General features: G+C 54.2%; 3 protein-coding genes across 3 annotated transcripts; 2 read left to right on the top strand and 1 right to left on the bottom strand.

The window, feature by feature from the left end:
- Positions 1–36874: 36874 nt before the first annotated feature.
- On the top strand, positions 36875–37834 carry LOC128903587 (olfactory receptor 14J1-like). The gene has a single exon (XM_054187601.1). It carries the CDS (start codon positions 36875–36877, stop codon positions 37832–37834), a length of 960 nt encoding a protein of 319 aa, XP_054043576.1.
- Positions 37835–57772: 19938 nt separating this feature from the next.
- On the bottom strand, positions 57773–58732 carry LOC128903546 (olfactory receptor 14A16-like). Its single transcript, XM_054187562.1, has one exon. The coding sequence runs from the start codon at positions 58730–58732 to the stop codon at positions 57773–57775; it is 960 nt and encodes a 319-aa protein (XP_054043537.1).
- Positions 58733–67377: 8645 nt separating this feature from the next.
- LOC128903545 (olfactory receptor 49-like) lies at positions 67378–68295 on the top strand. Its single transcript, XM_054187560.1, has one exon. It carries the CDS (start codon positions 67435–67437, stop codon positions 68293–68295), a length of 861 nt encoding a protein of 286 aa, XP_054043535.1. The 5' UTR covers positions 67378–67434.
- The last annotated feature ends 1634 nt before the right edge of the window (positions 68296–69929 follow it).

Here is a 69929-nt window from a genome sequence, read left to right as displayed (position 1 = left end):
TGTATGAATACGTAAGTGACAGCAACAGTCCCGTAGTCAGGAGTGCATTTGAATAGCTGCGGTTTTAATCAACACACCCGATTCTCTGTCCTCCGTAATTCCGAGGAATACAGAATTAAAACCTGGAGCACAGATATCAGTTCAGGGGGAAAACAGACTTAGAAAGATAACTAGGAGCATTCGGTAATGTGCTAAACTGCCTCCTGAGTTTCAATTTTGGAAAGGAATAACTATTCCTTCACCGTACTCGCACAAAAGGCAATACGCTTCAGGATATTGTTCTCCTGTTCTCTGAAATGGACATGATGCTTAGGGAACTAATAGGAATCACTTCTGAATTAAGCTTCTTGTTTGCATCGTTTGCCAGCTGGCAACCCTTGGTCTTCCCTCTATAGCTAGTAAGCAACAAACTCCAGATTTGGGTTGCAAATACGTCTGCTATATCCCTGTTTTGTCAGCCTGTTTTGGGAGAGAGACATTAAAATCCAACCCATGACAACAAAAATTAACAGCAGCTTTAACAAGAGAGATACAATCTGAATGCCTCAGGAAACGAACATCCATACAAAATGTTCACACACTGAAACCCCTCACAAAGACTACAGTACTGTGTGGATGCTGACACCGCAGGTGTTCTGCTGGTAACGTTAACTCCTCCAGCAGGGATACTGCTGACAGTCACCCATGAGCTCTTAGGGATCAGGGCATTGTCACCTGGGTCATTCTTTCCTGATCCAGCTGAAGCTGCTTGTGCTTCTGTTCGGCTACAAACCCAAGAGATCTTTGGAGAAAAACAAACCACAGCAAAGTCTCCCCTGCATAAATCAGAGTCTGAAGTCAGACCAGCTCGCCCTGCAACCAAACAGGCACTTGGCTAAAGCATGAACACTCTGCACCGTTGCTTTCAGAGCTGTCACCTAAAAACAATTCACCCAATGCCGCCAGCGCTCGAGACTGGCAGAGCACAGCAGAGACCCCGCCAGCTCCGTTCTGTTTCTTGGAGCACCAACAGCCACGTTTCTCAGCTGCTCGGGGCTTTACATTGAAACGGAAACAGCATATCCCAGTGTCCGAGTTGGGCCAGAGTGGAAAAATACCTGACAAAAGTCAATTCTCTCAGACCCTGTAAGCAGCGATTCTACTGGGGCCAGGGAAATTTTTCCCTGTGGCCAGGGAAATTTTAACTACAGGCGAGCCTCTCGTGCATCCACCTCTGTATACACATCAGCTCTTACGAGCGTGGATGTTCTCACACTTTACTGGATCCAAATATTTGTGTGTGCGCACATAAAAGGGGCTCATTGGAGTCGCCCGTTGGGAAGGGACCGTTAGTCCCTTTAGTGCGGTGCGGCGTGGTGCGGTGCAGCAGTCACCTACCTGGAGCCTCCGTGTCCGCAGCATGAGCCCCGTCACGAGCATCAGGAGCGGAGCCAGGTGAGGCGGGGAGGGACGTTGGAGCGCCCCATGGCACCCGCTCCCAGTCACCGGCACAGTCCCGCGATGCGGATCCCCAGTGACCTCCTGCGTCGCCAGTGACGGGACCCCCAGCGCTGCTGGGGTGGCAGGGGCCGAGGCTGCAGTCTGCCCGGTCGACGCCAGACTGCGGTGCCCGGTGCCCAGCGCCCGCGGACGGCTCCCGCGGCACCCGCGCCCCCTTTTATAGTACAGCAGGGAGGAACACCCCCCTTTGTGACATCACGGGGCAGTCAGAGCCCCCCTTTGTGACATCACGGGGCAGGCACCGGGGCCTCTGAACATCGCCAGCCGTGCCCAGCACTGTCCTGGTGCGGGCGGACTCCATAACGAGCTGCAGCATTTCAGGTGGAGTGCCGAAGATTTTATTTGGGTAGTGGCGCATGAGGGGGGTCGCACGAGGGCTGGCGTGAGGGTTTGCACGAGGGTTTCTGGGGTGCAAGGGGCATGGGGGGGGTTGAGGGGGCATTTGGGAGGTGGGGGAGGGGGCGGGGGCACACGAGGCGGCTCGTATGAAGGTGTGCACGAGGATTCACACGAGGCCTCACACCAGGGTTTGTGCAAGGGCTCTTCAGGGGCTGGGGGGGAAATGAGGGGTGGGGGAGGGGGGTGGAGGGGGATCAGGGCCATGGGGGGTGGGTGTTGATGCACGGTGGGTATCGCACAAAGGTTTGCACAAGGGTTTGCACGAGGGTGCGTCGGGGGCTGAGGGTGTTACCAAAGACAGGCCTCCGCTTTGTTTCTAAAATGATTGTTTCTTACTAACCTTCTTGTTGTGTGAGAAACTAGCTAATTCCTGACCTCCTTACTGTGTAAAAAAATCGTCACTGAGCTGGTGTTACAGAGAGCGATAATGAGGAGACAGCCAGAAGTAGCTCATCACCAAGGATGGGATCACAAGGAGTAGTTAATCACCTCGAGGTTCTTCTATACGTCAAGTACGTACGCCTGTCCCAATTAGGATAGAGTTATGGCTACTTCACACAACACCCTTAGTATCTTCAAGAAGTTGGCAAACTTACAGCAAACTTTGACTGTCCTGAGATGACTCAGTGCCTTAAAAGGATAACGTGAGGAGGGGTCTCCTTACCCAAACGACCACCAAGACGCTCAGGCTTGCGCAGAAGTGTTTTGCCGACGCAGCAAAATTTGATACGCGTGTGCAAAAAGACTATTTGGTCATCCTAATGAATACGTAAGCCTGGGTGGAGTTATGGATTAGGTAGGCAGAATAATGAGAATATTTTGTGTATAAATAATGGGTAAATATCCCCGGTAAGGGGTGCTAGGTTTGTGGGTTCTTCCCCCTAGCCCCCGACACCGAATAAAGCAGTATCTCTCAACGACTTTTGGTTTCAAGGGCTTTTATTGATGGTGTGGGGGAGGGTTTGGGGGGTTGGAAGGGGGCGGGGGATGGGGATGGGCAGGGCGGGGCAGGGTGGGTGCGTGAGGGGGGCTCTCACAAGCCCTGCCCTGCAGCTGGGTCTCAGTCCTGCTCCCACCCCCTGAGACCTGCCACCCCGGGTGCCCCGGCAGGGAGGGTGGCTGCTGCTCTCAGCGGTGCCAATCGCTGCCCGTACCTGGACAGGATTCACACAAGGGTTGGTAGGGGCCAGGGGGGTGCCGAGGGCCTGCCAAGGAGGAGACGCTCGCGGCAAACCAGAGGGCAAACAGAGGTGCCGTTTCCCACAGCACCTCTGAAAAGGAGCCTGCAGCAGGACCTGGGCACCGGGAGGCTGCACCGCCGTTCACCCTGGAATCGCCCTTGGACCATAGCGAAGGTCCCGAGTCCTGGGAGCAGGACGCCCTGCCCGGGAGAAAGACCAAAGGCAGATGAGTGAGGACTTCAGAGAGGGGCAAAGGGAAAGCTTTGGAACAGGCCCGCGTTCTCCATTTGTTTTCTTCCCCTCCTCAAAACATTTGCCAGCGTTTCCCTCGGCTAGAGGCACTTCCAGCACAGGGAATGCCCCTGGGACTGATTCCTATGGGTTATCCTGGGCATTGGCCCCGCATGGGGGGTTTGTAGGGGCTGGGGAGGGGGTTGAGGGGGGACTTAGGGCGTGGGGGTGGGGGGAGTGGGATGGACGGTGGCCTGTGAGGGGGTTTTGCAGGAGGATTCGCACGAGGCCTTGCACCAGGGTTCACCGGGAGCTGGGGGTGTTGGGGGGCAGGGGAGGGGGCTCACACGAGTGCTGGCACAAGGGCTTATAGGGGTTGGGGGGGGTTGGGGGTGGGATCTGAGGGGGAATTTGGGGGGTGTGGGAGGGGGTGGGTGATGGTATGTGAGCGTTGGCACGAGGGCTTGTGGGGGGTGGAAGACTGGGGTGTGGGGAGGGGGCTGTGGGGGGGTTTAGGGGCTGGGGGAGTGGAGGTAGATGTCACGCAAGGGGACTTTGCACGGGGGTTTGCATGAGCGTTCGTGGGGGGCTGGGGGTGCTGTGGGTAGCGGCGGGGGCTGAAGGGGCATGGGGGAGCTGAGGAGACATTTTGGGGCCTTGCGGGGACTGAGGGGCCCCAGAGTGAGTTAAAGGGGACATGGGGGGCTAAGGGGACATTGGTGAGGGACTACGGGGGGCTGAGAGCACATTGGGGGGCGTTTAGGGGACATTCTGGGTGGCTGAGGTGACACTGGCGGGGGCGAGGGGGCCTGAGGGCACCCAGAGAGTGTTTAAGGGGACATGGGGGTGTTGAGGGGACGCTGGAGAGGCTGAGCAGACGTCGGGGGGGAGCGGCTGACGGGACCCGGGGGCGCTGAGGGGGACCGGGGGTGCTCGGGGCTCTGAGGGTACCCGGGGGGGTGTGAGCGGGACCTTGGGGGGGTCCGTGGGGGGGTGAGGGGACGCTGGGGGACCCGGGGACGCACCAGCCTGAGGACGCAGAGCCGCCGCTCCCGCCCAAACGCCGCCGCGCGCTGCCAGCCGTGGCCACGCCCCCAGCAGTTAAGCGCGGGCTGAGCCACGCCCCCACCGCGCGGCCCCACCCCCGCTTTGCGCTTTCCGGCCTCGTGGCGACAGCGCCCGCCGGGCCGGGGGGGGGCCGGTGGTGCGGGGAGGGGCTGCCCCGCGCGCACTGCGGGGAGACTGAGGCACGCACGAGCCTTGAGGGGGGTGGTGGGGGGTGTCCTGGAGGGCCCCAGGCGTCCGGGCGACCCCCGTCCCTCCTCACTTCCCCCCCGCTGCCGGGGCGGGGGCACCCGGACGCCTGGGTCCCCTGGAGAGGAGCAGAGCAGCAGAGCGAGCACAGCAGGGGCGGGGGGGGCGTCCCCAGAGTTGGAGGGGGGCCCAGATGGGGGGCGGGGGCCTATTTGGGGGAGGGTTCCCATAGATTTGGGGGTTGCTGTTGGGGGAGGTGAGGGACAAATGTGTGGGTGCCGAAATGTGGGGAGGATGGCAAATGTGGAGGGCCCCATAGAGTGGAGGGGGTGCCCTACAGATTGGGAGGGGGTCGCCAGCTGGGTACCAAAGAACACCCCCCGGCCCCCAAACTGGTCCCCACCCAGCCCTGGCAACAGGCTGGGTGCCAGCCCCCCCCCGGCCTTGTTGCCTCCCCCAGGCCTTGGATCCCATCTCTTGGAAGTGCCCGACCGCAGCCGAAGCCCAAAAGGCACCTGCCCGGGGGGGCTCCCAGTCGCAGAGACATGGTGGTGCAGGGGGCAGAGGGGCTTTTTGGAAAGGCCCTGGGGAGAATTCCCAGGACAAGAGGGGAACCCCGTCTCCTCTGTGCCCAGCTGTGCCGCCTCCCTGCTGGTGTCGGTGGCAACGAGTCCCCGCCCGGGGTGGCAGGCGTGCCTCCCAGGTAACCCCCACACCATCCCAGGTGCCCTTGCAGAACAGATACGATGTTCTGCAAAGGGAACTGGAGGATGACAAGGACAACAGCTTGCTGAACTTGGAGCTGTCACCGAGGCCAAGATGGATTACGCCTCGTATAACAACATCCTCAGCTAGGAAAGAAAGACGGGCCCTTGTAGTAGGGGACTCGATTCTGAAGGGAGCGGAAGGTCCCATATGTAGACCAGACCCAGTCTGTAGGGAAGTCAGCTGTCTCCCTGGGGCCAAAGCTAACGATGTCCAGAGGAAACTCCCTACCCTAGTTAGGCCTACTGACTACTACCCTTTATGGATTTTTCAGGTAGGCAATGATGAAATTTCAGGAAGAAGCCTGAGGGCAATGAAGAAAGACTTGAGGGCCCTGGGACGGCTGGTGAGGGGATCAGGAGCACAAGTAGTGTTTGCTTCTATGCCAGCAGGTGCGAGGATTGATGAGAAGATTAACAGGACATGCCAGCTGATCAATGCCTGGCTCAGAGACTGGTGTCATCGGCAGGACTTTGGGTTCTTTGGTCAGGGGCTGCTTTTCAGGACACCGGGCCTGCTGGCAAGAGACGGCAAAAGCCTGTCTCAGAGGGGGAAAAGGGTTTTAGGGCCGGAGTTGGCGGGGCTCATTGACAGAGCTTCAAACTAGATTCGAAGGGGGATGGGGATAGATCCAAGCTTGCTACAAAAAGCCTGAAAGCGGCATGCTGGCACTTGACTTGGAAAAGACAGGGGGCGTAACCGGGCTCCTTAGGAATAAGTCTGGGGGTGGCAGAATTTCACCTCCATCCAGTGGAAAGGAGAAAGGACCAATAGCCCAGCTGAAGTGCTTATACACTAATGCACGTAGCATGGGCAACAAACAGGAGGAGCTGGAAGCCATTGTACAGCAGGAGAATTATGGCGTAGTCGCCATCACAGGAACGTGGTGGGGTGACTCACGTAGCTGTAGTGCTGCCATGGATGCCTATAGGCTCTTCAGGAAGGATAGGCAAGCAAGGCGAGGCGGGGGTGTGCCCCTGTATGTCAGGGAGTGCTATGGATGCTTTGGACTAAATGATGGTGATAATGGGGTTGAGTGTTTATGGGTAAGAATCGGGGGCAGGGCTAACAAGGCAGATATCGTAGTAGGAGTCTGTTATAGACGGCCCAGCCAGGATGAGGAGGCAGACGAAATATTCTATAAACGGCTGGGAGAAGTCTCGAGATCGCGAGCTCTTGTCCTCGTGGGGGACTTCAATTTGCCAGACACCTGCTGGGAGTACAATAGAGCAGGGAGGGAAGAGTCTAGAAGGTTCCTGGAATGCACTGGGGATAACTTCCTGACACAGCTGGTGAGAGAGCCAACTAGGGAAGGTGCCCTGCTGGATCTGTGGTTTGTAAGCAGGGAAGGTCTTGTGGGGGATGTGAGGGTTGGAGGCTGTCTCGGGAGCAGTGACCATGAAATGATGAGAGTTTTCGATTCTGGGAGAAGCAAGGAGGGGGCTCAGCAGAACTGCTACCTTGGACTTCCGGAGGGCGGACTTTGGGCTTTTCAGGAGCCTGGTTGACAAAGTCCCCTGGGAGGCAGTCCTCCAGGGCAAAGGAGCCCAGGCAGCCTGGATGTTTTTCAAGAAGGAAGCCTTAAAGGCGCAGGAGCAGGCTGTCCCCATGTGCTGGAAGACAAGCCGTCGGGGCAAAAGAGCGTCCTGGCTAAACAGGGAGCTAGTGTTGCAACTTAGGGGAAAAAAAGAGGATTTATGGCCTTTGGGAGGGAGGGCAGGCCACTCAAGAGGACTACAATGTGGTAGCGAAGCTATGTAGGGAAAAAATCAGGAGGGCCAAAGCCCAGCTAGAAGTAAACTGGCTTCTGTTGTCAAGGACAACAAAAAAAGTTTCTATAAATACATTAGCAATAAAACGAGGACTAAGGATAATCTCTGTCCTCTAGTAGATGGGGCCGGTGACATAGCGACCAAGGATGAGGAAAAGGCTGAGGCACTTAATGCCGTCTTTGCCTCAGTCTTCAGCAGTAGGACCAGTTGTTCCCTGAGCACCCAGACCCCTGAGCTAGAAGACAGGGATGGGGAGCAGAATGAAGCCCCTGTAATCCAAAGGGAAATGGTGAGGGACCTGCTTCAGCACCTGGAAGTGCACAAACCTATGGGGCCGGATGGGATCCACCCAAGGGTACTGAAGGAGCTGGCAGAAGTGCTCACCAGGCCACTTTGCATCATTTATGAGCAGTCCTGGATAACCGGGGAGGTCCCAGCTGAGTGGAGGTTGGCAAATGTGACACCCATCCACAAGAAGGGCCGGAAGGAGGATCCGGGGAACTACAGGGCAGTCAGTCTGACCTCGGTGCCTGGGAAGGTCATGGAACAGATCCTCCTCAGTGCCATTACACGGCACGTGCAGGAGAACAGGGTGATCAGGCCCAGTCAGCATGGGTTTGTGAAAGGCAGGTCATGCCTGTCAAACCTGATCTCCTTCTATGATAAGGCGACCCACTTAGTGGATGAGGGAAAAGCTGTGGATGTTATCTACCTGGATTTTTGCAAAGCTTTTGACACCGTTTCCCACAGCATTCTCCTGGAGAAACTGGCTGCTCATGGCCTGGACAGGTGTACTCTTCGCTGGGTAAAAAACTGGCTGGATGGCCGTGCCCAGAGAGTGGTGGTAAATGGAGTGAAATCCAGTTGGTGTCCAGTCACAAGTGGTGTTCCCCAGGGCTCGGTGCTGGGGCCGGTTCTCTTTAATATCTTTATCAGTGATCTGGATGAGGGGATCGAATGCACCCTCAGTAAGTTCTCAGATGACACTAAACTAGGCGGGCATGTTGATCTGCTGGAGGGAAGGTTGGCTCCGCAGAGGGATCTGGACAGGCTGGACCGATGGGCTGAGGCCAGTGGTGTGAGGTTCAACAAGGCCAAGTGCCGGGTCCTGCACTTGGGTCACAACAACCCCATGCAGCGCTACAGGCTTGTGGCAGAGTGGCTGGAGAGCTGCCCGGCAGAAAAGGACCTGGGGGTGTTGGTGGACAGCCGGCTGACTACGAGCCAGCAGTGTGCCCAGGTGGCCAAGAAGGCCAACAGCATCCTGGCCTGTATCAGGAATAGTGTGGTGAGCCGGACTAGGGAAGTGATCATCCCCCTGTACTGGGCACTGGTGAGGCCCCATCTCGAGTACTGCCTTCAGTTTTGGGCCCCTCACTACAAGACGGACATTGAGGTCTTGAAGCATGTCCAGAGAAGGGCTACAAAGCTGGTGAGGGGTCTGGAGCACAAACCTTATGAGGAACGACTGAGGGAGCTGGGGTTGTTTAGCCTGGAGAAGAGGAGGCTGAGGAGAGACCTTATCACCCTCTACAACTACCTGAAAGGAGGTTGTAGAGAGATGGGGGCTGACCTCTTCTCCCTGGTGACAAGTGATAGGACAAGAGGAAACGGGTTCAAGTTATGTCAGGGGAGGTTTAGATTGGATATTAGGAAACACATTTTGACTGAAAGGGTTATTAAACATTGGAATAGGCTGCCCAGGGAGGTGGTGGACTCACCACCCCTGGAGGTGTTTAAAAAAAGGGTAGAGGTGTTACTTAGGGACATGGTTTAGAAGTGGTTTTTCTCAGGGTAGGTTAATGGTTGGACTTGATGATCTTAAAGGTCCCTTCCAACCTCAGCAATTCTATGATTCTGTGATGCTATTAAAGTCCCTTGCGGAGTTTAATTACACTGGAATTCAGTGGGAGGAGACCACAACAGCATTCAAGTAGTTCTGGGTGTTTCTGGAGGGTCTTGCTCAAGGCACAGCTTGAGATACAGGCCTTTCTAGCACGGCTGCCAGAGGGGTCTACAAAGGTGACACTCATCTGCAGCTGTTACTCTCAAAGAAGGAAGAGCTGGACATGGATGTGAAAACCAGTGTCAACCCTGGCTGTCGCGAGCATGACATAGTTGGGTCTCACCTCCCAAGAAGAAGGGGAATAGAAGAGTGCAGGTGACAGACCTCAGAGGAGCAGACTTTGGCCTAGTCTTGTGACTTTTCTGGGAGGAGCCCGTGTGAGCAGCACAGAAGGGCAGCAGAGGGTCTGCAGTACAGTGGTCTGCAAGGACAGTGTCTTTCACGTACCAGAGTGTGGTCATACCCATAGTCAGGACAGCAAGCAGAGCTATCAGAAGAAGAGCTGGGGGAAACAAGACACTCGTGGGGAAGCTCCATAGAAAAAAGGAAGCATGAAGAGGTGGCTGCAAGGATGAAAACAAAGGAGGAATTGAGGAATATGGTTGGTTTTAGAAAAGCCAAAGCTCCCGTAGAGTTGACACTTGCAAGGGACATGAAGGGCACAACAATGAGCAGCTACTCCTTTGGGAACAGCTAAAGAAGAAAGAAAGATAATGTGTGGTCACGGCTGAATTTGCAAAGAGTAGGTGTAGATGGGTACGAGGTACTCTTGGCCTGCATCTTCACCAGCAAGGACTCCCAGTTCCACGTGCCTAAGAGGCAGAACCCCACGCAAAATCCAGCAGTGGATGCAGATCAAGTCAGGGGCTACATGGGTAAGGTCAACCTTTGGTCGTCCATTGGACCAGATGGGATGAATCCAAGGCAGTTGAGAGACCAGGCTGATGTCAGAGCAGGGCTGCTCTGATCCATTTTGGAAGGCCATCATGACTGGAGAAAGCAACAAGCAGCTCTTGCATACATCTTCTCAAAAGAGCCGAGGCCTGAGCAGGGGAATGACAGGCTGCAGGGACAGAGGCCAGGGGCTGCGTGGCTGGGCAGCAGCTCTGTGGAAATGGCCCTGGGGCTCCTTCAGTTTCAAGGATCATAAAAATACGACAATTTCCTCAGAGATAGAGAAGAGTCCCTGCTATGGCCAGGAAATGCTCACCATGAGCTCTGGAGGCAGCGAGGAAGAGTACACAAAGCACCGGGAAGATCCAAAAGACTCCAGGCCTTTTCTGAAGAGGGATGGGCCGTGTGTAGGTGTGGTAGATCTTCCAAACACATCTCTGAAAAGCTGCAGTCTGCTGTCCTGAAAGCCAGGGCTGTGGTCCTGCTCTTTGCCCTTTCTCCCTCCCTTCCACATCCTCAACTCCACCGTCTCGGGGTCACTGACTTTCAAATCCCCACCCAGTTCTTCCTCCTTCACCAGTACAAGGTCTCCAGCAGAGCACCTCCCCTCCTTGATTCCTCCATCACCCGTGCCAGGAAATGCACTCTAGAAATGTCCTCGATTGCTTGAGCCCTGCTGGATTGTCCTTCCAGCAGGTATCCGGGTGGTTCAGGTCCCCCTGTGAGGACCAGGGCCTGTGAACATGAGGCTTCCTTCACTTGTTTGAAGAAGGCCTCCTCTCCATCCCCCTCCTGAACAGGAGCTCTCTAGCAGATACCTGCTAACACGGCACCCACCTTGGTCTGCCTGCTGACCCTGAACCTGTCTGCTGTCTCCTGTCCCACTCCGAGCAGGAGGCAAGTCCACCACCTCGCCTTCCCAGACAGCCCTTCCCGAGGAGCCCGCGTCCCTGCACTGCAGCCCTCCCGCCGTGCCATCTACCCACCGCACCTCTGCGCTCCCCCGGTGGTCCCAGCCCGCTAATCACGCACAGACTTCTGGCCCTGCTGGTGGTTCTCCACGCTGCGTGCAGGAGCGTGCAGGCGCTTCAGGGAGGCACCAGCTCTGCTGGTTTCCCGGGAAGAGCGGGAGAGGCTCCTGGGTCGTGCGGCCTGTGTGTCGGCATGTGCAGGAGTGGGGCTGCACGTGGTCCCGCTGCGGGGTATGTGTGGCCTCAAGTCCCTCCTGCCCCGAGGAGCAGTTCTGGGATCACACCTGGGCTGTGTATAACCCCTTTAGACCGATCCATCGCCAGGCACAGGCCAGTCAGTCCGGCTGGGAACAGCCCCAGAGCTCTTTATTTTGTATTTGTCGGTGCGTCTCAGCAGCTGAGAAGCTCCAGCGCCCTGGCTAACAGCCACTGCTATGGCCGCCGCTCCCGGCACCTTCCCCTCTGCTGCGGTACCAGCATCTAGTGCTAGGGAGGAAGAAAGAAAAGCGTGTGATCCTATGCACAGGGAGAAGGGAGAGAAGTCCTGCAGGCGTGGCTCGGGCCACCTGCGTTGGGATCTGCTTGCCATGAAGCCTCAAGGTGTCTGTGAAGCAGGAGAGGCCCCTGATGCCCAAGCCCCTGAGAAGGTCCCAGGTGCAGCTGGTCAGCCTGGGGCTGAGTCTGGTGGGGCTGGGACCTTGGGTGTCCCATGCAGGTGTCCCCCCTGGGGGGGAGTATCTTGGGGCAGGACTCTGCAAGGGAAGGGCGTGCTCTCTGGTTCAGAAAGGAGAGAGCCAGCCATCAGTGGGATCCCTCTGCCTTCGGCCAGTACTTTTACATCCCCCATGGAAAGCCACTTGTGGGTGCCCAGGCAGTCCCCTTGGGTGTCAGGGAGGCCCAGCCCAAAGCCAGCCTCCAAAACCTGCTTCTGGCTCACGAGGGCTGTCAGAGAAATCCCCTCTTTCCCCCAGGGCTGCCCTCAGTGGAGGCAAGGGCCCTGCAGCCGGGGGAAGCACCGTCCCTTTGTGGAGATAGTTACCAGGGGAGCTGCCTCTGCTGCTCTTGACGCCACCTCTTGTTCTCAGCGACGTGCTTGTATGTGGTCCTCCGTGCCTGATGCGGCTCCAGCCTTCTGAGGACCTGGGCGGCTCGTGGGGAAAGGGGGCTGCAACAACAGGGAAACGTCATCCCTCAGCCTCTGCCGGAGACCCTTCTGCCTCTCCCCGCCTCCAGCCCCTGCGCCCACCCTGTCCCCCGTGCGCCCACCCTTTCACCCTGCGGGTGAGTTTGGGCCTTGGCTGTGGGGGTAACCCGGCTCATGCCTGGGTTAGGAGACATCAGAGGGTGTCCTGTGCAACCCCAGGATGCAGGGACGGGGAACCTGGATATCCGCTGGTGTCCAGTGTTCACCGCTGCTCCACTGCCCCAGGCTGTGTCGGAGCAGGCGCGCACTTACTCAGGATGGAGTCTGTGCAGCTGGGCTGCTGCCGCCATCTCCTCTGCTGGGAGAGGGTTTCCAGCCTTCCTCCAGCCCTGCCTGGCCTCCTTTCTCCTGGGCTGGGCTGGAGGGTGGGGAATCCAAGTGCCTCCAGTGCCGAGGGCCTGCCAAGGAGGAGACGCTCTCAGCAAACCAGAGGGCAAACAGAGGTGCCCTTTCCCAGAGCACCTCTGAAAAGGAGCCTGCAGCAGGACCTGGCCGCTGGGAGACTCAGCACCACGTGCCCGTCATCACGGGCCGATGGCTGCTTCTGCCCCTCGCATCCTGCTGCCGATCTCTCCCGCAGGGGGACGAGCAGGCAGAGCCCTGCCCTGCAGCTGGGTCTCAGTCCTGCTCCCACCCCCTGAGACCCGCCACCCTGGGTGCCCCGACAGGGAGGGTGGCTGCTGCTCTCAGTGGTGTCAATCGCTGCCCGTACCTGGGGCGGCTTTTGGTCCTCTCCTGCAGACCAGGCTTCCCACGCCGCCGATTCCGCCTTCGCTTGCTGCAGCTGCTCTTCGCACCGGGTCTTGGATTTCTCCCACTCTGCAGAGAGCTGCCAGACCTCCTGGAGAGGATGGAAACGCAGCAAGAGGCAGGATTAGTCTCCGCTCCTGCAGGGGCTTCCTCCGGCTCTGAGCCACGTTGGTGCCCCTCGCCTCAGCCGCCCAGTCGGCAGCGCTTTGCCCCTGCCCAGATCAGAGTCCTGCCAGGCTCCTCAGCTCATGGCACACACAGCTGAGGGACCAAAGACCTCCACTGTCAACGACCTCGAAAGGACTTGCACATTTTCCGTAGCCTCTGGCCAGAATCAAGTGTTTTGTGATGACCCAGGGGGCAAGAACAGGCGGGAAGGGTGTGCAGCGCCTTCCTTTTCGTCAAGGTCTGAAGGAGGTGACAGAGAGGTGACAATGAAAAGAGGCCGAGGGACCCTTTCAGGATGGCTCTCTGCACACAGAGGCGTCTGCCGAGTCTCAAGCAGCACGGCAGTTAGAGCAAGGCAGAGCACGTACCTGCAGCATTCTCCTGAAGCCCTCAGAGGAGGGGATGGCAGCGGTGGGCCTGGCTGCAGGCGCAGGCTCCTGCCTGACGGCCTCCTTCGTCCTGGGGGGGCTGCCTGGACACGGGGGGAGCACACTGCAAAGAGACACCAGCAGGAGTGGGCATGAGCCCGGGGCAGGTTGGTCTCCCATTTTCACGTGGGATCCGAGCTCCCCAGGCTGGAAGAAGAGGCGCGGGAGGTGGGGCCGTTTCCTGTGGGATGGGGGAGCCTGTCTGCCATCTTCCCCACTAAGGGGCCTGTGATGAGGCAAACGAGCTCATGAAAACCGTGGGGCACGTGTCTGGGACCTTCCTGAGTCCCTCCAGCCGGAGTGTCCAAAGGGGATGTGTCTCCTACCTGGGCTCAAGGATCCCTTTCATCCCATCCAACGAGGTCTCACCTGGCAGAAGTCTTCTCCCCCAGGTCTTGCTGCCTTCTGCCTGGACTCTGGCTTGGCAGCACAGGGAGGGAAAACTTTGCCCGCCTCTGCAGCAGCTTCTCCGGATGCCCCGCTGTGCCTGGGAAAGGAGGAAGCTCTTTAGAGCAGCCCCGAGGGGAGAGCGTTTGAACCGGGCTGTGTCACCCAGCGTGGGGAAGGGATGGAGAGCTGGGACCCGTTCCCATACCTCTTCTGATCCTCTGCTCTTCTGCAGCCTTCTTGTGCCGGTTGGCGAGAGCCTCGGCCGCCGCGGTGCTGATCACAACGAACCGAAAACTGGAAAGCGAGTGATGACACGGGTTTGAAGAAGGGTGACCCCTACCCTCTGCAGCTGCCCAGCACCAGTCCTCCTGGCTGTCGTGCGAGGCACGGCACCCCTTTCCCTTTGTGGCCATGCAGAGGTTTTATTTGCAATCTCCCCCCAACACCAGAAGATGTAGCTGAAAGTCCTGTCCGTGCGCAGCTGCTTCTCTCTGATGGGAATGACGGCAGGCTGGGTGTGAGAAACACGATCACAATGCCCGGCCATGCCGTGAGAATACACGCGTAGCCCAAATGCAGCATTAGTTCACCAGAAACCAGTCGCCTCAGGACTGATCCCTGACTCAATGCCGAGTGCTGAGCCCCAACAACGCGTGCTCCTGAGCAGGAGCTGGGAAGCCGCCCGCTCAGTCGGTCGAGGGCCGCAGAGGAACCGCACTCACCTCGGGAACGTGCGGTCAGGAGCAGCCTGCGTCCCCCGAGCGGTGGCCGCTCCACCGGAGACCGCTGCACATGGCACCCACAGCCTCTGCAAAGTGGCACAGAGCTGTTAGAAGCTTCCCAAGGCAGTTTTCTCTTGGCTCCCAAAGGAAGCGGGCACTGTGTCCTGCTCCAAAAGAAAGCCACTTCTCAAGAGCCCTCTCCCAAACCCTCCTCCATGAACATTAGCCCTTGCTCTGCTCTGGAGAAGCTGCAGAGCAAACCCCGAGGCTGTGCAATATAACACCGCCAGGCTTTTCCTAGGGCAAGGACCCAGAACCTCAGAAGAAACTTTCTTTGCCGAGGCAGAAGTCAGCGGGGGTGAGCACGGGGAAAGGCATGTCACTGCCCTGCCACATCCAGGCTGGCCAACGGCGATTGGCTTGCTCACCCTTCCATAGGCTTCCCAAAGACACTGAGGGGCCCTCAAAAGCGGAGACACTTACAGTGCGAAGCAGTGCCATGCGGCTGGCCTTGCTCTCCAGCCCTGTGACGCAGTCATAATAAAACCGCATGCACAGCACACCGTCTTGGCAGGAGAGAACGCCAATGTCCTTGAAGGTGAAGGAGAGGTGCTGCCCGTTCCTCAGTTGGGAAGAGTAGAGGAGTATGGTGTCTCGCACGCAGTCCTCCACCATGTGCCGCGGGAAGGAGGTGGCTCGCGATAGCCACCTGTAGTTCAGCGGCTTGATCTCGACATCCTCTGCAAGGAGGAGGAACATCGTCACTGCCACAGCAGGCTCAATTTCCATGTAAGATTCCGAACAAAATGCCACTGAAAAGGTCATTTATCAACAGAGCTCTTGGGGAGTGGTTTGTTTTGGGGGCGCTCAAGCCGTTCCCCGACCTTTGGAGGCAACTCTCTGCTTCTCCCGGCCCTTTCCAAAGAGCAGAGAGCACACAGCTGCCCCTAGACACGGAGCGGGGAAGTGGTGGGTGGCCGCTGCCTTCTCACCAGGGATAACCACTGTGGGGAATGTGAGCTCCTGCAGAAACGCCACATCCATGTTCAGCTGGAAGACTGGTCTTCGAGCCGTAAACACCTCTTCTTCACCCTGGAATCGCTCTTGCACCATAGCGAAGGTCCCGAGTCCTGGGAGCAGGACGCCCTGCCCGGGAAAAGACCAAAGGCGGATGAGTGAGGACTTCAGAGAGGGGCAAAGGGAAAGCTTTGGGAAAGGCCCACGTTCTCCATTTGTTTTCTTCCCCTCCTCAAAACATTTGCCAACATCCCTTGGCTAGAGAGGATCCCAGGCACTTCCAGCACAGGGAGTGCCCCTGGGAGTGATTCCTATGGATTATCCTTGGCATTACTGGCCCAGCATAATGCCCTGTGTCTCTGCCTGGTCTCTTCACTCTGACCACAGCAAAGGGCAAAGCCCTATTGTCTGCCAAACGCTTTCTGGGGCTAGATCTGGACTTGGTTTCTCCCCCGGTTGACCAAGTAGCAGCTCTCGGCAGATGGGGTCTTCTCGGTGTGCTGCCCCGATGCTCAGGGAGGGATTGCTCCCCGGGGCCCAGGCTCTCCAGGGCAAAGGGGGACCAAGACACCAGCCCACCTTCTCCAGCTTCAGCTGTCCCAGGATGTACGCAGACACAGCATCCCAGATAGTCACAACCTCTGTAAAGCGAGGGAAAGAGGTGTCAGGCTCGGGGCCAGCCAGCTCACAGGTTCTCGGCATGCTCCTTGCCCAGGAGGTGACAGATGCAGGCATCCACAAACAGCCCAGACAGACACCGCCATCACGGCTGCGGAGCTGGGCCGTGCCCCAATTTCAGACTGCCAGCCTTACTCTGCTCCCGGGGCAGGGCTGGAGCAGAAACGGGGACACGGGAAGGACTCAGCACCAGGGCTGTGGCCACCTAACCCCCACAAAGGGATGGCACCCCAGAGCCCAGAACACGATCTGCCAGCCTGGTGGCACAAGAGGATCCCGTGGAGAGGAAGGGAGGTTCTCCCAAAGGAGACCAGTCCAAGGTGAAGGGCTGATTTTTCATCCCAGGGCCAGAACCCCACGAGGTACCAGCTCCCAGGGAAAGCTGGCCCTGGATGGCCTCCCTCGCGAGGGCACCGACACATTCCCACGGGAGCCTCGGGGCTCAGGGCAGCCCCAGCACCAGGACCCGGGAGTCCGGGATGCCACATTGTGCCTCGAGCCTTGAGGAGGGGCTCTCGCTGCAGCCCACAGCCCTGCCCAGCCGCCCCCACAGCCCAGCAGCTCCAGCTTTTGACACTGACAGCCCCGCTGCGACCCCTCGGGAAGCAGCTCCCAAACCTCTTACCCTTGGTGGAGAGACACAGGAGGGAGGGGAACAAGCTGCTCAGCTCCAAGCTGACGGCCACGGTGCAGCAGCCCTCCATGGCGCTTGCCGCTTGCCCTCAGCTCAGAAAAAAGGGCTGCTCTTTGCAGCTCCTCGCCCAAAACTCCTCTCCGACGTGCCCCTGCTCTGCCTGTCAGCGAGGGTCCCCCAGCGCAGCCCAGCTGCCTCCCGACCCCGCTCCTGGCCATGGAGCAGCTCCGAAGGGCAGCAGTGGGGAGCCCCTGAGCAGTGCCCAGCAGTGCCCAGGCCTCACCGGGAAGTGCCGGCACCGCTACGGCACTGGGGAGACCTCCCTGGGACGTGCGGCGTCCCTCTGTGACATCAGCCCGTGTCACCTGAAGGTGCCTTAGGACACCAGCAGGGAGGCGGCACAGCTGGGCAAAGAGGAGACGGGGTTCCCCTCTTGTCCTGGGAATTCTCCCCAGGGCCTTTCCAAAAAGCCCCTCTGCCCCCTGCACCACCATGTCTCTGCGACTGGGAGCCCCCCCGGGCAGGTGCCTTTTGGGCTTCGGCTGCGGTCGGGCACTTCCAAGAGATGGGATCCAAGGCCTGGGGGAGGCAACAAGGCTGGGGGGGTTGTTCCCAGGGCTGGGTGGGGACCAGTTTGGGGGCCGGGGGGTGTTCTTTGGTACCCAGCTGGCGACCCCCTCCCATTCTATAGGGCACCCCCTCCACTCTATGGGGCCCTCCAAATTTGCCCTCCACCCCAAATTTTGGGACCCACAAATTTGTCCCTCACCACCCCCAATAGCAACCCCCAAATCTATGGGAACCCTCCCCCAAATAGGCCCCCGCCCCCCATCTGGGCCCCCCTCCAAATCTGGGGACGCCCCCCCCCGCCCCTGCTGTGCTCGCTCTGCTGCTCTGCTCCTCTCCAGGGGACCCAGGCGTCCGGGTGCCCCCGCCCCGGCAGCAGGGGGGAAGTGAGGAGGGACGGGGGTCGCCCGGACGCCTGGGGCCCTCCAGGACACCCCCCACCACCCCCCTCAAGGCTCGTGTGTGCCTCAGTTTCCCCTGAGGGCGTGCGGGGCAGTCTATGGGTGCCCTCAGGCCCCCTCGCCCCCGCCAGTGTCACCTCAGCCACCCAGAATGCCCCCTAAACACCCCCCAATGTGCTCTCAGCCCCCTGTAGCCCCTCACCCATGTCCCCTTACCCCCCCATGTCCCCTTTAACTCACTCTGGGGCCCCTCAGTCCCCGCAAGGCCCCAGAATGTCTCCTCAGCTCCCCCATGCCCCTTCAGCCCCCGCCACTACCCACAGCACCCCCAGCCCCCTACGAACGCTCATGCAAACCCCCGTGCAAAGTCCCCTTGCGTGACATCTACCTCCACTCCCCCAGCCCCTAAACCCCACCTCAGCCCCCTCCCCACACCCCAGTCTTCCACCCCCCACAAGCCCTCGTGCCAACGCTCACATACCATCACCCACCCCCTCCCACACCCCCCAAATTCCCCCTCAGATCCCACCCCCAAGCCCCCCCAACCCCTATAAGCCCTTGTGCCAGCACTCGTGTGAGCCCCCTCCCCTGCCCCCCAACACCCCCAGCTCCCGGTGAACCCTGGTGCAAGGCCTCGTGCGAATCCTCCTGCAAAACCCCCTCACGGGCCACCGTCCATCCCACTCCCCCCACCCCCACGCCCTAAGTCCCCCCTCAACCCCCTCCCCAGCCCCTACAAACCCTCGTGCGAATCTTTGGGCGAGCCCCCGCGTGCCTCACCCCCAGCTCCCACACCCCTCCCCCACCCCCAAAGCCACCCCACCCCAATCCCCTCTAAACCCACCCTCCAACCCCCCAGGCAGAGACACAGGGGATGATGCGGGGCCAATGCCCAGGATAACCCATAGGAATCAGTCCCAGGGGCATTCCCTGTGCTGGAAGTGCCTCTAGCCGTGGGAAACGCTGGCAAATGTTTTGAGGAGGGGAAGAAAACAAATGGAGAACGTGGGCCTGTTCCAAAGCTTTCCCTTTGCCCCTCTCTGAAGTCCTCACTCATCCGCCTTTGGTCTTTCTCCCGGGCAAGGCGTCCTGCTCCCAGGACCCGGGACCTTCGCTATGGTCCAAGGGCGATTCCAGGGTGAACGGCGGTGCAGTCTCCCGGCGCCCAGGTCCTGCTGCAGGCTCCTTTTCAGAGGTGCTGTGGGAAACGGCGCCTCTGTTTGCCCTCTGGTTTGCCGAGAGCGTCTCCTCCTTGGCAGGCCCTCGGCACCCCCCTGGCCCCTACCAACCCTTGTGTGAATCCTGTCCAGGTACGGGCAGCGATTGGCACCGCTGAGAGCAGCGGCCACCCTCCCTGCCGGGGCACCCGGGGTGGCAGGTCTCAGGGGGTGGGAGCAGGACTGAGACCCAGCTGCAGGGCAGGGCTTGTGAGAGCCCCCCTCACGCACCCACCCTGCCCCGCCCTGCCCATCCCCATCCCCCGCCCCCTTCCAACCCCCCAAACCCTCCCCCACACCATCAATAAAAGCCCTCGAAACCGAAAGTCGTTGAGAGAGGAGATACTGCTTTATTCGGTGTCGGGGGCTAGGGGGAAGAACCCACAAACCTAGCACCCCTTACCAGGGATATTTAGCCATTATTTATACACAAAATATTCTCATTATTCTGCCTACCTAATCCATAACTCCACCCAGGCTTACGTATTCATTAGGATGACCAAATAGTCTTTTTGCACACGCGTATCAAATTTTGCTGCGTTGGTAAAGCACTTCTGCGCAAGCCTGAGTGTCTTGGTGGTCGTTCGGGTAAGGAGACCCCTCCTCACGTTATCCTTTTAAGGCACTGAGTCATCTCAGGACAGTCAAAGTTTGCTGTAAGTTTGCCAACTTCTTGAAGATACTAAGGGTGTTGTGTGAAGTAGCCATAACTCTATCCTAATTGGGACAGGCGTACGTACTTGACGTATAGAAGAACCTCGAGGTGATTAACTACTCCTTGTGATCCCATCCTTGGTGATGAGCTACTTCTGGCTGTCTCCTCATTATCGCTCTCTGTAACACCAGCTCAGTGACGATTTTTTTACACAGTAAGGAGGTCAGGAATTAGCTAGTTTCTCACACAACAAGAAGGTTAGTAAGAAACAATCATTTTAGAAACAAAGCGGAGGCCTGTCTTTGGTAACACCCTCAGCCCCCGACGCACCCTCGTGCAAACCCTTGTGCAAACCTTTGTGCGATACCCACCGTGCATCAACACCCACCCCCCGTGGCCCTGATCCCCCTCCACCCCCCCTCCCCCACCCCTCATTTCCCCCCCAGCCCCTGAAGAGCCCTTGCACAAACCCTGGTGTGAGGCCTCGTGTGAATCCTCGTGCACATCTTCATACAAGCCGCCTCGCGTGCCCCCGCCCCCTCCCCCACCTCCCAAATGCCCCCTCAACCCCCCCATCCCCCCTGCGCCCCACAAACCCTCGTGCAAACCCTCACGCCAGCCCTCGTGCGACCCCCCTCACGCGCCACTACCCAAATAAAATCTCCGGCACTCCACCTGAAATGCTGCAGCTCGTTATGGAGTCCACCCGCACCGGGACAGTGCTGGGCACGGCTGGCGATGTTCAGAGGCCCCGGTGCCTGCCCCGTGATGTCACAAAGGGGGGCTCTGACTGCCCCGTGATGTCACAAAGGGGGGTGTTCCTCCCTGCTGTACTATAAAAGGGGGCGCGGGTGCCGCGGGAGCCGTCCGCGGGCGCTGGGCACCGGGCACCGCAGTCTGGCGTCGACCGGGCAGACTGCAGCCTCGGCCCCTGCCACCCCAGCAGCGCTGGGGGTCCCGTCACTGGCGACGCAGGAGGTCACTGGGGATCCGCATCGCGGGACTGTGCCGGTGACTGGGAGCGGGTGCCATGGGGTGCTCCAACGTCCCTCCCCGCCTCACCTGGCTCCGCTCCTGATGCTCGTGACGGGGCTCATGCTGCGGACTCGGCGGCTCCAGGTAGGTGACTGCTGCACCGCACCACGCCGCACCGCACTAAAGGGACTAACGGTCCCTTCCCAACGGGCGACTCCAATGAGCCCCTTTTATGTGCGCACACACAAATATTTGGATCCAGTAAAGTGTGAGAACATCCACGCTCGTAAGAGCTGATGTGTATACAGAGGTGGATGCACGAGAGGCTCGCCTGTAGTTAAAATTTCCCTGGCCACAGGGAAAAATTTCCCTGGCCCCAGTAGAATCGCTGCTTACAGGGTCTGAGAGAATTGACTTTTGTCAGGTATTTTTCCACTCTGGCCCAACTCGGACACTGGGATATGCTGTTTCCGTTTCAATGTAAAGCCCCGAGCAGCTGAGAAACGTGGCTGTTGGTGCTCCAAGAAACAGAACGGAGCTGGCGGGGTCTCTGCTGTGCTCTGCCAGTCTCGAGCGCTGGCGGCATTGGGTGAATTGTTTTTAGGTGACAGCTCTGAAAGCAACGGTGCAGAGTGTTCATGCTTTAGCCAAGTGCCTGTTTGGTTGCAGGGCGAGCTGGTCTGACTTCAGACTCTGATTTATGCAGGGGAGACTTTGCTGTGGTTTGTTTTTCTCCAAAGATCTCTTGGGTTTGTAGCCGAACAGAAGCACAAGCAGCTTCAGCTGGATCAGGAAAGAATGACCCAGGTGACAACGCCCTGATCCCTAAGAGCTCATGGGTGACTGTCAGCAGTATCCCTGCTGGAGGAGTTAACGTTACCAGCAGAACAACTGCGGTGTCAGTATCCACACAGCACTGTAGTCTTTGTGAGGGGTGTCAGTGTGTGAACATTTTGTATGGATGTTCGTTTCCTGAGGCATTCAGATTGTATCTCTCTTGTTAAAGCTGCTGTTAATTTTTGTTGTCATGGGTTGGATTTTAATGTCTCTCTCCCAAAACAGGCTGACAAAACAGGGATATAGCAGATGTATTTGCAACCCAAATCTGGAGTTTGTTGCTTACTAGCTATAGAGGGAAGACCAAGGGTTGCCAGCTGGCAAACGATGCAAACAAGAAGCTTAATTCAGAAGTGATTCCTATTAGTTCCCTAAGCATCATGTCCATTTCAGAGAACAGGAGAACAATATCCTGAAGCGTATTGCCTTTTGTGCGAGTACGGTGAAGGAATAGTTATTCCTTTCCAAAATTGAAACTCAGGAGGCAGTTTAGCACATTACCGAATGCTCCTAGTTATCTTTCTAAGTCTGTTTTCCCCCTGAACTGATATCTGTGCTCCAGGTTTTAATTCTGTATTCCTCGGATTTACGGAGGACAGAGAATCGGGTGTGTTGATTAAAACCGCAGCTATTCAAATGCACTCCTGAGTACGGGACTATTGCTGTCACTTACGTATTCATACAGTCCAGACCTCTATCAGCTACATTAATGTTGTTTGATTGGTGTCCTGGTTCCGGCGGGGATAGGGTTAATTCTCCCCAGGCCCCAGCAGGGACACAGGTGTCCCATCCCATGGGAGCCATGCCCAGGCTGAGCTGCCAGGGGAGGGAGCAGGAAGTCTCCCCTTGGAGCGGGCGCGGGTCCCGGGTCCGGTGTCGTTTTCCTGTTCCCTTTGCTGTTCTGTTAAACTGCCTTTGTCGCAACCCACGAGTTTTGCCTTTTTTCTTCCCATTCTTCTCCACCTTGGGGAAGCCCGACAGCGCGGCACGTGGTTCTTTGTTGCCGTCTGAGGCCAAACCACGACAATTGGTCATGTTTTCCAGCCTTCTTAAAGATACATCTCTCCCACAAAATTAGTAGATATTATTAGCATGTGGGTTTGCATCTTTCTGGTGTTTGTTCTCAATAAATAGAGTAGACTGATGAGTTACAATGTGTCACGCACAAACAACACAACGGCATCCTGGTACCCATGAAGGTAGTTCATAGAATCACAGAATCATAGAATGTGTTGGGTTGGAAGGGACCCTTAAAGGCCATCTAGTCCAACCCCCCTGCAGTGAGCAGGGCCATCTTCAACTAGATCAGGTTGCTCAGAGCCTCATCAAGCCTGGCCTTGGATGTCTCCAGGGATGGGGCCGCCACCCCCTCCCTGGGCAACCTGGGCCAGTGCCTCACCACCTCATTGTAAAGAAGTCGTTGCAGTGCCTCCAGGCACTCCCGAGTAATGCCTAGATGCCACAGTGCTGTGCTTATAAACATGGCCATGCTTTGGGGGTTAATTTAAATATGTCTGCTTTGTGCTGCCTTGTCAATGCGTTCTCTGTTTCTGGTTGGATGACGCCCTTCACGGATACTGTAATGCTGCCGTAAAATGAGAGGGTAGATGTTACGAGCATCAGCGATCAAATAAACACCTGTACCTGGGGATAAGGACAGAACGGCACTGCTGTGCTAACGTTGAAATTTAACCGGGCAGGTTGGCTTTCTATTCCTTCAGCCGGAAACATTGCAGAAACAACTGGTAGAGTGGCTAAAGTTTGGGAATGATGAATGTATGCTGTAATGGTGGAGAGGCCTTCAAAATCCATTCCTCGCCTTGTAGTATGTTCTTCGAGGTAGATGGATGAAGAAACCATTGTGTGGTAATCTAAAGTATTTCCTTTTACTTCCTCATCTTCAGGAGGTGCGTGGCTGTAATTGGGAGCCTGGTGGTGGTCTAGCAGTGGCAAGAAGCAGGAGCCTTTCTGTTTGTCCATCAGTTCCACAGCAGCCTTTGAATTGCCTCTGCTCGTGGGACACTTTGGATGATGTATGAATCGTTTGTAAACTGTGTCCATGGTGGCATGTCTGATTCCTAATGAGTAGCATGCAGATATAGATCAATGAGTATGTGGAGTCTCAGCAAGTTTTCAAACGTACTAAATAATTCCTAAAATATTGTAGCATTTTCAAGGTTATCTTAAAGCAAATTCTGGCAATTAAGATGTTTTTTAGGAGGACCCTGGACTCCTAAATCACACAGAATACTAGGAATGTTTTCAGGTGACATTACTACTGCTGTTTGGTCAAAATAGCATATGTAACACAATTAGTATTTTGGCACTTTCATAGAATCATAGAATCATAGGGTTGGAAGGGACCTCTGGAGATCATCCAGCCCAACCCCCTGCCAGAGCAGGGTCACCCAGAGCAGGTTGCTATCCGATTGATAGCTTTCTTTTCCTCCACATGCCTTGAGATGATGCCCAGAAGGAGCTGTTCCATCATCTTTCCAGCGATGGAGGTGAGGCTGAGATGCTCCCTCTTCCTCCTCGGCCAAACGGGATCTGTCCTGGGGTTTCGGGAGCTCTGTCTGAAAACAGCTGCCCATATTGAGGTGCCTGAAATCGTAAGGAAGAGGAGGTGAGGAAGGCAAGTTGGGAACAGATACAGCACGATCAGCAGAGACTTAGGAAGAGGGGAGATGTGAGGAGCTGCACTAAATAAGTTACGTCTTTCCCAGCAAAGCATGACTAGCTCTCCTCTAACAACCTCTACGGTCCCTTCCCAGCACCACCGGCATCACCGTGCTGCCCCAAGAGTCCTTTTGCGCCCCATTGGGCAAGAAAGTTTGTCCTCCTTCTCTCAAAACCTGACCAAACTGGCGAGGTTCACTCCCAGAGCAGCCGTGAGCTGCAAGAGCTGTGGCCACCGAGCAAGAACTGCGTCAAAATGTTGTGTAGAACGTCGGAATGTTGTGTAGTCTGCTGACCGTGCTGTACGTGTTTCAAACTTGCCTTCCTCACCCCCTCTTCCTTATGATTTTAGGTACCTCAATATGGGGAAGCGTTTTCAGACAGAGCTCCCGAAACCCCATGACAGATCCCGTTTGGCCGAGGAGGAAGGCACTTTGTGAGCTTTCTGGCAGATCTGCTGATTCCTCAGTGGAACAGTGACAGCTCCTTTCCCTCAGGAGACAGCTGAGAGCACAGACCCTGCAATGTCTTCATCTTCCAGGCAGCCTCTGCCTTGACTTTCCTCTGTAAATGCTGCCTCTGCCAGTGCTCTGGGGGAGATCTGCAGCTGTGGGCAGCCCTGACCCACACAGCACACTCTCAAAAGAGCCAAAGGACCCTGCCCTGAGGGGAGTCTCTCCTTTGCCCCAGAGCTTCTCCCCACAGAAGCTCGGGGGGGAACTCCTTGGGCAGGCTGAGAGCTGACCCTGGCAAGCAGCAGAGGAGTCCCTGCCCCGGCACAAAGCCCCCTGGGGTGCAGGGACCCTGCTCTCAAGGACAGCCCTGGGCACCCCTGCCTGCACACCCACCTGTCTTCAAAACCCTGCCACAGTCCCTTGCAGAAGGCAGCCCTCCTTCATTGTCGCTGCCATGGTGCAGCAGGGCAGCCCTGCTCTGAAGCACGTCCTCCTTCTCCACACCAGAGAAGCCAGGAGAGCCATCCTGACAGCTCCTCTCAGCCAGCCCTAGAACATCCCTCCAGGAGACTCCCCTGCCTTGCCCTACAGCCAGAGACTGACTGTGTCAACAGGGGTGTAGATTTCCCCAAGAACAAGCTCAGAACTCTCCTCCCACCCCAGACTGCCTTTGTCCTCTCTGTGCCTGGCTCCTCTCGGGTGCCTGCAGGCAGTGCCCTCAGCCCTGCTGCGCTTGGCAGAGGAGCTGCTCCTGGGCAGAGCCGTCTCTCTGCAGCGCTGCCCGCTTGCCATGAGCTCCCTCCATGCCAGGAGCCCAGCCCAGCTCAGACGCAGAGGACCAGCCCAAGGCCTTTTAATGACCCCTCTGGTGGGTTTGATGCCAAGTCCATGAACCTCGGTCGCTGAGAGGAAGTTGAAGAAACCTCTCAAGGATTCAAAGTCAGGTTCAAACTCCAAAGTTTCTTGTAGTGTTAATGGGTCCCACTGAGGGACACCACTGAGACATTGTCCCCAGGGTCTGGTTGGAGCAGTAACGTGGAGGCAGTGATGACAGGTCAGAGAAAGCAAGGTGAAGGTGTCTCTGATGCTGAGTAAACCTGGATGTGTTTCATTAGCGCAAAGGGCCAAGACCTGACCCCATCACCCAAAGGGCCAAGGCCCGACCCCCAGCCCCCAGGAAGGGACATCCTGTCCCTCACTCATTCCTCAGGGCTCTTCCTGGGACACTGTGATGTGGGGATGTGCAATGCCAAGGACAGGGCTATGGTACGACACCAGCCAGGCTCCTGAGTATGGACAAGGAGGCAATGAGACCCCAGTGCTGGAAGGACTGGTTGTCTCCTCATAGGCATCAGTGGCAGATACAACAGCCCAAGGCATGAAGAGGTTGGCTCTGTCAGGGGCCTTTCAGCTTTGCCACATCCCTCTGTCTTCTCCACCACAGACTGTCCTACGGTGTTCCATCACCTCTGCCTCTTTCCCTGCAGGCTGTAGTCATCCACCCGGCTGCCCCACCTTGCTCTCACCTTCCTTTGCATCGGAAAGGATGGCCTCCAAACCCCACCTTGGGAGATCTCTGGGCTCTCGCCACGCTGTTTGCAGATGAAAACATAGTGGTCATAGGCCAAGAAAGATGGAGGGAGACTTTTTACCAAGGCCGATAACAGCAGAACAAGGGACAATGGCTTTAAACTGAAAGAGGGTAGATTTAGATTGGACGTAAGGAAGAAATGCTTTATGATGAGTGTGGCGAGACCCTGGAACAGGTTGCCCAGAGCAGTGGTGGATGCCCCATCCCTGGAAGTGTCCAAGGTCAGGAGCTTTGAGCAACCTGAACTAGTGGGAGGTGTCCCTGCTCATGGAAGGGGGTTGGACTAGATGATCTTTTAGATCCCTTCCAACCCAAACCATTCTATGAGTCTTTGATTCTAATATCCCCCACTCCTCCTGCACAAGGCTGCATATACCTACATACACCATGTAGGCATTTCCATCTGACCTTGTCTCCAGCCCTTCCATTAAAAAGAAAGGATTGACATTTGTAGGACGTGAGCTGCCATGCTTTCAGAGGAGCAATTCAGAACTCAAAAGGTAAAACAAGAATTCCAAGAAAGTCCTGACATAGTTGTGTCAATTTAGTTAGTTAAGTGGGCCAATGGAAGAGCCTGCCAGGATGACCTTGCCTATGGAGGAGGGGGGTTTTTGTCTTGGGTGTCTGAGACTCATGCTGGGAAGCCAGAAAGCACATGCGGGGACTGTGCAAGACTTGCCGTGGGATTTCTAGGAAAGGACCAAAGGTTTCTAGAGGAACAAGATGGGAAAAGAGAGAGGAAAGAGGATGAAATGAGATGGTCATGTGCAAACAGGTGGCTGGTCAGGACACTTCCCTGGCTGTGCCCCACAACTGATCACCACAGCCTGTCCTGTTTTCTTAATACCTCCTTTTCCAAGAGATTTGTGGGGCAAGGGAGCTCTTTGGTCTCTCTGCACAGATGGAGCTTCAAGTGCCAGACACTGGAGTGGGAACCACAAGTCATCAGACCTTTTGTACTTTGGGGGGCCAGCAACTGGTGAGACTTGTGTGTATGCATATAACATTGGTGTGTATGGCAGTGGTTTAACCACAAGCAAACACCAAACCAGAGAGACCAGAGAGTAGAATACACCTGCGAGCAAGTTATTTTTTAGGGCCTAAGTCTGGACTGGACACTAGAGGGACCACAATATCTGCAAGTTGGGTACTGGAAGAAAAAGGTAGCCCAGACCACCTCCTAGAGAAACTGGGGGGGGGTCACAGTATCATAGAATTGTCTAGGTTGGAAGGGACCTTTCAGATCAGCAAGTCCAACCATCAACCTAACACTGACAAAAACCATCACTGATCCATGTCGCTAAGCACTACGTTGACCCGTCTAATTGGAAATACCTCCAGGGATGGGGATTCCACCACTTCCCTGGGCAGCCTGTTCCAATATTTGATAACCCTTTCAGTGTAAAAATTTTTCTTAATGTCCAGTCTAAACTTCCCCTGGCGCAACTTGAGGCCGTTTCCTCTTGTCCTATCGCTTGTTAGTTGGGAGAAGAGACCGACCCCCACCTCTCTACACCCTCCTTTCAGGGAGTTGCAGAGAGCAAGAAGGTCTCCCCTCAGCCTCCTTTTCTCCACGCTGAACACCCCCATTTCCCTCAGACGCTCCTCACAGGACTTGTGCTCCAGACCCCTCACCAGCTCCCTTGCCCTTCTCTGCACCCGCTCCAGCCCCACAATGTCTTTCCTGTAGTGAGGGGCCTAAAACTGGACACAGCACTCCAGGTGGGACCTCACCAGTGCCCAGCACAGGGGGACGATCACTTCCATGGTCCAACTCACCACACTGTTCCCGACACAGGCCAGGATGCTGTTGGCCTTCTTGGCCACCTGGGCACACTGCTGGCTCGTAGTCAGCCGGCTGTTGACCAACACCCCCAGGTCCTTTTTTGCCGGGCAGCTTTTGAGTGACTCCTCCCCAGGCCTGTAGCGCTGCATGGCGTTGTTGTGACCTTAGTAGAGGACCTGGCGCTTGGCCTTGTTGAACCTCATACCATTGGCCTCGACCCATCGGTCCGTAAGCCTGTGCAGATCCCTCTGCAGAGCCTTCCTACCCTCAAGCAGGTCGACACTCCCTCCCAACTTGGTGTCGTCTGCGAACTTACTGAGGGTTCACTCGTTCCATTCATCCAGATAATTGATAAAGACATTAAAGAGAATGGGCCCCAGCACCGAGCCCTGGGGAACACCACTTGTGACCGGCTGCCAACTGGATGGAACTCCAGTCACCACCACTCTTTGGGGCCCGCCCTCCAGCCGGTTTTTCACCCGGTGGATCGTTCGCCCATCCAAGCCATGAGCAGCCATTTTCTCCAGGAGAATATCATGGGAAACAGTATTTCCTACATTTGAGCCCAAATAATTTCAATTCGCACTGCCTCCCTCTCGCCTTTGACACTGGGTATTGTGTGACACAACTGTCCTGGCTCTCCAGGCACGATGGGCAACAGTTTGATGCCTCAGCCGGAGCTTTTCCTCTTGCTGGAAATGGGAGTGCAGCAGGGTCAAGCCAAGAGGCCCAAGAAACCCAGCTTCCCACAGAGACAACTGATGAAAATATCCCATAGGCTGTGGGACTTTCTCTTCACTGACAGAGAATTTGTCAGTTCAGAATATACAGCTGTGCCCATTTTGCCTCCCTTTTTTTAACTTGGCTTTTCTGGATTTAAACTTTTACGCCACTTTGAAACTGTTTGAAAAACTAGCTCAGCGTGTCTTTGGGGCTTCTCTCTAACCCAAACGAATATGCAGCACTAAAGTGGGTTTCCCTACATGGAGCAGCTTTGCACAATGTCTACTCCAAGAGGGGAAATATCTCAGACTGCAGCTGGAAATGGGTGAAGGTGTGGAGGATAAATGTATTGCTTCTGACACTATTTGATATGCATACAATACAAAAAGGCAGGGAAGGCTAACCACCATGAAAGAAACAGGAAAACTGCCCATCAATGAAGCTCTGCAGAAGGAGGATGGAGCCGTACATAACATGAGGTGATATCATTGGGATCAGCACCTAGAGAAGACTTCTGTAGGGAAGACTTTCACCTGCTCTAGGTGACGCTGCTCTGGCAGGGGGGTTGGACTAGACGATCTCCCGAGGTCCCTTCCAACCGCTATCATTCGGTGATTCTGTGACTTTTCAAATTCCTCAGAAAGAGGACAGTGCTGTAACCCAGCTGCAGCACTGTGTTAATGCAGAACTGGCTATTGAAAATCCAGTATTTCATTCACTTGGGCTCTTGGCTTTGGCATCTTTTCACTTTGACTCCACTCCTGACACCTCTCTCATGAACCCCAGAAGAATGGAAGACTAAAGGAGAATTAGGCTCAGGGCTGGCTCCTTAGGGCGTTTGGCGTGTTAATGAGCCCTCTGGTGCCGAGCTCCTGCACTGCAGATCCTGAAAGACTGAGCAAGCCCCCGGAGAAGTAAAAGTCAGAAGCAAACCTCCAGGTTTCTGGGGGTGTTAGCAGGCCCTGCTGATCTCTGCCTCTGAAGAGACCGAGGAGGGAATGAGCAGACAAAGTTCCTGTCCCTGGGGGCTGGTGAAGCAGGAAAGGATGTCAGAGACACTTGCTACAGGAAGAAATTTAAACGTGGAAGTCATTGCGAAAGCCCTTGATTTGCTTCCCCAAGCAGGATGGCCAAGGCCTGACCCCCATCCTTTGGGGAGGGAGCTCCTTTCCCTCTTGGAATGCTCAGGGCTCTGTGTAATGTGTGAGCGTGTGAAGCCGGGTACTGGTCAGCAGGAGGAGCCTTTGCAGGCTCTATGGTGGGTGGGTGAGGAGGCAACGAGGTGCTGGAGCTTTAAGGAACTCGTGCCTTCTCATGGGTCTCAGTGGAAGAGACAGAAGCCTACTCAGGTCTGTTGGGGTGTCAAGGCCCAAAGCCATGCCCACTGCAGCTACACTGTCCCATGCCTGTGCCAGGTTCTTTAGCTCCAAAAAAAACTCTGGATTTATGAGGATTTGCCAATTCCTGTGGGTGTCCCCTCCCAACCTATTTGCTTTCTTCCAAAAGCGTTGTCAATGCTCATTTATCACCCAAGATTTGCAAGCCCCAGACATGCTAGAATCCTCTATTTAGCTCCACAACCCAGCACTGAAGTGCATATCCTCCTCATTCTGCTGCCTCAGAGTGAAAATTCAACCTCGGACATTTCAGCCTGACACCCCTTGCTATTTCAGGTCCTTCTCCGGCCTTTCACACGCCCATTGCTATGCACACACTGCTCTTTCCCTGCATGCCCATGTCTCTCACAAACCCTTCCTCTTCCGCTGCCGAGATGGGACTTCAAGAGGTTTGTGCATCCTCCACGCCCATGGTCTGAACTCACAGTCGTCTCAGGGAACCTGTGTCCGACTGCGGCCAGTGTTGTCCTGCCAGCTCAGGGTCTGAGTTCCATTTGAGCCCAAACCATTCCAGTTCCCGCTGCCTCCCTCTTCCCTCTGACACTGGCTACTGTGTGACACAACTGCTGTACAACTCCAGGCAGGATGGGCCAGAGAGTTTAATTAGCAAATTGGGACCTTTCCCCTTGCTGGAAATGTGAACTTGGCTCTCAATATTTATGTATTGAACTGCTTTGCCACTTTGAAACTGCCTCTCTGAAAAACTAGCCCAGTGTGTTTTTTTCTGTGTTTGTTTCTGTTCGTTTTAACCCAAATGAACATGCAGCACTGAAGTGACATTCCATAGCATGGAAAGTGGCCTTCCATAGGATTTTGCACAATGTCTGCTGCAAGAGGGGAGATGTCTCAGACTGCAACTGGAAATGGGTGAAGTTGTGAGGAGATAAATGCGTTACATCAGACAATAATTGGTATGAATACAGTAAAAAAATGTAGCAAAGGTGAACAAGCAGGAAAAAAAGGAAACCTGCCCAGTCACTGGAGCTCTGCAGAAGGGGTCTGGAGCTGTACGTAACATGAGGTGATAGAAGCGGGATCATGACCTAGAGAGGATTTTTAGGCCAGGCTGTGCGAGAGAGTACCCTGACTTCACCCAGCTAAACAAGAGGCTCCACAGCGTGCTGAAGCGATGGGAAGAAAGGTCTTGGGGTAAAAGCATGAGAAACAATGGGAGAGATTTGGGTGGCAGAGATTTGAAGTAGTCCTTTCCAGGTCTGAGAAGGCTGAGTTTCAGAGACAAGGGAAAACAGAGAAGCTCTCAAGCATGTTTTGGAATTCATGGCACTATCACTAAGAACAGAAAGAGGACAGTGCTGCAAGGGAACTCTTATTCTTCATGAGGATGAACTAAAGTTCTTTTATTTCCTTCCCGACAGTTACTATTACTTGTCAGAGTGGGTGTCATTTTCAGTAGTTAGCCTCTGGCATGAAGTTCTTCGAACAGTGGTTTTGCTCTCACTGCTATCTCTTTGTCATCATTTAAAGACGACACCTCGTAGACAGAATTTCCCTGAATTCATGCCCGCTTCGTATATTTTCTCCCTGGTTCCAGTAAGAGGTGGAGGGGGGGATAGGGTACTTGGTAGAGGCCAAGGTACAGATCCCAGATCTCTGGAAAGGCACAAAGGAAGGCAAAGTCTTCATGCGGTGTTGTGACCGGTACCCACTGCTCCTGACCCCTGGAGTACACTGACACAACACCGCTACCTGCATTTCCAGTCTGCTGAGTCCTAACCGTGCAGCAGAGATCCTAGAAGCTCTGAACTGCCTTCGTCTGCCCTGCGTTTCAGCACGTCAAATTAAAGTAACCGAGTCAAAGAGTTGGTTTTGAGCTTCTCCACAGCCTAAAGCACCGCATGGGTAAGGAGCCTGGCCGGGAAATGTAAAGAGTAATCAAAGGTAGGACGAGATACCTACTGAGCACAGGACAATGCCAGCCTGAATTGTCCCATGAGCCTCTACTGTAGAAAGCCTCACCTGTACCTGACTCTCTTCTCCTGGGGCACACTGCAAGGCACAGGCTCATGGAAGGGCTTTTGGGAAAGGGGTTGGAGGGGGAGCCTCTGGTCCAGCCTCTCACCCAAAGGTAGGGTTGTCAATCCCAGGGTCAGGTTGGGTGACATTCTGGGGAGCTGAAAGCCTCCAAAGATGGAGATAACAGAGAGTCGATGGGTGTCCTGCTGCAGGGCAACGTCCGCCTAGTCCATTTTTCCTAATATTCGGTATAAAGCTCCATGGAGGATGCTTGCCGCTGTTGCCTCTGCCAAACATCTGCCACAGCAGAAGAGTTTGCCTCCACCTTCATCTCTCCAGGAAGATGTCACCTGCTCTTAGACTGCCCTGTGCCTCCCCTTCAGCAGACTAAAGAGGACCGGTTGTCTCAGCCTCTCCACACAGCTCATGTGCTTAGGGACCCTAACCCCATCCCGACAGACTTCCTCTGGACTTTCTCCAGTTTCTCCGTCCTCCTTTCACAATGGGATCCATCTATGGCATCAACCATAACTCCCACACCCTTCTGCCCAGGACACTCCTCAGCCAGTCGCGTCACAGCCTGTCCCAGTGCACCGGCTTTGTTCTGCCCCCAGTGCACACCTTGCCCCCTTTGCCTTATGAAACTTCAGGAGGTTTCATTTGGCCAAGTCCCCAGGTGTGTCAAGGTCCCTCTGGACTCAAAGTCCAAATGGTCAACATTGCAGGTTTTGTGGACAGTGCCTCAAACCAGATGAGAATATGGGGAATTGCAGGATCCCACAGGTAATGAAAGAGAATGATTTGCTTAATGGAGTTGCCACCTGAGTTTGAAAATCAGCACACCAACCACCTCAGATATACCCCAAGGTTGTAAGAAAAAAGAAAAGCATGGCCAAGGGGGAATGGATGAATAAGGAAGCCGTTCATTTTGGAGGGGATTTAGAGAAAAAAGAGAAGCAGTTGTGGTTTCAAGGAATGAAAAGGATGTGGTCATGGCTGTCTGGGGACACCTGTGAAGCACCCTGGCACCTGATGTGAATGACTTCTGTGGTCAGAGACAACCTGAGAGCTTTCCCTAATTTGAAAAAATGAAGGGGAAGAAAGGACAGTCATATTTAGGCTGGATGGGACGTCGGGAGGTGTCTCGAGCAGCCTCCTGCAGGGCCAGACCAGTTACTGAGGGCTTTCTCCAAACACATCCCGGTCACTTGCTAGAAGAGATCCAGTGACATAAACCAAAGAAGTAACCTGGATGTGGTGTAGAAAGTCCTGAGCAGAAGGGGATCATCACTTCCACTGTCTGTGCTCCTGCTCATACAGCCCGGAATGCTTTTGGCCTCCCTTGCTGATGGCTCCTGGTTGTCCCAATGAAACCCAAGGACCACCAAAGTCTTTCCTGCAGAGCTGCTATCCAGCCATGCAGCCCCATGCCCTCTGCCATTGCACAGGATGAGTGCACCTCAAGGGGAGGACTTTGGCTTTGTCATCATTGGATACTGTGTGCTTCCTTTTGGCCCAGCCTTCCAGCCTGTCTTTGTCCTTTGGGCGGTAGCCTTGAGCTCCAGCACCGTGTCTGCTCTCCTCCATATGCTGTCATCTACAACTGTTATGAAAAAGCACTCTCTCGTCTCCTCTGGGTCATTAAAAACACATTAAACAGGGCAGGTTGCATCTGAGGGGACCTGCTCTGGACCACAGAGCACAGCCTTTCACTCCCCTGCTCATCCATGGGGCATTTCTGAAAGGTGCATGCAATATTTGGGTGCCGCCAGTCATCAGGGAGTGCCCCCACTTTCAAAGATGATGGAAGGGGCCTCTCTGTGACATCGGCCTGCTCTCTCAGCTCCCTGGGATGCCACCCATCCTGTCCTAGAGACTGGTGAGGATGGTGCTTGCTCAAGTGACTCCTGACTTGATGCCCATCCACCACTGGTTGTTCTCCTCCTGGGTCCTGCCTCAAGTCACAGAGGCCTGGGAGACCTTGCAGGGAAAGGTCGAGGCAAAGAGGACATAGACAATCGCAGATCTATCCACACCTGCTCCCATGAATCTCAGCAGTGGCCACACGCTATCTTTGTTTCTTCTTTAACTTTCAGCAATTACATCAGCAGGTTCCCCTGGAGCCCCAGGGACACCTGGAGGGAGCCCCGAGGGGGCAGAGAAAGGGCTGCCTTGGGCTGGTCCTCTGCGTCTGAGCTGGGCTGGGCTCCTGGCATGGAGGGAGCTGATGGCAAGCGGGCAGCGCTGCAGAGAGACAGCTCTGCCCAGGAGCAGCTCCTCTGCCAAGCGCAGCAGGGCTGAGGGCACTGCCTGCAGGCAGCGAGGGCAGAGGAGGGAGGCAGAGAGGGTGTAAAGGCAGTCTGGGGTGGGAGGAGAGAGGAGAGCTCAGCTGGAGAAAAATCTTCCCAGCCCTGAACAGGGTAAGTCTCTGGCTGCAGGGCAATGCAGCTGCGGTTCCTGGAATGATCTCCTGAAGCTGGCACATCCCACAGCCTCTGGGATCTATCAGGAGGTCTCTCAGAGGTTCTCCAGTGTAGAGAAAAAGGACTTGCTTTGGAGCAGGGCTTCCCCATGGCTCTGTCAAAGGGACAGGGCACATCAGCTGCCTTCACCCAGGGAGGGCTGCAGAGTGTGAAGGTGGGTGTGCAGCCAGGGGTCTGTCCTTCAGAGCAGGGTCCCTGCACCCAAGGGTGCTTTGTGCTGTGGCAGGGACTTATCTCCTATCAGGATCAGCCCTCGGTTTCCCTGAGGAGCTCCCAGCAGCAGTGCGGGGAGAAGGTGTGGGTGGAAGAGGCAGCTCCTGGCAGGAGAGTGTCCTGCTGTCAAGGGGGTGCTGCATGGGTCAGGGCTGCTCTCAGCTGCAGTTCACCCCCAGGACATTTCTGAGGGCACTTTTCAAGGGGAAGCTCAAGGCAGGAATTACGTTACAGATAAGGAGCTTTCCTGCGTTTGTGAGAGGGTGGGGAGGTAGAGAAAGGGATAAATGTATAGGGAGCTCTGAAGTTGGAAGAAGTCAGTGAGACTCCTGAGCTGTAGCTTTGAGTGGTCAGTAGGTCTGCCAGGAACCTCCTGGAGTGCCTTCAGCCACTCCTCTGCCCATGGGCAGCACCAGCATCAGCTCTGCTGGACCCATCGGGGTTGTTCTGACCTGCCCTTTTCCACCTGCAAACAGGAACATGAACCCAGGCAGTGCCCGGCAAACAGGCAGGTTTCTGTGGGGCCAAGGGGAGTGCACAGGGGTTGGGATGGGGTCTGTGAGAGCTGACAGGGAAAAGACATGGGACAGGGAAACACCTCCAGTGAGGAAAATCTCCCGGCAACAGGGATAGGGTCAGGGAATTTGTGGAAACACAAACCTGAAATGGCTGTGGGAGGAAGGATTCATAAAACTCCGTATGATCCCCTCCAATGCAGACCCCTTCCCCTGAGCAAGCCCCCTCGCCTCCTCTCCCACCCAGCAAAGCCTCAGCCCTCAGGGCTCTGTGGTTCAAGGCATGACCCTCCTGTGAAGCCAGAGCTCCAGCAGAGCCCTGGGCCAGCTCTCCAGACACATGCCCATTTCCCTCTGCAGAGCACAGGGACTGAGAGCAGCTGACAGGCAAAGTTGTTGTCTGGGATGTGGCGTGAACATCTGGGTGAGGGTAACGCTGTCCTGAGTGCCCGGCTGTCTCTGCCCTGGCCTCTCTCACCCAGACCATCACTGCGTTTTTCCTTGTTTCTCCACCTGTTTGTGATATTGTGATTGTTCTCTTTCTCTCAGCCAGGCTCTCTGGGGATGGGAGTTGCAGCAGCCGAGTCAGGCACCGGTCTTGTGATTTCTCCCATGAAAGTGTTTCCCTGGGAATGAAGTGTCCAAGCTCTCCTCTAACCCGTGGGGCTGTGGGCAATGCAGTCTCTATCATCCCCTGAGGAAGGAGATGACTTTCCCTTTCTGACATACCATCACTAGGACACTTGGGTATCTCCTTGGGGTGTCCTTCCAAGCACTGAGCTGCCCTCCAGGATGCCAATCTGTCCTGGAGCATCCTGCTGTTACCTGAATGCCCTGTGGAGAAGCGCAGAGACGCTACGACCAAGGAAACGCTGCTGGGTTTGTGAAAGGAGCCATGTGTGTCCTTGGCGAGAAGTGGGGTGCTGAGACCTTGAGAAAGGGTGAGACACTGAGCTCTCGGCAGTGGGTTTCTCTGCTCTCAGCAGTGCCTGGTGTCTTTCCATGTCAACACGCGAGTGCGATTCCCCTCTGTCTCAGAAAGGCACAAGCAGAGGGCAGCTGGGAACACGACAGAGGGACAGACCAGCTCCCCTCTCTCTGCACTAACCCTCAGACAATCCCCTTGCCTGGCAGGACTGCCTTTGCTGTCCCTGAATGCGGCAGAAATGGTGAGGGTTTCTGAAATGCAAGAGAATCTCCAGTTGAGACAGGAGAGAGCTGTATAAGAACCTCTCTCCAACACTCTTGCAACTGTGGTTTCATGGCAATGGGAGTGCAGAGACTGACAAGCCCTTTGTCCATGAGGAGAGGTTTATCTGACAAATTGGAACACCAGGACTGCCCACCCCATTCCCACGAATCTGCTGCTGCAGAGCAGGGCTGACTCCTGGGCAGCCAGCGGGCAGAGGTCCCGCTCCTCCTGGCACACTCGGCCAGAAACAGTCTGAGCTCCAGCCACAGAGCTGAATGATCTCATGGAAATGGAAAAGTGGCAGAGTGTGTGAAGTATGACAAATGGTGTTGATTTTGCTCAGAAAAGTTGCCCCTAAATTCTCACTGTTCTTTCCTCCTTGTTCAGTGCTCCACACCCAGAGGCAGCACATGTCCAACAGCAGCTCCATCAGCCAGTTTCTCCTCCTGGCATTCGCAGACACACGGGAGCTGCAGCTCTTGCACTTCGGGCTCTTCCTGGGCATCTACCTGGCTGCCCTCCTGGCCAATGGCCTCATCATCACCACCATCGCCTGTGACCACCGCCTCCACACCCCCATGTACTTCTTCCTCCTCAACCTCTCTGTTCTTGACCTGGGCTCCCTGTCCACCACTGTCCCCAAAGCCATGGCCAATTCCCTGTGGGACAGCAGTACAATCTCCTACTGGGGATGTGTAGCACAGGTCTTTTTTTTCTTTTTCTGTGCTGCAGCAGAGTTTTATCTTCTCACCGTCATGTCCTATGACCGCTACGTTGCCATCTGCAAACCCCTGCACTACGGGACCCTGATGGGCAGCAGAGCTTGTGTCCACATGGCAGCAGCTGCCTGGGGCAGTGGGTTTCTCAATGCTCTGCTGCACACGGCCAGTACATTTTCCCTGCCCCTCTGCCAGGGCAATGCTGTGGACCAGTTCTTCTGTGAGATCCCCCAGATCCTCAAGCTCTCCTGCTCAGGCTCCTTCCTCAGGAAAGCTGGGCTTCTAATATTAAGTTCTTTTTTAGCTTTTGTTTGTTTTGTGTTCATCGTGCTGTCCTATGTGCAGATCTTCAGGGCCGTGCTGAGGATCCCCTCTCAGCAGGGACGGCACAAAGCCTTCTCCACGTGCCTCCCTCACCTGGCCGTGGTCTCCCTGTTTGTCAGCACTGGCATGTTTGCCTACCTGAAGCCCCCCTCCATCTCCTCCCCAGTTCTCGATCTGGTGGTGGCTGTGCTGTACTCGGTGGTTCCTCCAGCAGTGAACCCCCTCATCTACAGCGTGAGGAACCAGGAGCTCAAGGATGCCCTGAGGAAGGTGATTTCATGGACTTTTTTCAATACTGATAAACTTCCCATCTTTCTACGCAAGTGACTCCCACACCAGGCCCATGCTTTGTTTCAGTATCATGCTTGTTATTCCTATTTGGGGTTTTATGTTTGTAGAGCAATATTTGGATTTCACGTACTTGATCTGAATCTTGAACCTCCTCTGTCTCACCTGGAACCCATGTAGAAAAGTTTCTGTGTAACACTGGGCCCAGGCTGACTCCCTCAAAGCACCTCTGTCATAAAAAGGCATCTTTCCTGCGCACTGCCTGCGCACTTTCCTGCGCACTGTTTTTCCAAAGGTCGTTCAGGATCAGGCCCAAGCTGTTGCACGCCAAAAGGGCCCATTACTCCATGGTTCCAAAAGAAACAAGCTCATTGTCCTGTTGTGACCTGTTAGAGGGTTGGATTTAGGACTCACCTCTTGGTGCCTAGTGACAGTGGAGATGGTGAATGGCCACTGGGGTCCAGACCCAGTTCTTTCCCACATGCGACAAGGCAGAAGACATCTTCCAGGAGGGGAATCTGTAGCTGCCTGGATATCCCAGGGGATCTCCATGGACAGCGTGTGCCTGGGGTGTGACTGGAGCTCCACAAAGCGTGGAATCACACAAAAGTGAAGTGCTAATTCCAGGTATTGACGGGGAAATGAGGACTCTGCAATCACAGGAGAGTCAGTGGGAACCCAGCTGGCACAGGGGAGAGAGACTGGGGAGACGCAGGAGCTGGCTGAGGAGCTGCAGGGCTAGGACTGTCATGCTGTCCTGGAGTGTGGGGCTGGTGGGGACAGAGAAGGGGTAAATACACTTGGTGTGCTGATGCACAATATGAATGTAGAGAGCCAGAGAGTGAGTGGCCTGTGTTTCCTCCTGCCCTTGGGTCCAGGTAAAAAGCCCTGGGACTGATGGGGAGCCTGAACCTCCCTCTCTGCCCCCCAGCAGCTGCTGTGTCCTTCAGGGGGGCTGGGGCTGTGCTGTGAGTGACCAGAGCTCTGCAGCACCCTGTGGTGGGCACTGCTGTGGGGCCAGCCCAGACTGGGCCATTGTGCTGGGGAGAGGGGAGGAGGAGAATTAGGGATTGCTGGGGAGGTGTTGGGCTGGGGTGGAATGTGCCCAGGAGAGGAAAGCGCCAGCGGAGAGCTCAGCCGTGTGAGTTTGCAGGGTGCGCGCACACAGCAGGGTGCTCATGGTGCAGAGCCATGGTGAAGGAAGCAAGGCACCAAAGGTGCAAAAGAGAGAGGCCTGGTCTGTGCCGTGCTCCTTGGACAGCCTGGGGAAGCTGCTCCGGGAAAATTGTCCCAGATCAGTCCCACACACCAGGCATCTCCATCTCTGGCCATGTACCCCAACCCTGCTGCACGGTCACTCCTGTCTTCCCCCAGGGCTCTGTGATACACAACTCTACCGCCATCTTTAATAAAAAGGAAATAAAACCTTGAACATCTCCAGTGATTGAGATCTTACCAACTGGCCTGGTCCTTGCCCCAGTGTTTGGCTCTAACGGATATCTCCAGAACCGAAAGCTCTCGGCCTCTCTTCTTCCTTAAATGTGCTCCAGGCCCCATCCATCCTTCTGGCCTCTGCAGGGCTCGCTCCAGTCCGTCAGGGACTTTCTTGTGCTGGAGAGACCCACACTGGAGGCAGGCGTCCTGATGTGGTTCTGTAGTGGTTTTACCTTGGCCGGCAGCCAGACGCCCACCCAGCTGCTCATTCCCTCCTCCGCTTCAACAGGACAAAGGGAGAAAAAAAACCCAGAAATGTTCATGGGTCAAGATAAAGAAAAGGAGATCAGTTACCAATTACTGCCACGGGCAAAGACATGTTAACTTGGGGAAGATCAATTTAATTTGTTGCCAGTTAAAAAATGAATTTGATTGTGAGAAAGAATGACAAAACTATTAAAGACCGTTCTCCTCACGCTTCTCACGGGCTCCAATTATTCCATTGCTCCCAGTTCATCTCCCCACCCCAACCCCAAGAGGAGCAGGGGGGTGGTGAAGGGGGTCTTAACAGTCAGTAAAGAACATCTCTGTCTCTGCTTCCTCCTCACACTTCTCCCTTGCTCCAGCTTGGGTCCTCTCCATGGGATCCCACCATATTTGAGGTCCATGCTATGTGTTGTTAATTTCTTTCTGTCTGACTTTTCTCCTTTATACTCACGGTATCACAGAAATGTTGAGGTTTCAAAGGACCTCTGGAAATCATCTAGTCCAAGCCCCCAGCTGAGAAAGGATCAACTAGAGCAGGTTGCTCAGCAGCTTGTCCAGGTGCGTTTGGAATATGTCCATGGATGGAGACTCCACAACCTCCCTAGGCAACCTTTTCCAGTGATTGACCACCCTCACAGTCAAAAAGTGTTTTCTTGGGTTCAGATGGAATTTTATATAGATTAAGAAGATCCCCCAAAGACGTTTCTTCTCCAGACTGAACACTCCCACATCTCTCAGCCTTTCCTCCTATGAAAGATGCTGCAGTGCCTTAAACAATCTTTGTGGCCCTTTGCTGGACTTGCTTTGGTAGGTCAACAACGTTCTTGTGTGTGGGGGGTCCAGCACTGGACACAGCACCCCAGGTGTGGCCTCACCAGTGCTGAGCAGAGGGGAAGGGTCACCTCCCTCCATCCGCCAGCAAAGCTTTTCCTGCTGCAGCCCAGGAGGCTGTTGGCCTTTGCCACGGGGGTGCATTGCTGGTTCATGCTCAGCTGCTCGTCCTCCAGCTGCTTGTCCACCCCTGTGCTTCTACATCAGCTGGCTAGAGCGGCCCAGTTCCCCCAAGACTCCCCTCACGTGTTAGGCCCCTCACTCCATCTTGGCACACCTCCTCTGCACCCTCTCCAGTCTCTCCTCTTTCATTTTGAAAGGTGACGCCCACTGGCTCCTATGGCAGCTGCCATGGTGCCCAGACCCTTCTCCTCAGAGCACTCTTTCATCGCTCAGGTCCTTGCCCGTGCTGCTGCATGGAATTGTTCTCCAGCTTTTCCTTCTAAATTTTCAGATTTCTATTGGCCAGACTCCCAGGTGTGTCAAGGTCCCCCTGGACTGAACCTCCAACAGCGTAGCTTATAAAGTATGTGTGCCAATGGTCATCCTGAGTCATGGTGCTTCTAACAAGTCCAGAAACTAAGTAGCTGCAGATATGAAAAGAGTACTTCTGTTCTGACCTCGTGCTCACAGCAGCATCAGCCATGGAGTCAGACCATGTTGCTCAAAGCTTTATCCCATGGGAGCTGGAAAACATCTAAGGGCAGAGATGACACAATGTCTCTGGGAAACCTCCTCCAACACTTGGATGCCTTCATGGAGAAAAAGATTTTCATTTTCTCTCTCCTGAACCTTCCTTATTTCAACATCTGACCATTGTCTATTAACCTCCTGCCAAGCACCACTGGTACAAGCCTGGCTCCATGGCCCTGAAAACCTCCCCACGGGGACAGACCGGCTGCTAGGAGGATCCCGAGACCTTCCCTTCTCCAGGCTAAACAAGGCCCTTCCCCTTCAGCCCCTAAGCATCTTGGTGCCCAACCGCTGAACTAGCTCCCAGCTATCAGAAACTTCCTTGCTGTGGTGGGTTGACTCTGGCCAATAGCCAATAGCCCAGCAGCCACACAGTCACTCACACTTTCTTCCCCCTTCCTGAGTGGGACAAGGAAGAAATAAAGTGTGAAAAGTTTTGGGTCAACAACAGCAGTTTAATAGGTGAAGAGAAGAGATTAAGAAAACCTCAACAAGAGAAACACAGGCCATCACTCACCACATCCCACAAGCAAACTGATGGCAGTCGCCAAGCAGCAGCCTCCTTGAATGACAAGAACTTCACTGTCTTCTTCCTCTGTCTCAAGTTTTTATTCCTGAGCATGAGGTCATATGGTATGGAATATGCCTCTGGTCTGTTTGGATCAGCGGTCCTGGCTGGGTCCCCCCTCGACTTCTTTCTCACCTCCCACCTACTCAGAATGAGAACTAGAGAAGGCCTTGACACTGTGCAAACTCTGTTCAGCAATACCCAAAACATTGGAGTATTGTCAGCACTGAGTTTTCTCAAGTCCCACGGGCATAGGAAACAGCCATCCTCCGGGACTTCCTGTGGCTTGGTCCAGAAGAGAAGCCGTGCTGGGCTGGCCTTCTTCCTTTAGGAGAGTTAGACCTGCAGCCCATGGAGGACCCCGGTGGAGCAGGCTCCTGGCAGGAACTGCTGCCCAAGGAGAGGAGCCCATGCTGGAGGAGGTTTTGCAGCAGGACCTGTGGCCTGTGGGGGACCCACACTGGAGCAGTCCATGCCAGAACAACTGTACCCTGTGTACCCTGAGTACCCACCTTTCTGTCGCCACCACTGAGTTTCATGAGAGCAGGTGTGGATAGATCTGCGATTGTCTATGTCCTCTTTGCCTCGATCTTTCCCTGCAAGGTCTCCCGGCCCTCTGTGACTTGAAGCAGGACCCTGGAGGAGAACAACCAGCGGTGGATGGGCATCAAGTCAGGAGTCACTTGAGCAAGCACCATCCTCACCAGTCTCTAGGACAGGATGGGTGGCATCCCAGGGAGCTGAGAGAGCAGGCCGATGTCACAGAGAGGCCCCTTCCATCATCTTTGAAAGTGGGGGCACTCCCTGATGACTGGCGGCACCCAAATATTGCATGCACCTTTCAGAAATGCCCCATGGATGAGCAGGGGAGTGAAAGGCTGTGCTCTGTGGTCCAGAGCAGGTCCCCTCAGATGCAACCTGCCCTGTTTAATGTGTTTTTAATGACCCAGAGGAGACGAGAGAGTGCTTTTTCATAACAGTTGTAGATGACAGCATATGGAGGAGAGCAGACACGGTGCTGGAGCTCAAGGCTACCGCCCAAAGGACAAAGACAGGCTGGAAGGCTGGGCCAAAAGGAAGCACACAGTATCCAATGATGACAAAGCCAAAGTCCTCCCCTTGAGGTGCACTCATCCTGTGCAATGGCAGAGGGCATGGGGCTGCATGGCTGGATAGCAGCTCTGCAGGGAAGACTTTGGTGGTCCTTGGGTTTCATTGGGACAACCAGGAGCCATCAGCAAGGGAGGCCAAAAGCATTCCGGGCTGTATGAGCAGGAGCACAGACAGTGGAAGTGATGATCCCCTTCTGCTCAGGACTTTCTACACCACATCCAGGTTACTTCTTTGGTTTATGTCACTGGATCTCTTCTAGCAAGTGACCGGGATGTGTTTGGAGAAAGCCCTCAGTAACTGGTCTGGCCCTGCAGGAGGCTGCTCGAGACACCTCCCGACGTCCCATCCAGCCTAAATATGACTGTCCTTTCTTCCCCTTCATTTTTTCAAATTAGGGAAAGCTCTCAGGTTGTCTCTGACCACAGAAGTCATTCACATCAGGTGCCAGGGTGCTTCACAGGTGTCCCCAGACAGCCCTGACCACATCCTTTATATTCCTTGAAACCACAATTGCTTCTCTTTTTTTATCCAAATCCCCTCCAAAATGAACGGCTTCCTTATTCATCCATTCCCCCTTGGCCATGCTTTTCTTTTTTCTTACAACCTTGGGGTATATCTGAGGTGGTTGGTGTGCTGATTTTCAAACTCAGGTGCCAACTCCATTAAGCAAATCATTCTCTTTCATTACCTGTGGGATCCTGCAATTCCCCATATTCTCATCTGGTTTGAGGCACTGTCCACAAAACCTGCAATGTTGACCATTTGGACTTTGAGTCCAGAGGGACCTTGACACACCTGGGGACTTGGCCAAATGAAACCTCCTGAAGTTTCATAAGGCAAAGGGGGCAAGGTGTGCACTGGGGGCAGAACAAAGCCGGTGCACTGGGACAGGCTGTGACGCGACTGGCTGAGGAGTGTCCTGGGCAGAAGGGTGTGGGAGTTATGGTTGATGCCATAGATGGATCCCATTGTGAAAGGAGGACGGAGAAACTGGAGAAAGTCCAGAGGAAGTCTGTCGGGATGGGGTTAGGGTCCCTAAGCACATGAGCTGTGTGGAGAGGCTGAGACAACCGGTCCTCTTTAGTCTGCTGAAGGGGAGGCACAGGGCAGTCTAAGAGCAGGTGACATCTTCCTGGAGAGATGAAGGTGGAGGCAAACTCTTCTGCTGTGGCAGATGTTTGGCAGAGGCAACAGCGGCAAGCATCCTCCATGGAGCTTTATACCGAATATTAGGAAAAATGGACTAGGCGGACGTTGCCCTGCAGCAGGACACCCATCGACTCTCTGTTATCTCCATCTTTGGAGGCTTTCAGCTCCCCAGAATGTCACCCAACCTGACCCTGGGATTGACAACCCTACCTTTGGGTGAGAGGCTGGACCAGAGGCTCCCCCTCCAACCCCTTTCCCAAAAGCCCTTCCATGAGCCTGTGCCTTGCAGTGTGCCCCAGGAGAAGAGAGTCAGGTACAGGTGAGGGTTTGACAAGTAATAGTAACTGTCGGGAAGGAAATAAAAGAACTTTAGTTCATCCTCATGAAGAATAAGAGTTCCCTTGCAGCACTGTCCTCTTTCTGTTCTTAGTGATAGTGCCATGAATTCCAAAACATGCTTGAGAGCTTCTCTGTTTTCCCTTGTCTCTGAAACTCAGCCTTCTCAGACCTGGAAAGGACTACTTCAAATCTCTGCCACCCAAATCTCTCCCATTGTTTCTCATGCTTTTACCCCAAGACCTTTCTTCCCATCGCTTTCAGCACGCTGTGGAGCCTCTTGTTTAGCTGGGTGAAGTCAGGGTACTCTCTCGCACAGCCTGGCCTAAAAATCCTCTCTAGGTCATGATCCCGCTTCTATCACCTCATGTTACGTACAGCTCCAGCCCCCTTCTGCAGAGCTCCAGTGACTGGGCAGGTTTCCTTTTTTTCCTGCTTGTTCACCTTCGCTACATTTTTTTAACTGTATTCATACCAATTATTGTCTGATGTAATGCATTTATCTCCTCACAACTTCACCCATTTCCAGTTGCAGTCTGAGACATCTCCCCTCTTGCAGCAGACATTGTGCAAAATCCTATGGAAGGCCACTTTCCATGCTATGGAATGTCACTTCAGTGCTGCATGTTCATTTGGGTTAAAACGAACAGAAACAAACACAGAAAAAAACACACTGGGCTAGTTTTTCAGAGAGGCAGTTTCAAAGTGGCAAAGCAGTTCAATACATAAATATTGAGAGCCAAGTTCACATTTCCAGCAAGGGGAAAGGTCCCAATTTGCTAATTAAACTCTCTGGCCCATCCTGCCTGGAGTTGTACAGCAGTTGTGTCACACAGTAGCCAGTGTCAGAGGGAAGAGGGAGGCAGCGGGAACTGGAATGGTTTGGGCTCAAATGGAACTCAGACCCTGAGCTGGCAGGACAACACTGGCCGCAGTCGGACACAGGTTCCCTGAGACGACTGTGAGTTCAGACCATGGGCGTGGAGGATGCACAAACCTCTTGAAGTCCCATCTCGGCAGGGGAAGAGGAAGGGTTTGTGAGAGACACGGGCATGCAGGGAAAGAGCAGTGTGTGCATAGCAATGGGCGTGTGAAAGGCTGGAGAAGGACCTGAAATAGCAAGGGGTGTCATGCTGAAATGTCCGAGGTTGAATTTTCACTCTGAGGCAGCAGAATGAGGAGGATACGCACTTCAGCGCTGGGTTGTGGAGCTAAATAGAGGCTTCTAGCATGTCTGGGGCTTGCAAATCTTGGGTGATAAATGAGCATTGACAAGGCTTTTGGAAGAAAGCAAATAGGTTGGGAGGGGACACCCACAGGAATTGGCAAATCCTCATAAATCCAGAGCTTTTTTTGGAGCTAAAGAACCTGGCACAGGCATGGGACAGTGTAGCTGCAGTGGGCATGGCTTTGGGCCTTGACACCCCAACAGACCTGAGTAGGCTTCTGTCTCTTCCACTGAGACCCATGAGAAGGCACGAGTTCCTTAAAGCTCCAGCACCTCGTTGCCTCCTCACCCACCCACCATAGAGCCTGCAAAGGCTCCTCCTGCTGACCAGTACCCGGCTTCACACGCTCACACATTACACAGAGCCCTGAGCATTCCAAGAGGGAAAGGAGCTCCCTCCCCAAAGGATGGGGGTCAGGGCTTGGCCATCCTGCTTGGGGAAGCAAATCAAGGGCTTTCGCAATGACTTCCACGTTTAAATGTCTTCCTGTAGCAAGTGTCTCTGACATCCTTTCCTGCTTCACTAGCCCCCAGGGACAGGAACTTTGTCTGCTCATTCCCTCCTCGGTCTCTTCAGAGGCAGAGATCAGCAGGGCCTGCTAACACCCCCAGAAACCTGGAGGTTTGCTTCTGACTTTTACTTCTCCGGGGGCTTGCTCAGTCTTTCAGGATCTGCAGTGCAGGAGCTCAGCACCAGAGGGCTCATTAACATGCCAAACGCCCTAAGGAACCAGCTCTGAGCCTAATTCTCCTTTAGTCTTCCATTCTTATGGGGTTCATGAGAGAGGTGTCAGGAGTGGAGTCAAAGTGAAAAGATGCCAAAGCCAAGAGCCCAAGGGAATGAAATACTGGATTTTCAATAGCCAGTTCTGCATTAACACAGTGCTGCAGCTGGGTTACAGCACTGTCCGCTTTCTGATATTAGTGATAGCACCACAAATTCCAAAACACCCTTGAGAGCTGCTTTAGTTTTCCTCCTCTCCAAAGTTCAGCCTGCTCAGACCTTGACAGGATGACTTCAAATCTCTGTAACTCAAATCTCTCCAACCTTCTGCCATCCACCCTTCCTCTCTCACCCCAGAGCACTTCTCCCCAGCCCTTCAGCACATTACAAGGCCTCTGCTTTTTAGCTGCATGAAGTCAGGGTACTCCCTTGCAAAGTCACAGAATCACGGAATGATAAGGGTTGGAATGGACCTCTGGAGATCGTCCAGTCCAACCCCCTGCCAGAGCAGGGTCACCTAGAGCAGATGAAAGTCTTCCCTACAGAAGTCTTCTCTAGGTGCTGATCCCAATGATATCACCTCATCTTATGTACGGCTCCATCCTCCTTCTGCTGAGCTTCATTGATGGGCAGTTTTCCTGTTTCTTTCATGGTGGTTAGCCTTCCCTGCCTTTTTGTATTGTATGCATATCAAATAGTGTCAGAAGCAACACATTTATCCTCCACACCTTCACCCATTTCCAGCCGCAGTCTGAGATATTTCCCCTCTTGGAGCAGACATTGTGCAAAGCTGCTCCATGGAGGGAAACCCACTTTAGTGCTGCATATTCGTTTGGGTTAGAGAGAAGCACCAAAGACAAACGAAAGTCTGTTTATTCTGTCAGTGAAGAGAAAGACTATGAGCCAGCAGTGTGCCCAGGTGGCCAAGAAGGCCAACAGCATCCTGGCCTTTACCAGGAACAGTGTGGTGAGTTGGACCATGGAAGTGATCGTCCCCCTGTGCTGGGCACCGGTGAGGTCCCACCTGGAGTGCTGTATCCAGTTTTAGGCCCCTCACTACAGGAAAAACATTGTGGGGCTGGAGCGGGTGCAGAGAAGGGCAAGGGAGCTTGTGAGGGGTCTGGAGCACAAGTCCTGTGAGGAGCGTCTGAGGGAAATGGGGGTGTTCAGCGTGGAGAAGTGGATGCTGAGGGGAGACCTTCTTGCTCTCTGCAACTCCCTGAAAGGAGGGTGTAGAGAGGTGGGGGTCAGTCTCTTCTCCCAAGTAACAAGTGATAGGACAAGAGGAAACGGCCTCAGGTTGCGCCACAGGATGCTTAGACTGGATATTAGGAAATTAGGAAGCACTGAAAGGGTTATCAAATATTGGAACAGGCTGCCCAGGGAAGTGGTGGAATCCCCATCCCTGGAGGTATTTCAAATTAGACGGGTCAACGTAGTGCTTAGCGACATGGTTCAGTGATGGGTTTTGTCAGTGTTAGGTTGATGGTTGGACTTGCTGATCTGGAAGGTCCCTTCCAACCTAGACAATTCTATGATACTGTGACCCCCCAGTTTCTCTAGGAGGTGGTCTGGGCTACCTTTTTCTTCCAGTACCCAAGTTGCAGGTGTTCTGGTCCCTCTAGTGTCCAGTCCAAAATTAGGGCCCCGCAGGCGTATTCTACTTTCTGGTTTCTCTGGTGTTTGCTTGTGGGTAAACCACTAACATACACACCAATGTTATATGCATATGCACCATTATCACCAGTTGCTGGCCCCCCAGCGTTCAAAAGGTCTGATGACTTGTGGTTCCCACTCCAGTGTCTGGCACTTGAACCTCCATCTGTGCAGAGAGAGCAAAGATCTCCCTCACCCCACAAATCTCTTGGAAAAGGAGGTATTAAGAAAACAGGACAGGCTGTGGTGATCAGTTGTGGGGCACAGCCAGGGAAGTTTCCTGACCAGCCACCTGTTTACACATGATCATCTCATTTCATCCCTTTTCTCTCTGTTTTCCCATGCTTCTTACTCCACAAACCTCCTTGATCCCAACCTTTCCCTTCCTTCGGTCCTTTCCTAGAAATCCCATGGCAAGTCTTGCACAATCCAAAAATGTGCTTTCTGGCTTCCCAGCACGAGTGTCAGACCTCTGATGCAGAATCCCCCCCTCCTCAGTTGGATGAATCAAAGAATCATAGAATGGTTGTGCTTGGAAAAGTCCTAAACAATCATCTAGTCCAAACCCCCTGACATGGGCAGGGACATCTTTCATTAGTTCTAGTTGCTCAAAGCTCCTGACCTTGGATACTTCCAGGAATGGGGCATCCTCAGTGGAGACTAAGGACAGTACAGGAGAAGCCTGAGCGTGCCTGAAGGGTGCTTTCAGAGCTGGTGGAGCTTTTCTTTGTAGTGGAAAACAGCATGAGAAAGAAATAATGCCCCAACATGCAGCTGGGGACGTGCAGAATGGACACAAGGAGAAAGAAATGTCACCCCAAGGGCAATGCTGTGGTGCAACACGACACCCAGAAGGAGCCTGGATCAGCCTAAGGCTTTGCGTTTCAAGGAGGAGCCAGGGAGTATGGAGAGATCTGAGCAAAGGAAGGTGAGAGCAAGGTGGGGCAGCTGGGTGGATAACTACAGCCTGCAGGGAAAGAGGCAGAGGTGATGGGACACCGTAGGACAGCCTGTGGTGGAGAAGACAGAGACCCAGCCCCTTCATGCCTTGGGCTATGGCTGTTGTCTCTGCCACTGATGCCTATGAGGAGACAACCAGTCCTTCCAGGACTGGGGTCTCATTGCCTCCTTGTCCATGCTCAGGAGCCTGGGAGGTGTCGTACCATAGTCCTGTCCTTGGCATTGCACATCTCCACATCCCCCTGTGCCAGGAAGAGCCCTGAGGAATGAGTGAGGGACAGGATCTCCCTTCCTGGGGGCTGGGGGTCGTGCCTTGGCCCTTTGGGTGATGGGGTCAGGGCTTGGCCCTTTGCGCTAATGAAACACATCCAGGTTTACTCAGCATCAGAGACACCTTCACCTTGCTTTTCCTGACCTGTCATCACGGCCTCCAGGTTACTGCTCCAACCAGACCCTGGTGATAATTTCTGAGTGGTGTCCCTCAGTGGGACCCATTAATACTACAAGAAACTTTGGAGTTTGAACCTGACTTTGACTCCTTGAGAGGTTTCTTCAACTTCCTCTCAGCATCCGAGGTTCATGGACTTGGCATCAAACCCACCAGAGGGGTCATTAAAAGGCCTTGGGCTGGTCCTCTGCGTCTGAGCTGGGCTGGGCTCCTGGCATGGAGGGAGCTCATGGCAAGCGGGCAGCGCTGCAGAGAGACAGCTCTGCCCAGGAGCAGCTCCTCTGCCAAGCGCAGCAGGGCTGAGGGCACTGCCTGCAGGCACCCGAGAGGAGCCAGGCACAGAGAGGACAAAGGCAGCTGGGAGTGGGAGGAGAGTTCTGAGCTTGTTCTTGGGGAAATCTTCACCCCTGTTGACACAGTCAGTCTCTGGCTGTAGGGCAAGGCAGGGGAGTCTCCTGGAGGGATGTTCTAGGGCTGGCTGAGAGGAGCTGTCAGGATGGCTCTCCTGGCTTCTCTGGTGTGGAGAAGGAGGACGTGCTTCCGAGCAGGGCTGCCCTGCTGCACCATGGCAGCGACAATGAAGGACGGCTGCCTTCTGCGAGGGACTGTGGCAGGGTTTTGAAGACAGGTGGGTGTGCAGGCAGGGGTGCCCAGGGCTGTCCTTGAGAGCAGGGTCCCTGCACCCCAGGGGGCTTTGTGCCAGGGCAGGGACTCTGCTGCTTGCCAGGGTCAGCTCTCAGCCTGCCCAAGGAGCTCCCCCCCGAGCTTCTGTGGGGAGAAGCTCTGGGGCAAAGGAGAGACTCCCCTCAGGGCAGGGTCCTTTGGCTCTTTTGAGAGTGTGCTGTGTGGGTCAGGGCTGCCCACAGCTGCAGATCTCCCCCAGAGCACTGGCAGAGGCAGCATTTACAGAGGAAAGACAAGGCAGGGGCTGCCTGGAAGATGAAGACATTGCAGGGTCTGTGCTCTCAGCTGTCTCCTGAGGGAAAGGAGCTGTCACTGTTCCACTGAGGGATCAGCAGATCTGCCAGAAAGCTCACAAAGTGCCTTCACCCCCTCCTCTCCCTACACACAGCACCAGCAGCACCTTTGCTTCCAGCATCAGGCTTTCTCTCATCTCCTCCTGAGGAGCCACAAAGAGGGAGATGGCCCTGGGCAGTGCCCTGCTGCCAGGAGGGGTCTGCAGGGCAGAGCTGAGCCCCCAGCGGGTGGGATGGGCTCTGGGAGCAGGGAGAGGGAGGAGACCTGGGCACAGAGAAGCAGCTCCTGGCAGGGGCAGCTCCAGGCAGCAGAGACATGGGCAAGGGCTGGGGGAAACTGCCAACACGCACTGGGGAGGGGGCGCTCAGGCAGCTCTCCTTTGGTCCTTCACTGGGGATGTCTTCTGGGCATTCTCTGCTGGGCAATGAGCTGACTCTCCCCTCAGAACACCCCATCCTAGGGACCCCAGACTCTCTGCTTTGCCTGTCCTGCCGGGCTTGCCAGCTGCCCCCAGAAAGGCAGAGCTCTCCTGTGGGATCCTAGGGAGGGCTGAGCCTTTCCTCGGGGGTCGGCACTCTCCTCACAGAGTCCTTTGCTTCTCTCTGTGAGGGGTTGTGTCCTGCTCTCTCCATCACAGCTCTAACTCTGCTTTGGGAAAGAGAATTTGTATATTTGTCCTTTCAAACAGTGCTCCGCTGTTCCCATATGAGTTCAGTTATTTGTTTGTGTATTGGGGTTTTTTTGAGTGGAATTTGTGTGTGAAGTCATGTTCAAGGCAGCACAAGCAGAAGCACAGGGCAGATGGAAAAAAGACTGATGGACACTGCAGCTCTCCTGACTCTGCACTAAACCACAGAGATCAGAGCCCTGTTTCCTGTCCTGTCTCAAGACTCCAGAGTTTCAATCATAAAAATTAGAATTTCTTCCTCTCAAAAGACCACTCACCAACTATGATTGTAGAAAAATCATAAAAACCAATCACTGAAAAGCAGACTGTCTTTGCTATAAGGCGTCTGTCCTAATTTTGTCTTGTTTTTTCCCTCCTTTGGACAGAGCCCCCATGCCCAGAGGCAGCAGATGTCCAACGGCAGCTCCATCACCCAGTTCCTCCTCCTGGCATTTGCAGACACACGGGAGCTGCAGCTCTTGCACTTCGGGCTCTTCCTGGGCATCTACCTGGCTGCCCTCCTGGCCAACGGCCTTATCATCACCGCCATTGCCTGTGACCACCGCCTCCACACCCCATGTAGTTCTTGCCCAAAGACAAACAAGGGCCCTTCAATGCCAGGAGATGCTGTGAGGAGCCAGCAGGTAAAGGGACAGAAGACTGGAGAGTGGTTCAGGACACTTGGAAAGCTCCAGAGGCTTTCCCTGCCCTTTGTGACATTGGAGACACCCCTTGGTCCTTCCCAGCCTGGCCCTTTCTCACTGAGCCAGGAGGGAAGATGGAAGGGGGCTCAGCACCAGTGATCCCTTTCTGGCTGGGTCTGCTCCTCACCCCGACCAGCATGGCCAGTGCAGGGTCACCCCATGGCCCCAGGGCACCACAGCCCCCTCCCTCTGCAGAGCAGCACCGCCAGCTCAGGGCCCTGCAGGGAGCACGGGGTGGGAACCAGGAATGTCCAGCCAGGCCAGCCTGGACACGCGCACCTGGGGAAAGGCTGTCCCAGGAGAAGGGGTGTCCCTGGAGAAGAGCTAGGGAGCATTTCTGTGCCTGCAGGGAGGAATCCATGAGAAGGAGAAACCTCTTTCTGCAGGCCCCCACTCTGGGCAGGCTGCTCTGTGCCTGGAGCAGGACTCTTGTGCTGGCCTGGGGAGAGGGGCTGGCACTGAGGGGACACAGACCATCTGTGGCCCAGGCACTGCGGGAGGCCACCAAAAGAGGAGGGCTGAGGGGGACAGAGCCGTGAGGGCTGCCAGGGCACTTTGCCAGGGCCATGTCTCCCCACCCTTTACCACACCTGTCCCATGCAGTTCCAGAACAGTAGGGCCATTGGACCGTTAATGGGGCAGCAGGGCCGGCCTTCTCCTTGCTCTCCAGTTTCCCCGTCCCCTTACTCCTCGCTCAGGCGCATCCCTCTAAACTCCCCAGGTGCTGCTTTGAGCTTCAGGCAGTTGGAAGAATGCCCTGGTCTTTCAGAAGGCTAAGAATCTCTTCAGCCAAATCCTTCCATGTTTTTATATCCATCATATGCCATCCATCTCTCTCCCATACTTGGAGTGAGGTTATCCCTTTTGGATGATGACCCTCACTGGAGGAGGTTCACCAGGTTGAAGAAGCCCACTTCCCTCACCATCCCCAGACAGGGCTAGATGTGCTAAGCCCCAGTCCTCAAAAATAAGAAATTTCAACTGAACTCAAGAAAACAGGTTTTGGCATCAAGGGCACATGACCCTGGCACAGGCTGCCCTGAGAGGCTGTGGAGTGTCCTGTTGTGGAGATACTAAAAACCAGCCTGGAGGTTATCTTAAGTGACCTGCTCTGGCTGACTCCCTCTAGCGGAGGGGGATTGAACTAGACGATCTCCAAAGATCCCTTTCAATCTACATGATTCTGTGAGGACATGGCAGTCCAGCAATGTCTAGGGTAGATGCTTGTGAGGTGCCTTCTGCTTGAGAACCCAACAGGCCAGCAGCAGGCCAAGGTCTGGCATGTTATTGTGAGGTCACCGCTGCTCTAACAGCGGGTATCTGCTTTGGATGCTCATTTTGGGGTCACCCCTGTCTCTGCAGGTGGCAGGCCAACCCCAGGCTCAAGGCTGGGTTCGGTGCCAACGAGGTCCTTTCTCCATGAGTACCTGACAGGCCAGCAGCAGGCACATGCTGTGGATGTTGGTTATGATGTCACTGCTGCCACAATCTCTGATAGGCCAGAAGCAGGCAGCTATTGATTTGGAGGTCACATCTGCCCGAGTCCTTGATAGCCCCGCAGCAGGCGAATGGCCTGAATGCCAGTTGTGAGGGTGCTGCTGCCTGAGGACCTGAGAGCCCATGAGCAAGCTCAGAGGTGTTTGAAGGCCTGTGTTCCAGAGCACCCCTTAGGCCAGCAGAGGGTTGATGGCCAGGCTTGGTTCCTGTGAGGTCCCAAGTACGGGACATGCCAGCAGCATGGGTATGAATGCAACACACAGGATGGACCATGCCAGCATGTATGGAACATGCCAGCAGCTAGAGGTTGCTTCTGAGGTTATGGTTCCTTGGGCACATGATTGTCCAGCAGCAGGCTCATCATCTGGGGTCTGTGTTTGTGAGGTCATCTCCTTCTGCATACCTTTTTAGGCCAGGATGAGGCTTGTGGCTGTGTTTGGTGCCTGTGAGGTCTCTTCTTCCTGGAAACTTTCCTGGACTCTTCTGTAGGTGGTGGGACATTCACACTAATGGTCCCAAGGTTTCAGCCAGCATTTGCCTTCTCAGCAGTGAAGTGTCTTGGGATTTCTCTTCCCTGCGTTGGGATTTCTGGACTCACTGGAGGGATTTCCGACAGAGCTAAGATGCCTGGGCCCCTGACCCCAGTCCTGGATGGTGGTGGGCATGGTGAGTGTGTGATGCCCATCACTGTCTGGCGAGCTGGTATCCTCCATCCTATGGCAGCCATTGTATTTCCTGCAGCAGCAGAATTCATTTCCAGAAGACATCCAGAAGGAGTCTGAGATGAGTCCATGTCTTTGTGTGTCAAGGAGCAGAGTGTGAGGGTGGACAGACGTCAGTGAGTGTCTGGAACTGCCAGGGTGAGAGCAAGGTGGGGAAGGGAAATGGGTGTCTCCAGCCGGCAGGGAAGAAGAAGCAGCTGTGGGACAGCGTAGGACAATCTGTGGTGGAGATGGCAAAGGGCACTGTCAAGGCTGGAAGTCCCCACGCGAACGCAAGTCTTTGTCCTTTTGGGCACAGCACCCACCAGTATCCTTCACTCAGCATCACACCCCCCACCTCCTCCTGCCCCAGCAAGAGCCCTGAGCCATGCGGGAGGGACGGGATCTGCCTTCCCAAGGCCTGGGGCTCAGGGCTTGGCCTTTCTGCTCCATCAAACAAAGCCAGGGCTTTCTCAGCAGCTCAGCTGCCTGCACAGCACCTTTGCCTGCCTGCAATCATGGCCTCCTCTCAGCTGCTCTAACGAGCCCCTGGGGAGGCTTTCTCAGGGCTTGCCCTCAGAGGGACTCATTCATACTTCAAGGTACTTTCTTCCTTCTCACTTTGACTTCCTGAGAGCTTTGTGCAACCTGAGGCTCAAGGGCTCAGCACCAAATGCACCGTGGGGCTCATTGTGACAAAGAAAGCCCTAAGAGACCACGTCTCTTCCTTTTCTACTCTTCTACAGTTAATTAGAGACGTTTCCTAATGTTCTTATGGAGAAAGATTTCAAAGAGCTTCTAATGAAAAAAGACTGTTCATTTTCAAGGGTGTAGTTTGTAATTTTTCAGTTTAGAGAAGAGGTGACAGCAGCATTCTCTGACTGATATGGATCCAGGGTCTCTCCTAAGGAGATCTGGACTGGTGAGAGAAGCTGTCCCTTGAGATCTGACACAGGATGGCCAACCTTGCTCCTCACCTCCCCAACCCCACCATGGCTCTCATCGGCCACCTGGGACTTGCATCCCTTTTCCTTCCATCACACTTCTCCACCGCAGCCTGCAGCTGGATGTTCCAGCTCCTTTGCACCAGCTCCCACCTGCTTTCCTCAGAGACCTGCTGCACACAGGCAAACAGGGATGTTTTTATTTTTGAACCAACAAAATAAAACTGATAAGGTTCACCATTAAAATAAACCACTCCTCAACTGTGTGCCAAGTACAATCTGCCACCAATGAGGTTCACCTTCCACAAGGCATGACCATGCAAGAAATATTTTAGAGAGATGAAAAATTATCAAATCAGCAAAACTAAAGAATGTGCAGAATGAGACAGACTGTTGAGAGACAGGCAAGCTTTTAACTCCATGAATCTCAAAGTATCAACTGGACTGTTGAGAGGTGTCTGGATGATGAAAGAGGAAGGGGAAGGGAAATCTACAGAGCTGTTGCAAGTGCTTTTATGCAGATGCGCTGCTGGAAAGGTGACTGCAGACAGGGTCAGTTTAGTTGGGAGAGGTGGGAATACGTGAAAGATGAGGGAGATTAAATGCACAGCCTGATCCAGAGAGTACTGACACTGCAAACAGAGTGGAAGGTCAATAGCTCTCCTCTTGATATTCATGCACACCCTGAAAACTCATTTTGATCTTGTGGGAAAACACTGATAGTTTTTAAAGTTTTCAATGTTTTCAGCTGATGATGTCATGCTCATAAGTTTTAACATTTGTTTCTCAGGTTTTCAAGCAGACCTCCGCTGTCTGCCCATCAGTATCCGGTGGTACTTCCAGAGGATCCAGCGTGAGATCACCTTGTGAAGTCACCTCATGACAGCAAGGTGATTGGCCAGGAGAAGGCAGACATCATGAGGTCATCAAGGACATCAGATGGGAAGGCTGCAGACAGATGACTGGGGCCCTGGTGAGGCCCTGCTCTGGGCTGAAGCCACCAGCACATGCCATGGGAACCTATGGGTTGTGGCATGAGAAATGTGACAGAGAACAGCGTGAGAAGGGACCAGCAGTATGGGCAGCTGCCTGTGTCCGTATCACAGGGTCCGTATCGCCTGGGTCTCACAGGCGGCTGCAGATGTGAGAAGTGGCCAAACTGCACAGAGGGGAAGCACTGGGGATCTCCTGGGCAGTCAAGTCTTGCAAGGGAAGTGCCTAGGGAAGCCATCAGTGATGCCACTGAAGTCCCAGAGGACGTAGGCAATGGTATCAAGTGTAGTGTAGTGTAGTAGTATCCAAACTATCAAATTGTGTACAAATGGGTAAAACCTGAGACTATTAGGCAAAAAGTAATTGGTGTGGGTTACGAATTGGGGAGGAGACTGGGGCACGGAAAGGGAGGGATCAAGGTCGATCGTGGAGAAGAAGCCTATGGAAGATGTGGAGGAGGGGGATTCAAGGTGCCAGCTGCCCATGGGGAGGTGGCTGGTCAGTGCTGGTCTGGCCAAACCCCACGCCTCATCACCGTGGTCAGTCCTGCAGTACTGGTTTCAGTTGGGGTGGAGTTAATTATCTGCCTAGTAACTTGTATGGGGCTGTGTTTTAGACTTGTGATGAAAACAGTGTTGGTAACACACCAGTGTTTCAGTCATTGCTGAGCCGTGCTTGCACAGCACCAAGGCCTTTTCTGCTCCTCACCCCACCCCACCAGCGACTAGGCTGGGGGTGCACAAGGAGTTGAGAGGGGACACAGCCAGGGCAGCTGAGCCCAACTGACCAAAGGGATATTCCATACCATAGGGCATCGCGCTCAGCAAGAAAATCTGTGGGAAGAAGGAGGAAAGGAGTAGCGTTCAGAGTCATGGGATTTGTCTTCCCAAGTCATCGTTATGCGTGATGGAGCCCTGCTTTCCTGGAAAGTGCTAAATATCCGCCTGCCAATGGGAAACAGGGGATGAATTCCTTATTTTCCTTTGCTTGCACACACAGCATTTGCTTTCCCTGTCAAACTGTCTTTATCTCAACCCATGAGTTGTCTCACTTTTACCTTTCTGATCCTCTCCCTCATTGTACCGTGAGCGGGCGACTGTGTGGTGCTTAGCTGCTGACCGGGGTTAAACCACGACATTTACTCAACTCTGCTCCTGGCTATTTGCTGTGTGAGTGGGCTCACTCTTGTTTGTGTGGTTTTGGCATGAATGTATGTACATGCTTTGCTGGGGCGGGATGGCAAGGAGGAGGAGGAGGACACGGGGCAATGGAGAGACCCAGGGCCGGGAATGTACGGACCACTCATGCAACCTTCACATCAGATCAGCCACAGAGTGGGAAAAGGATGGGGCCAGTTGTGTTGCTCATGGTCGTGTAAGTGCTGCTGTTGGTGGGTCGCTGTAAAGGTGCTGGTGCCCTTTGGAGTTGGTCTGTGTCGGGTTGCCTGTGTCCATCTTGTTTCCTTGCAGATACCTGGACTTAATGCTTTCCCTTTGGGTGACTCCACTTTGGGCGATCGCTCGCTTTGTGAGGCTCCAGTCACTGACCACCCCAGGTGCACACAGTCCGTGCCTATCTCGCAGGCTCTCCAGGCACCTCCAGATCCTTCTCCTGGAGTACGTCCTCTGCCCTGTCGCACGCTGGGACACTGCACTATGACAGTATCTCAGTGACCATTCACCATCTCCACCGTCAATAGGCAACAACAGATGAGTCCTAAGTCCAACCCTTATTCCCTAACAGCTTCCAATATGACAACGAGCTTTTTACTCGGGCCCTTTTGGGGTGAAACATCGGGGCCTGTTCCTGATATCAGCTTTGGAAGAACAGCCAAAACTTGAGGAACTGCACAGGGAAGATGTCACAGTATTAGAGAGACATTACAGAAGTGGCAGCTCTCAAATTGTGTTAGAAAAACATTTATACAGGTTTCAGGCGATAGAGAGAGATGGGTTCATGTCTCAGGAGAGTGAGCTAAATACAAACAATTATTTAAAAATGTAATAACCATAAACAACACTACAGGAAATGCTAGAAAGAAAAAACAATAAACAGAGTACAGGCCTGCACTGGGATACCGTAGATGTCATTTGTGGACAGTGATGAAAAATTTATCAATATTGACAAACATCGAATAAATGACTTTCCTAATGGACTCCTTGAGCTCCTGGTTCCTCATGCTGTAGATGAGGGGATTCACTGCTGGAGGAACCACTGAGTACAGCACTGCCACCACCAGATCGAGAACTGGGGAGGAGATGGAGGGGGGCTTCAGGTGAGAAAATAAGCCAGTGCTGATAAAGATGGAGACCACGGCCAGGTGAGGGAGGCACGTGGAGAAGGCTTTGTGCCGTCCCTGCTCAGAGGGGATCCTCAGCACGGCCCTGAAGATCTGCACATAGGACAGCACGATGAAAATAAAACATCCAAAAACTAACAAAGCACTTAATATAAGAAGGCCAAGTTCCCTCAGGTAGGAGTGTGAGCAGGAGAGCTTGAGGATGTGGGGGATCTCACAGAAGAACTGGTCCACAGCATTGCCCTGGCAGAGGGGCAGGGAAAATGTACTGGCTGTGTGCAGGACAGCAGTGAGAAACCCACTGCCCCAGGCAGCTGCTGCCATGTGGACACAAGCTCTGCTGCCCATCAGGGTCCCGTAGTGCAGGGGTTTGCAGATGGCAACAGAGCGGTCATAGGACATGACAGTGAGAAGGGCACACTCTGCGGCAAGGAAGAAGACAAACAGAAAAAGCTGGGCAGCACATCCTGTGTAGGATATAGCCCTGGTGTCCCAGAGGGAATTGACCATGGCTTTGGGGACAGTGGTGGAGATGAAGCCGAGGTCGAGGAAGGCGAGGTTGAGGAGGAAGAAGTACATGGGGGTGTGGAGGCGGTGGTCACAGGCGATGGTGGTGATGATGAGGCTGTTGGCCAGGAGGGCAGCCAGGTAGATGCCCAGGAAGAGCCCGAAGTGCAAGAGCTGCAGCTCCCGTGTGTCTGCGAATGCCAGGAGGAGGAACTGGCTGATGGAGCTGCCGTTGGACATTTGTTCCGCTCTGGGCATGGGGGACTGTTGAAAGAGGGAAAGACCTTGGCAAGTTAAGGCAGACTTCTTTGACCCCACCTCATTCTGTTTCCAAAAAGATCTCCGCAAAAGGACTTCTCTTCCTTTGGAATAATTTCATTCAGATCCTTTTTGTGAGATCAAGTTTGTGCTGCTGAGGGCACTTTCTTTGCAGGGGCAGAAATCCTTCTCTTTCCCATTGCCTTTAGCCTGAACACTGCTGAGCCCTGAGGGACAAAAGGGCTCTCTGTGCCCCAGTGCAGAGTCAGGAGAGCTGCTCTGCACACCAGTGACCTGCTGGGCACCACCCAGCTGTCCTGTGCTTACACCTCTCTTTCTTGGACAATGGTCTCCCTGACAATGTACTTGAAGATGAAAATGGCCTTTTGTGGGTGTTAAAGTGTCCATTTACAAAGTCGGTTTCTCCCATCTGGTTTCTCTTTCCCTGTGCAGCCGAGCAGAGAGGGATGCAGCCCGGTGGAGTGGCTCTCTGCTGCCTGGAGCTGCCCCTGCCAGGAGCTGCTTCTCTGTGCCCAGGTCTCCTCCCTCTCCCTGCTCCCAGAGCCCATCCCACCCGCTGGGGGCTCAGCTCTGCCCTGCAGACCCCTCCTGGCAGCAGGGCACTGCCCAGGGCCATCTCCCTCTTTGTGGCTCCTCAGGAGGAGATGAGAGAAAGCCTGATGCTGGAAGCAAAGGTGCTGCTGGTGCTGTGTGTAGGGAGAGGAGGGGGTGAAGGCACTTTGTGAGCTTTCTGGCAGATCTGCTGGTTCCTCAGTGGAACAGTGACAGCTCCTTTCCCTCAGGAGACAGCTGAGAGCACAGACCCTGCAATGTCTTCATCTTCCAGGCAGCCCCTGCCTTGTCTTTCCTCTGTAAATGCTGCTCTGCCAGTGCTCTGGGGGAGATCTGCAGCTGTGGGCAGCCCTGACCCACACAGCACACTCTCAAAAGAGCCAAAGGACCCTGCCCTGAGGGGAGTCTCTCCTTTGCCCCAGAGCTTCTCCCCACAGAAGCTCGGGGGGGAACTCCTTGGGCAGGCTGAGAGCTGACCCTGGCAAGCAGCAGAGTCCCTGCCCTGGCACAAAGCCCCCTGGGGTGCAGGGACCCTGCTCTCAAGGACAGCCCTGGGCACCCCTGCCTGCACACCCACCTGTCTTCAAAACCCTGCCACAGTCCCTCGCAGAAGGCAGCCGTCCTTCATTGTCGCTGCCATGGTGCAGCAGGGCAGCCCTGCTCGGAAGCACGTCCTCCTTCTCCACACCAGAGAAGCCAGGAGAGCCATCCTGACAGCTCCTCTCAGCCAGCCCTAGAACATCCCTCCAGGAGACTCCCCTGCCTTGCCCTACAGCCAGAGACTGACTGTGTCAACAGGGGTGAAGATTTCCCCAAGAACAAGCTCAGAACTCTCCTCCCACCCCAGACTGCCTTTGTCCTCTCTGTGCCTGGCTCCTCTCGGGTGCCTGCAGGCAGTGCCCTCAGCCCTGCTGCGCTTGGCAGAGGAGCTGCTCCTGGGCAGACCTGTCTCTCTGCAGCGCTGCCCGCTTGCCATGAGCTCCCTCCATGCCAGGAGCCCAGCCCAGCTCAGACGCAGAGGACCAGCCCAAAGCCTTTTAATGACCCCTCTGGTGGGTTTGATGCCAAGTCCATGAACCTCGGTCGCTGAGAGGAAGTTGAAGAAACCTCTCAAGGAGTCAAAGTCAGGTTCAAACTCCAAAGTTTCTTGTAGTCTTAATGGGTCCCACTATGGGACACCACTCAGAAATTATCACCAGGGTCTGGTTGGAGCAGTAACGTGGAGGCAGTGATGACAGGTCAGAGAAAGCAAGGTGAAGGTGTCTCTGATGCTGAGTAAACCTGGATGTGTTTCATTAGCGCAAAGGGCCAAGCCCTGACCCCATCACCCAAAGGGCCAAGGCACGACCCCCAGCCCCCAGGAAGGGACATCCTGTCCCTCACTCATTCCTCAGGGCTCTTTCTGGGACACTGTGATGTGGGGATGTGCAATGCCAAGGACAGGGCTATGGTACGACACCACCAGAGGCTCCTGAGTATGGACAAGGAGGCAATGAGACCCCAGTGCTGGAAGGACTGGTTGTCTCCTCATAGGCATCAGTGGCAGAGACAACAGCCCAAGGCATGAAGAGGTTGGCTCTGTCAGGGGCCTTTCAGCTTTGCCACATCCCTCTGTCTTCTCCACCACAGGCTGTCCTACGGTGTTCCATCACCTCTGCCTCTTTCCCTGCAGGCTGTAGTCATCCACCCGGCTGCCCCACCTTGCTCTCACCTTCCTTTGCATCGAAAAGGATGGCCTCCAAACCCCACCTTGGGAGATCTCTGGGCTCTCGCCACGCTGTTTGCAGATGAAAACATAGTGGTCATAGGCCAAGAAAGATGGAGGGAGACTTTTTACCAAGGCCGGTAACAACAGAACAAGGGACAATGGCTTTAAACTGAAAGAGGGTAGATTTAGATTGGACGTAAGGAAGAAATGCTTTATGATGAGTGTGGTGAGACCCTGGAACAGGTTGCCCAGAGCAGTTGTGGATGCCCCACCCCTGGAAGTGTCCAAGGTCAGGAGCTTTGAGCAACCTGAACTAGTGGGAGGTGTCCCTGCTCATGGAAGAGGGTTGGACTAGATGATCTTTTAGATCCCTTCCAACCCAAACCATTCTATGATTCTTTGATTCTAATAACCCCCACTCCTCCTGCACAAGGCTGCATATACCTACATACACCATGTAGGCATTTCCATCTGACCTTGTCTCCAGCCCTTCCATAAAAAAGAAAGGATTGCCATTTGTAGGACGTGAGCTGCCATGCTTTCTGAGGAGCAATTCAGAACTCAAAAGGTAAGACAATAATTCCAAGAAAGTCCTGACATAGTTGTGTCAATTTAGTTAGTTAAGTGGGCCAATGGAAGAGCCTGCCAGGATGACCTTGCCTATGGAGGAGGGGGGTTTTTGTCTTGGGTGTCTGAGACTCATGCTGGGAGGCCAGAAAGCACATTTGAGGACTGTGTAAGACTTGCTGTGGGATTTCTAGGAAAGGACCAAAGGTTTCTAGAGGAACAAGATGGGACAAGAGAGAGGAAAGAGGATGAAATGAGATGGTCATGTGCAAACAGGTGGCTGGTCAGGACACTTCCCTGGCTGTGCCCCACAACTGATCACCACAGCCTGTCCTGTTTTCTTAATACCTCCTTTTCCAAGAGATTTGTGGGGCGAGGGAGCTCTCTGGTCTCTCTGCACAGATGGAGGTTCAAGTGCCAGACACTGGAGTGGGAACCACAAGTCATCAGACCTTTTGTACTTTGGGTGGCAGGCAACTGGTGATAATGGTGCATATGCATATAACATTGGTGCGTATGTTAGTGGTTTAACCACAAGCAAACACCAAACCAGAGAGACCAGAGAGTAGAATATGCCTGCGAGCAAGTTATTTTTCAGGGCCTAAGTCTGGACTGGGCACTAGAGGGACCACAACATCTGCAACTTGGGTACTGGAAGAAAAAGGTAGCCCAGACCACCTCCTAGAGAAACTGGGGGGTCACAGTATCATAGAATTGTCTAGGTTGGAAGGGACCTTTCAGATCAGCAAGTCCAACCATCAACCTAACACTGACAAAAACCATCACTGATCCATGTCGCTAAGCACTACGTTGACCCGTCGAATTTGAAATACCTCCAGGGATGGGGATTCCACCACTTCCCTGGGCAGCCTGTTCCAATATTTGATAACCCTTTCAGTGTAAAAATTTTTCTTAATGTCCAGTCTAAACTTCCCCTGGCGCAACTTGAGGCCATTTCCTCTTGTCCTATCGCTTGTTAGTTGGGAGAAGAGACCAACCCCCACCTCTCTACACTCTCCTTTCAGGGAGTTGCAGAGAGCAAGAAGGTCTCCCCTCAGCCTCCTTTTCTCCACGCTGAACACCCCCATTTCCCTCAGACGCTCCTCACAGGACTTGTGCTCCAGACCCCTCGCCAGCTCCCTTGCACTTCTCTGGACCCGCTCCAGCCCCACAATGTCTTTCTTGTAGTGAGGGGCCTAAAACTGGACACAGCACTCCAGGTGGGACCTCACCAGCGCCCAGCACAGGGGGACGATCACTTCCATGGTCCAACTCATCACACTGTTCCTGGTAAAGGCCAGGATGCTGTTGGCCTTCTTGGCCACCTGGGCACACTGCTGGCTCGTAGTCAGCCGGCTGTTGACCAACACCCCCAGGTCCTTTTTTGCCGGGCAGTTTTCAAGCCACTCCTCCCCAGGCCTGTAGTGCTGCACGGCGTTGTTGTGACCTTAGTAGAGGACCTGGCGCTTGGCCCTGTTGAACCTCATACCATTGGCCTCGACCCATCGGTCCGTAAGCCTGTGCAGATCCCTCTGCAGAGCCTTCCGACCCTCAAGCAGGTCGACACTCCCTCCCAACTTGGTGTCGTCTGCGAACTTACTGAGGGTTCACTCGTTCCATTCATCCAGATAATTGATAAAGACATTAAAGAGAATGGGCCCCAGCACCGAGCCCTGGGGAACACCACTTGTGACCAGCTGCCAACTGGATGGAACTCCATTCACCACCACTCTTTGGGGCCCACCTTCCAGCCAGTTTTTCACCTGATGAATCGTTCCCCCGTCCAAGCCATGAGCAGCCAGTTTCTCCAGGAGAATATCATGGGAAACAGTATTTCCCACATTTGAGCCCAAACAATTTCAATTCGCACTGCCTCCCTCTCGCCTCTGACACTGGGTATTGTGTGACACAACTGTCCTGGCTCTCCAGGCACGATGGGCAACAGTTTGATGCCTCAGCCGGAGCTTTTCCTCTTGCTGGAAATGGGAGTGCGGCAGGGTCAAGCCAAGAGGCCCAAGAAACCCAGCTTCCCACAGGGACAACTGATGAAAACATCCCATAGGCTGTGGGACATTCTCTTCACTGACAGAAAATTTGTCAGTTCAGAATATACAGATGTGCCCATTTTTCCTCCCTTTTTTTAACTTGGCTTTTCTGGATTTGATCTTTTACGCCACTTTGAAACTGTTTGAAAAACTAGCTCAGCGTGTGTTTGGTGCTTCTCTCTAACCCAAACGAATATGCAGCACTAAAGTGGGTTTCCCTACATGGAGCAGCTTTGCACAATGTCTGCTCCAAGAGGGGAAATATCTCAGACTGCAGCCGGAAATGGGTGAAGGTGTGGAGGATAAATGTGTTGCTTCTGACACTATTTGACATGCATACAATACAAAAAGGCAGGGAAGGCTAACCACCATGAAAGAAACAGGAAAACTGCCCATCAATGAAGCTCAGCAGAAGGAGGATGGAGCCGTACGTAACATGAGGTGATATCATTGGGATCAGCACCTAGAGAAGACTTCTGTAGGGAAGACTTTCACCTGCTCTAGGTGACCCTGCTCTGGCAGGGGGGTTGGACTAGACGATCTCCCGAGGTCCCTTCCAAGCCTTATCATTCGGTGATTCTGTGAGTTTTCAAATTCCTCAGAAAGAGGACAGTGCTGTAACCCAGCTGCAGCACTGTGTTAATGCAGAACTGGCTATTGAAAATCCAGTATTTCATTCACTTGGGCTCTTGGCTTTGGCATCTTTTCACTTTGACTCCACTCCTGACACCTCTCTCATGAACCCCATAAGAATGGAAGACTAAAGGAGAATTAGGCTCAGAGCTGGCTCCTTAGGGCGTTTGGCGTGTTAATGAGCCCTCTGGTGCCGAGCTCCTGCACTGCAGATCCTGAAAGACTGAGCAAGCCCCCGGAGAAGTAAAAGTCAGAAGCAAACCTCCAGGTTTCTGGGGGTGTTAGCAGGCCCTGCTGATCTCCGCCTCTGAAGAGACCGAGGAGGGAATGAGCAGACAAAGTTCGTGTCCCTGGGGGCTGGTGAAGCAGGAAAGGATGTCAGAGACACTTGCTACAGGAAGAAATTTAAACATGGAAGTCATTGCGAAAGCCCTTGATTTGCTTCCCCAAGCAGGATGGCCAAGGCCTGACCCCCATCCTTTGGGGAGGGAGCTCCTTTCCCTCTTGGAATGCTCAGGGCTCTGTGTAATGTGTGAGTGTGTGAAGCCGGGTACTGGTCAGCAGGAGGACCCTTTGCAGGCTCTGTGGTGGGTGGGTGAGGAGGCAACGAGGTGCTGGAGCTTTAAGGAGCGAGTGCCTTCTCATGGGTCTCAGTGGAAGAGGCAGAAGCCTACTCAGGTCTGTTGGGGCGTCAAGGCCCAAAGCCATGCCCACCGCAGCTAAGCTGTCCCATGCCTGTGCCAGGTTCTTTAGCTCCAAAAAAAAAGCTGTGGAGTTCTGTGGATTTTCCAATTCCTGTGGGTGTCCCCTCCCAACCTATTTGCTTTCTTCCAAAAGCGTTGTCAATGCTCATTTATCCCCCAAGATTTGCAAGCCCCAGACATGCTAGAATCCTCTATTTAGCTCCACAACCCAGCGCTGAAGTGCGTATCCTCCTCATTCTGCTGCCTCACAGTGAAAATTCAACCTCGGACATTTCAGCATGACACCCCTTGCTATTTCAGGTCCTTCTCCGGCCTTTCACACGCTCATTGCTATGCACACACTGCTCTTTCCCTGCATGCCCGTGTCTCTCACAAACCCTTCCTCTTCCCCTGCCGAGATGGGACTTCAAGAGGTTTGTGCATCCTCCACGCCCATGGTCTGAACTCACAGTCGTCTCAGGGAAGCTGTGTCCGACTGCGGCCAGTGTTGTCCTGCCAGCTCAGGGTCTGAGTTCCATTTGAGCCCAAACCATTCCAGTTCCCGCTGCCTCCCTCTTCCCTCTGACACTGGCTACTGTGTGACACAACTGCTGTACAACTCCAGGCAGGATGGGCCAGAGAGTTTAATTAGCAAATTGGGACCTTTCCCCTTGCTGGAAATGTGAACTTGGCTCTCAATATTTACGTATTGAACTGCTTTGCCACTTTGAAACTGCCTCTCCAAAAAACTAGCCCAGTGTGTTTTTTTCTGTGTTTGTTTTTGTTCATTTGAACCCAAATGAACATGCAGCACTGAAATGAAATTCCATAGCATGGAAAGTGGGTTTCATAGAATCATAGAATCATAAGGTTGGAAGGGACCTCTGGAGATCATCTAGTCCAACCCGCCTGCCAGAGCAGGGTCACCCAGAGCAGGTTGCACAGGAACGCATCGAGGTGGGTTTGGAATGTCTCCAGAGTTGGAGACTTTACCACCTTTCTGGACAGCCTGTCCACAGGCTCTGCCGCCCTCAAAGTCAAGAAGTTCCTCCTTATGTTTAGCTGGAACTTCCTATGCTCAAGTTTGTGCCCATTACCTCTTGTCCTGTCCCCGGGCACCACTGAAAAGAGCCTGGCCCCATCCTCCTTACGCACACCCTTTAATTATTTATAAGTGTTGATAAGGTCCCCCCTCAGCCGTCTTTTTTCCAGACTGAAGAGACCCAAATCCCTCAGCCTTTCTTCATAAGAGAGGTGTTCGAGTCCCCTCAGCATCTTGGTAGCCCTTTGCTGTCCCCTCTCCAGCAGTTCCCTGTCCCTCTTGAACCGGGGAGCCCAGAACTGGACACAGTACTCCAGGTGTGGCCTCACCAAGGCAGAGTAGAGGGGGAGGATGACCTCCCACCACCTGCTGGCCACACTCTTCTTGATGCAGCCCAGGATGCCATTGGCCTTCTTGGGCACCAGGGCGCATTGCTGGCTCATGGTCATCCTGTTGTCCACCAGGACTCCCAGGTCTCTTTCCACAGAGCTGCTCTCCAGCAGGTCAGCCCCTAACCTGTCCTGGTGCATGGGGTTATTCCTCCCCAGGTGCAGCACCCTACACTTGCCCTCATTGAATCTCATAAGGTTCCTCTCTGCCCAACTCTCCAGCCTGTCCAGGTCTCTCTGGATGGTGGCACAGCCTTCCGGTGTGTCAGCCACCCCCCCCAGCTTTGTGTCATCGGCAAACTTGCTGAGGGTGCACGCTATCCCCTCATCCAGGTCATTGATGAATATATTGAAGAGGACTGGAGCCAGTACTGACCCCTGGGGAACACCACTCATCACTGACCTCCAACTAGACCCTGTGCCCCTAATCATGACCCTCTGAGCTCTGTCTTTCAACCAGTTATCTGTCCACCTTACTGTCCATTCATCAAGCTCACTCTTCCTAAGCTTCCCTATGAGGATGCAGTGGGAGACCGTGTTGAACGCCTTACTCAAGTCAAGGTAGACCACATCTACCTCCCTCCCCTCATCTATCCATCCAGTCATGCCATCATAGAAGGCTTTCAGATTAGTCACACATGATTTCCCCTTGGTCAACCCATGTTGAGTACTTCTGATAGCTTTCTTTTCCTCCACATGCCTTGAGATGACGCCCAGAACGAGCTGTTCCATCATCTTTCCAGGGATGGAGGTGACGCTGACTGGCTTGTAGTTCCCCGGCTCCTCCTTCTTGCCTTTTGTTAAAACTGGAGGGACATTGGCTTTCCTCCAGTTCTCAGGCACCTCGCCTGTTCTCCAGGACCTTTCAAAGATGATGGAGAGCGGCCCAGCAATGCCTTCCCCCAGCTCCTTCAGCACTCTCGGGTGCATCCCATCGGGGCCCATGGACTTGTGAATATCTAATTGATCTAATTAGATTAGATTGATCAAAGACTACAGCTATTTCTCTCTCTGGTCCTTCTGCTCATATACCTGACGACAGTGATGGGGAACGCAACCATCATTTTCCTTCTATGCGTGGGTCACCACCTGCAAACCCCCCTGTACTTTCTCATCAGCAATCTGTCCTTCCTGGAAATCTGGTTTACATCCTCCACAAGCACTAAATTGCTTGTGATCCTGGGTTCTGGTAGGAGAACAATCTCACTAAGCAGCTGCTTTGCCCAATCCTATTTCTGTTTTGCCCCGGGCACTACAGAGTTTGTTCTACTTGTTGTCCTGTCCTTTGACCGCTACGTTGCCATCTGCCAGCGTTTGCGTTATGCTGCCATCATGAAGCCTCAGCTCTGCATCCACCTGGTTGTTGCTGCTTGGGTCATGGGCACCACACTCTTGAGTTACTGCCTGGTCCTCCTCTACAAGCTGACTTTCTGGGGCTCAAACAAGATCCACCATTTGTTTTGCGACAGCTCCCCCTTGTTCAAATTGTCCTGCTCTGACACCAGCCTGCTTGGGAAAATGGACTCTATTTTATTATCATTTGTCATGCTGGGTTCCTTATGTTTAACTCCGGCATTTTACACAGGCATCCTTTTCTGTATTCTACACCTTCCAGGAGCCTCTGGGAGGAAAAAAGCTTTCACTACATGTTCTTCCCATCTCACCACCTTGGCCATTGCCTATGCGCGCTGCATTGCTCTCTATGTGCATCCTTCAGAACACGTTTCCTCGCAGGCAAACGGAATGGTAGCTTTGCTAAACACTGTCCTGTACCCATTCTTAAATCCATTCATCTACAGTCTTAGAAACAAGACCGTGATACTGGCCCGGAATGAAGCCATTGCCCGTGCAACAATAAAGCTTTTCGCCTTATCACGATGCATTTCTGGACAGCAATTCCCATGATCTGCTATCAAATGTTAATGCCCTGCCCATCTGCTCCCAGACCCATCACAGGAGAACTGCCTGGAACCCATCTCCAGAAACCAAGAAGAGCACAAAGGCACAGTGGCAGATGGGAACCCAAATTACAGGCTCCTGAGGAATGAACACCTTGTCCCACTTATTATGGGAAGTTTAGGGGAGGACATGACCAGTGCAGTCTGTCCTGTCTCCTCATTAAACTTCTAACTCTTTTCCGTGTCAGTGAATCTTCTGTGTGAACGCGTGAGCACGGTGGTGTGAGTGCAGCAGCCGGAGCAGGACCAGGAGGTCAGACAGCCCGTATGCCAATAGTGCCAGAACCAGAGAGACTGGAGTGACTGGACTTAAGAGTTCATGTGCGTGTGTGTGCGTGTGACTGGGGTGGTCTGTACCAGCATCTGGAATGGAGCTGTGGCTGCAACTGGGTAGGCTGGTATCCAGGGGCTGAGTTTCCAAGCAGAGCTTCTGGAGGGATCCACCCTCTACAGGTGTATATATAGAATAGAATAGAATAGAATAGAATAGAATAGAATAGAATAGAATCGTTCAGTTGGAAGGGACCTACAATGATCATTTAGTCCAAATACCTGAGCACTTCAGGGCTGACCAAAAGAAAAATCATGTTATTTAGGGCATTGTCCAAACACGTTTTAAACACCGATGGGCCTCTTAAACACTTAAACACAAGGCGTCGACCGCCTCTCGTAGGAAGCCTGTTCCAGTGTTTGACCACCCTTTTGGGAAAGAATTGCTGCCTTCTGTCCAGTCTAAACCTCTCCTGACAAAGCGTCCCGTGCGTCCTATCACTGGGTATGAGGAAGAAGAGCTCAGCACCTCCCTCTCTACTTCCCCTCCTCAGGACCCTGTAGAGAGCAATGAGGTCGCCCCTCAGCCTTCTTTTCTCTAAACTGAACAAACCCAGAGTCCTCAGCCGCTCCTCACAGGACATGCCTTCCAGCCCTTTCCCCAGCTTTGTTGCCCTCCTCTGGACACATTTGGGTACCTTCACAGCCTTCTTACATTGTGGGGCCCAGAACTGCACACAGTGCTCAAGGTTGAGGTCGCATCAGCGCTGAATACAGTGGGATAACCACCAGCTGCTTATGCTGTGTGTGACGCACCCCAGGATGCAGTTTGCCCCCGTGGCTGCCAGGGCACACTGCTGACTCCCATCGAGCCTGCTGTCGACCAGCGCCCCCAGATCCCTCTCTGCAGGGCTGCTTTCTAGCCACTCCTCTGCCAGTCTGTATTGTGTCCAGCATTATTTCATCCCAGGTGCAGAATGCAGCCTTTGTTCTTGTTTAACATGGTGGGAGTTACCTCCTTTGGGTCATGGATACAGGTGCTAAAATGAACAGGGCCCAGGAGAGCTTCCTGTGCTGCGCCATAGTCCCCCAGTATGTCCCAGTGGCCTCCAGGTAGGGTATGAGCCCTTCACCATTGCTCTCCCAGCCTCATCATCCAACTGGTGTTTTACCATCCGTTTGTCTGCCCTTCCAGACTGTACTGTCCTCACTTGAGTACAAGAGAGATCATGTCAAAAATCTTGCTGAAGTTGAAGTGAACGACATCCACTCTTCTCCCCTCCTGCATAAAGGATGTTACTCGCTCCTTGA

This window comes from Rissa tridactyla, unplaced genomic scaffold, assembly GCF_028500815.1.
Source record: "Rissa tridactyla isolate bRisTri1 unplaced genomic scaffold, bRisTri1.patW.cur.20221130 scaffold_47, whole genome shotgun sequence".
Lineage (NCBI taxonomy): Eukaryota > Metazoa > Chordata > Aves > Charadriiformes > Laridae > Rissa > Rissa tridactyla.
Note: the sequence above shows the minus strand (reverse complement) of the source record. Positions and strands in the feature narration are given on the sequence as shown.

Bases quoted from the DNA above. Each gene is read 5' to 3' on its own strand.
- LOC128903546 (XM_054187562.1), bottom strand. From the start codon at position 58,732: ATGTCCAACGGCAGCTCCATCAGCCAGTTCCTCCTCCTGGCATTCGCA.
- LOC128903587 (XM_054187601.1), top strand. From the start codon at position 36,875: ATGTCCAACAGCAGCTCCATCAGCCAGTTTCTCCTCCTGGCATTCGCA.
- LOC128903545 (XM_054187560.1), top strand. From the start codon at position 67,435: ATGGGGAACGCAACCATCATTTTCCTTCTATGCGTGGGTCACCACCTG.